Source organism: Eleutherodactylus coqui, chromosome 10, assembly GCF_035609145.1.
Source record: "Eleutherodactylus coqui strain aEleCoq1 chromosome 10, aEleCoq1.hap1, whole genome shotgun sequence".
Classification (NCBI taxonomy): Eukaryota; Metazoa; Chordata; class Amphibia; order Anura; family Eleutherodactylidae; genus Eleutherodactylus; species Eleutherodactylus coqui.
The window spans coordinates 138,356,966-138,411,027 of record NC_089846.1 but is presented as its reverse complement, the minus strand read 5'-3'; the positions used below and the strand labels follow the sequence as shown (position 1 = coordinate 138,411,027).

General features: G+C 47.0%; 1 protein-coding gene across 1 annotated transcript; it reads right to left on the bottom strand.

Moving 5' to 3' along the window:
- Window positions 1–26,008: 26,008 nt before the first annotated feature.
- GMFG (glia maturation factor gamma) lies at window positions 26,009–53,459 on the bottom strand. Its single transcript, XM_066581918.1, has 7 exons — window positions 53,336–53,459; window positions 43,881–43,977; window positions 43,746–43,795; window positions 42,791–42,840; window positions 41,763–41,845; window positions 34,032–34,105; window positions 26,009–26,152 (listed from the first exon to the last, which is right to left on the bottom strand). Exons 1-7 carry the CDS (start codon window positions 53,336–53,338, stop codon window positions 26,081–26,083), a joined length of 429 nt encoding a protein of 142 aa, XP_066438015.1. The 5' UTR covers window positions 53,339–53,459; the 3' UTR covers window positions 26,009–26,080.
- Between the last annotated feature and the right edge of the window lie 603 nt (window positions 53,460–54,062).

The window sequence follows — 54,062 nt, the reverse complement described above, 5'->3', positions numbered from 1 at the left end:
AGATATTAGATAGACAAGATAGATAGATAGATAGATATTAGATAGATAGATGTGAGATAGATGTGAGATAGATAGATACATAGATAGATATGAGATATATAGATATGGGATAGATAGATAGATAGATAGATAGATAGATAGATAGATAGATAGATAGATAGATAGATAGATAGATAGATAGATAGATAGATAGATATGGGATAAATGATATTTAGATATACATGGTGTAGTTAAACTGATCCAGCGCTATATCTCAATACTTGTGTCCTATACTGAAATAACAATAGCGTACTTAAATAGGAAGGTATGGATTTGCTACATGATGGTATGGTGCATGGGCCCTGGGGCCCTCGTAACATGGAGTTCAAATTTGTGTTGTGGATCCCAGTAACAGATGGAGAGTAACACCCAATTACAAAGTTGGTGGGAAGCAGAAATCTACCTTCCGTGTCTCTAAGGAAAGCGTACTTGAAGTGGCCTCCTTCAGCTGTGATACATGCATGAAGCCATCATTGGACCTGTTCATTCCAGGGACTCCCAACGTGGATCAGTATCTAAGTCTCCAGCAGACGGCAGTGGATGATTTGCCCCTATGGTAGCAGAAGGAGGGCACTTCAAATAAGCTTTCCCTCCATCAGCGATCCCATGGGACTTACGAATTTCCATTTCTCATTTGCTTCTATTCAACTTTGCAATTGAGTCTTAGTCTCTATCTGTTACAAGGGTCACAACACAACTTGCAATCCATGTTCTGGGGCCCCCAGGGGCCGGTGCACCATACTATTGTGTAGTGCATCCTATTCAAGTACGCCGTTGTTCATTCAATATAGGCCACCGGTCCTGAGATATCGCGCTGGATCTGACTGTTTCACCACATCCCCTATATAATATATACAGGTTTGCAATTTACATTTTCCTATCTGTCACATTTGAGAGCCCAGCGTCTGCCGCATCCCTGACAGGTATTTCCCGGGGACACTTTTCTTTTCCAGGTTTGTATCATTCAGATAATTTTTTAAAAGTTGAGTGTTGGTGACATTTCGGAAGCTTTCCTGGTGCTTGGAGGAGGGGGCTGTGCCGCTGCCATTCAGCGCTCTACTGAAATGTCAACCTGTAAGTTAGTTAATGGACTGCGGTCACACTGATCTTCGGAGACATCTGTCGCTTCACTTACAAACACTTTATGGGAACCGGAGAGGAACGGCACATGGGGTGGGATCTCATGGATTTGGAGGTGCAACCCACCTGGTATGTGTCCCCCAAAACGAGTGAAAAGATGCGACATCTACAGGAAGTAATGAATCTTTCCGGGTTCTACTGACCTTTTCTTATGTTCAATAAAAAGAAAATCACCAAAGGGCCCCCGTCTGGGATAACTTGTTCGCGTGTCATTCATCGACGAGCCCCGAGCAACTGTCACTGCTCACAATCCCAGCCAGCCGGACTAATGTCCTTTAATGCTCTCCGATTTTTCTCCCCCCTCAGCTTTTGGAAATGCCAACACTACAGTCTGTCTTATCCCGGTCAACTCTGTCCCTTCCGCCTTTGCACCAGCTACTGCACTTCATCTCATCCCTATTAGCCCCTTTCCCTTCATCCCCAATCCAATTCTTTCTCCACCATCTATGAATTCTCCATCTCTGTCTCTCCAACCACTGATCTGTCCTCACCCCAACAAGCCCTCTGCCCCCTCCACAACCACTGCTCCCCATCTCAGTGACCACTGCTCCCCATCTCAGTGACCACTGCTCCCCATCTCAGTGACCACTGCTCCCCATCTGAGTGACCACTGCTCCCCATCTCAGTGACCACTGCTCCCCATCTCAGTGACCACTGCTCCCCATCTTAGTGACCACTGCTCCCCATCTCAGTGACCACTGCTCCCCATCTCAGTAACCACTGCTCCCCATCTTAGTGACCACTGCTCCCCATCTTAGTGACCACTGCTCCCCATCTCAGTGACCACTGCTCCCCATCTCAGTAACCACTGCTCCCCATCTCAGTGACCACTGCTCCCCATCTTAGTGACCACTGCTCCCCATCTCAGTGACCACTGCTCCCCATCTTTGTGACCACTGCTCCCCATCTCAGTGACCACTGCTCCCCATCTTAGTGACCACTGCTCCCCATCTTAGTGACCACTGCTCCCCATCTCAGTGACCACTGCTCCCCATCTTAGTGACCACTGCTCCCCATCTCAGTGACCACTGCTCCCTATCTCAGTGACCACTGCTCCCCATCTCATTGACCACTCCCCGCATCGCCCCAAGCTCTTCTCTAAGTCTAATCCCATTCCCCTCTCACCCTCAGCATGATCAGCTTTCACTACCCCAATATCCTCTCATGCCCCACTTCACCCCAATCATCTCGTTATGTTACTCTAGCCACTTCTTTTTGGCTTGCTACAATTTCTCTATTTTTGTCTCTTCATCTCTTCTAACTGCCCAACTTTGGCCAATATGGCAGATATATCATCCATGTCCCCCATAAGTAAAGTAACAGCAAGTGGAGGTGAGGGAGTACTTACCTAACATAAGCTCTGTCACTCTCTGCTCATTTAATGCCAGTCATCAGTTAGATGGCACTGAGTGGGGAATTATTTTGGCTTGTGCCATCATAAAAATATATATATATATTACACTGCAGACCCGTATTCCGGTTATGCAGAAATAGCAATATAGCAGCATGCCCAAATGTAAAACAGCTCAGAATATATTCTGTACCAGAACCAAGCTCATAACATAAATACAGCACCATAACCAATCTCCGTACATAGATACAATACCAGAACCAAGCTCATAACATAAATACTGCACCATAACCAATCTCAGTACATAGATAAGACTCTAGAACCAAGCTCACAGTATACATACAGTAGAAAAACTGAGCAAATCTGTTGTTTAGCTGCCAATGGACAGACGGGGGGGAAGCTGGAAACATCAGAGGTAAGGAGTCAGAGCTAGGAGGAGGATGATTCATGAGGCTGCTGGAGACTCTGCTCCATGGAGGAAGATCTTCTGGCAAGGTGGACTTAAGGCCTTATTCACACGACTGTATACATGCAGCTATTGTAGCCGCATTAAAAAATCGTGACCATCTGTAGCATTGACTTCCAATTAGGGATGAGCGAACGTGTCCGTAACGGACACATCCGCACCCGGACACCGGCTTTGCCGAACACTGCAGTGTTCGCGCGTAAGTGTCCGGGTGCCGCCGGGGGGCGGGGAGATGCGCGGCGGCGCGGGCGGCAGTAGCGGGGAACAGGGGGGAGCCCTCTCTCTCTCCCTCTCCCCCCCACTCCCCGCCGCACCCCCCCGCGCTGCCACGGCGGCCCCCGAACTTTTTCGCCCGAACACTGAAGTGCTCGCAAAGTTCGGTGTTCGGGCGAAAAAGGGGCGGAGCCGAACGTGTTCGCTCATCTCTACTTCCAATGTATTCATTCAGATAAGCGATTTTAAGGCACGTAAAAAAAAACGCGTCGGGAAAAAGAGCACATCAATGACCGAAAATGGTGACCGATTTTATACGCTACGTAGAAAGATAAGTCTTGCCCTGTGTTTTGCCTAGATATGCTGGAAGCTCCCATAAACTCCTATGGGAGCTGAATAAAAAGGGAGGGGGAGGGAGTTTAGCGGCGCCCAACATTGGGAAAAGACAGCTGGCTCTATTTAAGCATTAATAGTCATTCCGAGGATTTCTGCTGACCGAGGGATTTCCGCACTGCGGAGTATTTTTACGCTACACCCGCCTTCGTGATTGGATAGGAAAACGGAATTAAGATCAGGACTTGATCACGGCTATTCTTCATTCATGCGATTTTTAGCCGCGATCGTCTGAGCATAAAAATGCATATAGTCGCGTAATTTTTTTAATGGTCCCCTTGGTTACATGCATTAAGAACAGATCATGCGCCTATGATGCGATTGCAGTCTGTTTTATGGTGATAAAGCACGAGGCACGCTGCTGCATTTTCTTCTACTCAGATTGTGCGTCCGAGTAAAAATCGTCCCCATTTAAATCAATGTGTTCGATTTCTGTGCGATTTCGGTCTGATTTACTCTGAAAATCGCATGGAAAAATCACCAGTGTGAATAAGACCAAACAGGGAGGTGAGCCGATCGATGACATCAGCACGGGGGGGCGAACGAGCGTGTTAACATGGAGGAAATGAGCGCCAACCAACATTGTCGTTGTCAGTCAGCGATTAGCGGGGACATATTATCTGCCCGTGTTCATTACCACAATTAGAGTGATATATTCCTCATGCAGCACGAATCCGTCTTTGGCGACTGCGATGCGGTAATTTGATGCGAACGTGTTTAATTTGTTGACAACAGCAGGAAGATGTTCGCAGACGGATGTGCGATCCTCCCTGATGTCACAGATCTCTGCTGAGCTGCAGATTGTCATCTTCACACCCCAATGTCCGCGTCCGCCGCTCCGTGTGCTCACCATATGACAGGTTTGTCAGCCGCGGACGGTAAGTGACAGGGTGGGCTCTCTCCTGCTGGACAGGGCCGACAGCCGCAGTCATCACGGTGCGCTATACCACACAACTGCTGAACTTTTGGTTATGTACAGTAATGACTATAAACCAGAAACCCCTTGTTTGCTGGTGTGAATCATCGCTGGACATAACGCCGAGGTCAGCAGTTTTCGGGCACACGGTGGATTTCAGTTCTTCGCTATTTCTGTTTGCTGTCGGCGAATAAAATAACACCCAATACTTCTAAAGCCGAGAGTTCTATCCCATCTGGGCAATCCTCTGTGAGCTCGTTGCATCGCCATCAAATCTCTCATTACTGTTTGCTACAATGTATCAGTGCAGGTGAAATGTATCAACCTGCAGTCCTCACAGTAGATTGCCAGGACTGGATACAATTGTAGCAAAACCCTCCAGCGATGTTCACCTCTGCATTAGGGGGGCCGCTGCAGAGACGGCACTACATGCCGGAAGGAAAAGTCCTGCATGAAGGTCTTTCATCGTCCGGTAAAATGCTGGACAGCTGAATGGAGACCAAATTGATCCCATTACAGTCAATGGGGTCCGTTTGGTTTCGTCATAAGACAGATCCATTCAGCCAGGGGATTCCCATTTCCTTCTCCCATAAGACCCTCAACACAGGTGTGGACAAAGCCTCAGTTGTCAGAAGTAGATTTGTGCAGGCCTTCAGCCGCTCGATGTAGTGAACAATATCAATATTTCTATTCACTGACTGCATGCAGAATTTAGGAAAATGGGGATGAATTGGAAAAGAGGATATTTTAGAAAGTTGTAGAAAAGTTGATCCGAAAATGATCAGGGCTAACTTCATGGATCACACAGCCCCATATCACGCTTCCCCCCGTGTGAATTCCCCATGGATGCGGGACGTTCTCATTCGAAAACAGCCTCACATCACTTCGGTGATGCAGGGACCCCGCAGTGTGGCTGCCTAGCCACAGCAGAGGATCGCCGAGTTTCTCCCATTGCCTTCAATGGGGCTGGTGGCAACATAATGAGCAGAGTGATGCGAGATCATGCAGCCAGATAGAACATGCTGCAATTTGTTTCCCGCGTTGCATCATGGTACCATGCAAGAAAACATCGCTCCTGCCTATGACGCCATTCAAAATGGGGCTCATATTTGTGCGAGATTTGTGCATCTCACAATGCTCAAATCTCTTGTGACTTTCTCACCCGTGTGAAGGCAATCTGAGGGAGTTGTACCAGATTTGACCTTTATCCCCTATCCATGGGATAGGTGATAAAAGTCTGATTGATGGGGGTCTCACAGCTGATTCCAAGAACAGGGGTCCCATTTCCCCTCTCCAAAGTGAGGAAGAGCTTGAATGGGGCAATGGCTAATAATGCATGCTGCTGCTCTATGCAACTCTGTGGGACTGGCAGAGGTAGACCAGCGCTTGCCATCAGCCGTCTCCAGCAGTCCATCTGAAATTAATGGAATATTGGCATGCATGCTAAGCTGACGCTCCACACAAGTTCTTCTTTACTGAGGGGGGTATAGTGAACAGGAGATGTGGCATGGTACTCCCATTCTCTGTATCGGGTGGCGTGGGGGGCTCAGTGGAAAAGCAATTTAAATTGTGACCCCTTTTGGTGACAATGGCCGATGTGTGGGAGATATGGAGGTTGCGTATAGCAACATTGTAATGTATAAACTGTAACAATAAAAGCTGCAGCTACAGTTTCGTGCAGACCTGTGTATCTCCATGGTTACAGACTACAAACAATCCCTTGTAGTCTGACCCTGCAGTCCTACTCCCTTCTATCCTCTACTGCTTGCTAACACTATACTACCAAATGTAATTGGCCAGCTGAGCAAGAATGAAATGAATGGGGAGCATTTCCAATGCTGTCAAAAATGCGGTAGAATGCTGCGTACAGAGTTTTACAGCGTTTTTCAACGCAGCGTTCTTTGCCCCTGAGAGGAAAAATGAAAGTGCTGACGTCATCGGCTTGCTTTGCCTGTGCTGTTACTGCACTAAAAGCGCACCAACAATGCAGGCAAACGCTCCCACTGAATGCTGTACAAAGCAGCTCTGCCCTAGTAAAAATGTACAAATGCAGCCTTTTTACTATCGCCTGTGTGAGAGCAGCCTTAGTGGGGCTTCTTTTGGCTCTAATGACATTGGATACTCTGCGTGACATGCTTTCTACTAATGTCTTCACATACACTTCATCTGGCATTTCCCTCCATTCATCCTGCAAATAACTGGCGAGTTCTCTCAAAGAAGGTGCATCACCCTGTTTAATATGGTGCAAGCAGCGTTGTCACTGGACAGTTGAGCAATGGAAGAATGTTCTATGAGGGGATGAATCCCACTCCTCCATGTTCATATCAGTGGGATGCACCTGGTGTGGAGGAGGGCTGGGGAACGCCTTGTATTGTGTGTTGTGCCAACAGTTTAGTACAGTAGAGGTTCTGTTATGGTCTAGGGATGTGTTACGTGGCATGGTCTCGGTCCGTTGGTTGTAGTGGCAAGAACCATGAACACGGACGTGTACCCTGACATCCTACACAAACATGGTTAGGAACACGCCTTCTCACAAATACATGTCTGTTCTATGTTGCCTTGACGATATGGATGTTCCATGATTTGACTGGCTGCACAGAATCCCGACCCGAACCTACTGAACATCTTCTAGGTAGTTTTTAGTCTAAACTATTTGCACAGCTGATTCCTTCACTTTTATATTCTGCGCTCGGGGCCAGACATTGGTTACAGAAATCCATCAGCTGCAAATTAAGTTCCTAAAACTCTCTGTGCTGCTGAATAAAGTATCCTGATGGTAACATTGACAACACTTTTTGCAAACTTTCCAAAACTGAGCAAGGGAAGATAAAGAATAAAAAGTGCTCTCTAAGGGCTTATTCACATGAGCGTACATCGGGCGAAGGTTTCATGGCCGGCTTATATACACTACCATCTGATACACAGGCTTGGTGTATATGCTGTTGGGTGGGAGGAGACAGCTTAGCTCTACTAAGCTGTCTCCCTCTTCCATCCCCCTCGCTGGCTCTCTGCAAGTGGAGAAGGCGGGACAGGGCGGGAGCTAGTGTGCTAGTATGCTGCTCAAAATTCACTCAAAAGCCATCATTTGAGCTATAATCGGTGTGTGTAAATGCTCCCATCTTTCATTCTTTGGCTGAACAATGATTTTTAAGTGAGCATAAAATCCAACGTTCAGCCAGAGAAAAGATAGCACAGAATGTCTGCTGTGTTTGCTGTCCATGGTGCTGTATTCTCCACGGGAGCACTGATTACATTATATTCAGCTTGCAGCCCCACAGCAGAACAAAGAAGCTGAATGCAGAGAATAGACCACCTGCTGTTCTCTGCATACAGCTCCCAGAGGCTCATTTACATGCAAATAAAGGCTTAGGTCCTCTCCCTTATCATCCCTTCCCACTGCAAACAGCAGCAAGGGGCGGAGAGAAGGGGGATCGCTGCTTGATTTCTCTTCATGCTTCGACCACCGATAAAAGCCATCAAAAAGTGTATCGGTGGTCACTAAGGGGTTAACCCTTTCCAATCCTCTGTCTAACGTGTTCCTACATTCTGATTGAAGCTTGTACAGCTCCAATGTCAGAAGACGTCCGACAGGGTATTCTTACCATCTATTGCCAGCCACACTGCTGTCGGATCCTCTCTGGCGCACACACACTGGCTTTAGCCAGCAGATGGCACTGTTGTATAGTAGCAAAAAGAGAAAGCCCTTTAGGAAACCCTGAATCCAACATTGGATTGGAAAGGGTTAACATCTATAGATGGTGAGCTCCGATGAGGACGATACCTGCAGAGCACTGTGAACTATGTTGGTTCTATATCAAGCAATGACATAGGTAGAATACTAATGCCGATAGAAGAACAGGATGGAAGGTATGAGGGGCGGCCAGCAGAGGACGACTCTGTGAATAATGAATAGTAATGAGATGGTCGTATTACAACACTTTACATTCGGCAGGAGGAAGCCGGCCGCTCACCGCCACATTTCTCTCTATGAAAATTGCTTTTCCAATTAATGGGGAAAAAATAAGAAACTAAAAAAAAACTAATAAAAACTTGCGGTAACTGTTTCTTCCTCCATAGAAATTGTGAAGGAGTGAGGTTATTAACATATAATCAAACAACAGGCTCTATAGGAGAGACTGATTATCTAGCAAGCAAATATATAGTCCATATATTATCATAAAGCAACATCCAGCACAAAGCAGAAAAAAGTCAGCCAGTACTGCCATCTAGTGGTGAAAGAGGAGAGTGTCATGTCCAGGCTCTACATGGTATTGCTCTCAGGCCAGGCTCACACGACCATAAGCAGCGGCGTGCTCGGCGCAAAATCTCTCACACCGGCACACAATGAGTACTAAGGCCTCTTCCACAACGATGTCGCCGCTACAAAATTGCTGCGATGTCACAGCTTTCTACACGCGATTTTGTAGGGTCAGTAATGCTTTTTCTTGCGTCGCTGCTATCCGCGATTTTCTCACAAGAAAGTTATTAGGAGTTTTTAATGTATAAATCACATCGCACGAAAAGCGCACGTTCATGCGATAAATAAGGAGGCTCCATAGGGAAACGTGGGCCACAAAACATCACAAATCGCGGCTGTATAGAGCGCGCTGCAATGGCATCAGACAGAACATCCCTAATGTGAAGGAACTCGTTGGAAACCCCGGGCCTCACATACCTGAGTCTGCAGCACTTTCACATCGCTACAAAATTGTGCGATTTTGTAGCCCGTGTGAAAGCGGCCTCAATGACGTGTGCGTGCCTCGCCGCGCTAATCCCCAGACAGTATCTCAGGGTGTATGTGAGCGTAAAAACGCTGGTGTGAGGGGCCAATAGAAATCAAAGGGCTGTTGGCATCGCATGCCGCGCACGGGAAAATTGCACATGCGACGCACAATGACGGTCCGCCCACGTAAGAGCGGCCTAAGAGGAACACGATGATCTTGTAGATATGATACCTTCTAATGGCTAATAAAGTCAATGGAAGTCGTCCAACCTGTGACCCGTCAGCAATTAACATTGCATGAAGTTTGCGGTCCCCGTGTCATCGCCTTGCAATGGTGCGAGAAAATCTGTACAGCTCATGTCCAACGGCGAGCCATCTGCACCATCCACAGAACAGGTAAAGGAGTAAGACAGGTATGTGGAGTCACCGGCCGGGCACAGGGTCGGAGTCCGGTGTGGGATCCCACATCCGGAATATTTGTGTGCAGGTGGCCGTATGGAGACACCTGAGCAAATGGAAAACTACGGGTGAGAACGCCATCCTGTGTGCGGCATGCTGCTCATGGTAAGAATCCAAATCTGTAAAGAGCAGTGACCAAGAAAGCGGCCATTTTGAAAGTCGCCATCTTGGAACTAAGTCGATATTTTCAAATGGGAAGGGGTGCATGTGACAGATGTATCTGATAGAGAATTCGAGAAGGAATCCATATCTGTCACCTTTATTCCTGACAAAGTTATCAATTCTCTCTTTATTACAGACACAGATATGGCTGCGAGGTTAAGATGCCATGAAAGAACAGAGATTTTGCTGATGTGCAGGCAGCGCAGGACCTGAGTCATTGCAAAGGATTTCGTCGGTCAGCACCCTAACAGACTACCCATCCGCCATGGCACAGTTGCCAAATTTTGACCAACAGGCTCTGCGTTGGATCTGCCAAGAAGTGGACAGATGAAGCAACAGACGAAGCAACAACAATGGCTGTCCGGGTGTCCTTCTGTGAGAGCAACATCTGTCAGAGGAGAGCAAGGAAAGTTCAACCACCATCGGGTGGACACGGCTAAACATAGATGGCATCTGTACAAGATCCAATCGTTGCATCATCTCGATGAGGATGATCCGGAATGCGTGTCACAGCAGTTACATCGGGACCCACATTTCACAGAGACGGTCCTGTTCACTGCTGGAGCAGACTTCTACAGGAACAGGGAAGTGACCAAACAAAACCTTCACTACTGGTCCAACACAGACCGGCACTGGACAGGTCCCTCCAAGACGGTCGGCGCACAGAGAGTCATGTGTGGTACGGTGTGTGGGTTACGAAGATAGTGGGTCATTCTTCATCAACGGTAACCACACTGCTACCAAGAATATGGAATTGTTACGTGACGAGGTGTTCCCATCTGTTACGTGTACTGCTGAGACATGTTATACTACTGTGCTTCCAGCAGCACAGCACTCTCAGGGTTAATTGATTGAGCTGGCTGGGTGTGCTTCTTCCTGCTAGCCAATCTCCTGGGTCCTCACATATAAACCCAGCTCCTGGTCAGTCTCTGTCTGGTGTTCAGGGTGAGCAGTCATGAATCCTTGTCTGTTGAAGTTTGCTGTGTGACCTGCTATCTGTGTTTTGTTGCAGCTTGCTGTGTGATCTGTGCCTTGCGGTTCATGTCTATGTGTACGTTTATTTTGTGTCAGTTTGGTCTGCTGAGTTTGTTTGTTATGTCTGCGCTAGGTTGGCCCCTAGGGCCCTCTAGTAGATGTGTCTTGCTAGTGTAGGGACTGCAAGATACGAGCGCCCTTGTCGGGGCTTGCAGCTTAAGTTCATTGGCCAATGTGCGAACTAAGACCTCGCATTTATATTCAGCTTATCATCTGCTATTAGTGTTTGCATTGTGGCTGCTGTATGCTGTGTATTCTGGCTCTGTGTGTCCTGTGGTTCAGTCCCTGTCATGTGGCATGTGAATGCGTCCTGCTCTGGTGCGTGGCTCCTAGGATCAGCTAGGGCCCAGATCCGAAGACCGCTCGGCTGCCCTTATTGGGGCAATGTCCCCGCTCAGGTAGGGCCTTGCCATTCCTCCCGTGTAGCACAGGGTCAGTTTGCCAGAAACCCGTGTGAATACCGTGTGCAACCTGTGTGCGTACCCAGTCCTCTCTTTGGTCATGATCGTGTTGGCCCTGTGCTTAGTTTGCCCACACGATCGTAACACCATTACTGTGCAACGAAGATGGTGCATTCCCAGTGTTCTTCCAGCAGGATAACGTGAGTTTTGGGATAAGCAGTTTCCAATGAAGTGGAGTGGTCCCCACGCTCACTGTATCTCACTCCCGTGGACTTCTACCTGTGGGATGATGTAAATCCAGAGTTTCCACAGTGAATATCCACAGTGTGGCGCACATACAGCAGAGAATCCTGGAGATCTGTGCAAGCATTTCTGCTGAGGTGTTACTCTCAGAGCATCATGAAGAGGATAGCCCTGATGATTCAAAATAATGGAGAGCACATTGGGTATATCCTGTAGGGAATCGTCGCTATTCTCCATAACACTGAAAAACTGTTAATAACTTTGGCAGGAAGTAAAGTGCATGGCATTTAAGCACATTATTGGAATCCTCAGCAAATTCTCCATTGGATACATATATGTGACATCCACCCCTTCCAATTTCAAAATATCAACTTGGTTCCAAGATGGCAGCTTTCAAAATGGTCGTCATGTTGGACAACGCCCATCTCAGATTTCCTGCTTTACGTTAGCAACATGCCACACATAGAATGGCATTGGCAACCGCCATTTCCATACCTTTAGATCACCCTGTATAAAGAAGACTGTTCACCAAGAGGCTCCTTCTGTTTTACATTCACCAACCCCACGTTGCAGCGATATTGATGATGGGTCTTCGTAAAGGACTGTAAACCCTTGAACATTTAAATAATGATTGGAAAGTATAGTAAAGCTGTCCATTCACTGGGGGTCCAGTCACACCCCCCCCCCCCCCCCCCCCCACACTCACCCAAGCCCTCCTTCTTTTTTTTACAAGAGTTTCAATATTTTCCAATACATGATGCGAACACTGCACGCTATCTGCAATAGTCCGATAGATTTTCCTTGTGCGCCTTCATATTGTATAGTCAGCGCTCATTGCAACATCTCAGGATCCTGCTTCCTCCAGTGGCTGGCTGCACTGGAGTAACTATAGGGGATGTGGCTGCACTCGGGCCCTGGAGCCTTAGGGGGCCCATAAGGCCTCTCTTCTCCATAGAGGGAGCCCAGTACTATGAATAAAGCATTATAGTTGGGGGCCCGGTTGCAAGTTTTGCATTGGGGCCCAGAAGCGTCAAGTTACGCCTCTGGCTGGCTGGATTATGGGCCCCAGCTGTGATTGCTACCTCCAGTATCCCTATAGATGCACTGCTGGTTAGCAGTACAATGCAGGGGACATGAAGGAACGATGCAGGTCAGGTATGGGATAGATTAGGAAATGAGAGGAAGAGGAAGGCGAGAGATTAGTGATGAAGCAGGTAATAGGAGAGCAGCAGCAGGCAGAATAGAGGAACATTGGCTTCTTATCACTGCTCTACACTGCAGATAAAATTGTCTGCTCTGTAACAGGGATCCCATAAGGCCTGTGCTTGTGTAATCCATCTTCTTGAAAGGCTTATCCGGGACTGTTTTGTCCGTGCCTCTCGATTCTTAAAGACCTCAACTGGGAATTTATTTTCCAACTTTTATTCCCGAGCTTAATGTCCTTTCTAATGTGAGCGGTTTATTTCCTAACTCTTCAAGGACTCCGAGCAGCGGCTTAGAAAGTAAGAACAACACATAAGACAGGGACAGGAAGCTGTAGAACAAGAACTACTCAAGGGTGGCATCCCCTCCTGGATCATATTAGACTACTGCAAATATTCCAGGGGCCTCTTTTGATCGCACAGTCTATCCTTTACATGAAGAGAAGGGTCCCTCAACCATCAAGTATTACATGTTCTTCTTCGGCCATGTGAAATGTTGAGTGCAGTGGTTTACTGGCCATTGAGGAAGTCATATCATTCTTTTGTGGTCCATGTGTGGAGTGGCACTTGTGGCAGGCTGGAGCTCACCCCCGCTCATTGGAGGAGAGGGGTGGACTGGTTGGGTGACTGGGGGCACTTCTGGGAGAGAGAGACCCAGCCCCTGTAGGTTCACCATCGTTTCTTGATCTACATAAGTGGGGGCTGATGCCAGCAAGGCTTCATGACCGGATTCTGGCCAAACCAGGTCTCATTTTAAAATGGGCTCAAGGGGTCGCAGTAGCCGAAGGTGCCAGAGATGACTTCAGAAACTCAAAGACTCCATTGGTCATGCTGAAGAACTTTTATAAAGTTATACAACTGCAACCAACAGTAAAAGATCCCCATTCCTGGACCAGAGATAAAGAGTAAAGTAGTTACCCGTTTGTCTAGGGCAGTTCAACAACAATTTCCCGTTTACCGGTAGTGTAAGTCCATTTCCAACTGTGGCTGGTTCAACTATCCAGGTCACCAGAACAATCTCTAGTCTGGGTAGCAGATTTATCAATATAGGTCCTTTTCCTGCTAAGCTGGCCTCTAAGTAGCCCTTATCAGACTTAACCTCCCGAGTGCCAGGCTGTCACCAATGCTAACTTAGTAAATGGGTTTGTTTCTGTTCAAACTCCAATGAAGTCAGCGAGGAAGTGGCTGGTTCCAAGCACCTTTGCAGAAATGGTCGACTGGCTTTGACTTCACACCCATAGGGCTGATACATTTCTGCGCACACATACTCTTCAGGAAATACTCCAAGCACGTCCAATACACCATACTCATCACCGCTATCTACTTGCTCTGCCCACCTTCTTGTTTCCGGTCAGTAATTTCCCGCTCAAAACCAGATTCTCCTCGCAACCTCCCCCTTTTAAAGCCACCTCCCTAATGACACTGCTGGCACATGTCAAACAGTAAAACATCAGTGTAACAGTACACCACAGACCATACCCCCTTACCCATGGAGCGAGGTTTGGGTCCAAACTGCTACTCTATCAAGCTGGCGATCAGCTGATTCCCTGCTGTCAATGTGGTCAGCGCTAGAAGAAAATAGCGCTGTCAACATTTCAGTGATTCAGTTTGCTAATGCTGACACAGCTCCCATTGAATACAACCCGGACCACTGCAGTATCAACCCGGACCACTGCAATATCAACCCGGACCACTGCAATATCAACCCGGACCACTGCAGTATCAACCCGGACCACTGCAATATCAACCTGGACCACTGCAATATCAACCCGGACCACTGCAATATCAACCCGGACCACTGCAGTATCAACCCGGACCACTGCAATATCAACCCGGACCACTGCAATATCAACCCGGACCACTGCAATATCAACCCGGACCACTGCAATATCAACCCGGACCACTGCACTACAAATAGTGTGATCTGCTGTCTGCGATGTCCCTACTGACAGCCGCACTGGGAATCAGCTAATCGTCATGGATCCCAAGCAGTGGCCCCTTACGGGTCATGACTGAGGATTGGTCATTACCAGAGAAGACGTCTGAACTCCCAGACAACTCCTTTAAAGGGATTTTCTATTTTTTTTACATATCGCTCTTTCTCATTGTGTAATGAAAGGTTTTGTTCTTTGGGATTTTCTAGATCTTTGCTTGCTGTTAGTGAAAGGGATCATTCTTATATATATCCGATGTCTGAAAACCTGTAAAGACCTAATACTGAGCGCTTGCCAAATTTGTATTCAGTCTAATGTCCTCCTTGAGCCTAACAGCCTGGAGCACATTTTACCTACATTGATACATTGTAGCAAACCCTTATAAGAGAGATTTGTGCCACTGGTTGTACTTGCATGGTACTAGCTAGACAGGATACAATTGGATCATGCTCTCCGGATTGGGTTTGAATCAGGTCTATTTGGGTTTACATGTAGAAGTACGCATTCTATGACAGCAAGCAAAGATCTTGAAAAAGGCTGCAGAACAGAAACACAAAGTATATTAGAAAATCATGAAACTTTTCATTCTACATTTTAGTCTTTATTTAGCTACAACCTGAGATCCCCCTCAGCTCAGCCGTCCAGAGTCCTCCTTGTTCTGGTGACTTGCAGTGTTGCAGGAGTTGCAGATCTGCAGAATATGAGTTCAGATCAGGACTACTAAGGGACATCATTATCTTTCTGCAATGCATTACTTCCTATCCGTCTGGCTTTCCTAGTCTTGGCACCCATCTTGTGACATAAACTAACTCCATGTATGGTGCCAAGTGCCAGTGCACTTCTAAGCCAAACTCAGGGTCACCATCTGGTCCAAGGAGGACAAGACTGGCAGCCTCTGCTGGGTGTAGCCTACTCACATGTGTAAGAGACCCGGGTGTCATGAAGCCGTACCAATCATTAGTCGTGTCTTGAGTTGTGAGGTGGTTCAGCGATGGTGAGAACATCGAGGCCTGCTTGAACACAACAATGAACAGTCTCTTTACTTGGCGGCACGGCAATACAGCGCTCTCTGGTTGGCGGCAGTCGTGTTTAGCAAGGGGCAGTTGGTTTGGCAGCACAAACAATCCCCTAGTTATTATGCTCCCCAGGCAAATTCTTGTGGCGGAATGTAGCGAGCTGATAGGGGGACAGCGCAGCACTCTTTAGGGAAGAAACCATGACGCTGGCTGCATCCCCCACACAACATCACTTGCAGCGGTCAGCACATCCGGAACGCACTCACTACTCAGAAACCCAACATTTAGGCCTCAAGTCCACTTGAAAAATACAATCCGCGCAGAATCTGCCGCGGATTTGCTTTAAATGGCATTTTTTTTGCATGCAGATATCCGCACACATTGCTATCAATGTGATAGCAATGTCGCCGATCCGCGCGGATTCCGCGGCAAATGGAGCATGCCGGGTTTTTTCTCCCGCGCATGAAAAACGCAATTCTTTTAAAATGCCCTCTGCGGGTGCAAAAATCAATTTAATGGACCGCAGATGGCCAATGATTCCCTATAGGCAGAATCCGCAATTCCATTTAGCTAGAGGACATGAGGCCTTAACCCCTTAGTGACGACCCCTCTGCCTTTTATGTCCTGGCTTTGTGGGCTTTAATCCTCAGGGACATTAAAAAAATGCTTTCTCTGGGGATTAAAACCCTGTGGACTGAGGATGTGACAGCTCCATGCTGCCGGCTGCTGGAGGTAGCTGACAACATGCAGCAGTCATGGGGGCTGCCGGAAGCCCCGCTGTTCATGCGATCGGCGCTATCCAATGGATATCACCCACCGCATTAAAGTAAATGTCCCGCGAGGATATGGTCTGAAAAGGACCTTTGGCTGTCTTCTGCACATGCGCGCCAAAGGAAAAATGGCAACGTATGCGCAGAAGACTGGATCTAGTGGGACATTTAAAATCTGCTTCCCATCTACTGAGGGTAGCCGGGAAGCAGGAGATGTGACTGGGGACCGCGGTGACCAGTCTCTAGACCCGTGATCGCCATTATTGGATAGCCACGTTGCGCATACAGACATAAGATTAGGGCCACAATGGGTATGTTTCTGAACACGGGACAAACAGCGGGATCCATTTTTGGGTACAAGTCATCATTCATTTGTGTGCTGTACAAAAATAACAGTTTTTAAAATGACACAATTGCCAAAAAAATGAAAATCATAATTTTTTTCCTTCTGCTTTGTTTAGATTCACTTAAAAACTGTGGGGTCAAATCTGCAGTACAGCCCTGAACAAATTCGTTAAGGGGTCTAGTTTTCAAAATGGGGTCATTTGTGGGAGTGTCTATCAAGCTGACCCCTATGAGCCTTTGCAATCTTGGCTTGGTGTAGGAAAACAAAGGGTTCCTCAAAATGTTGATAATCAATGTTAAATGTGTACACGGGGAGCTGTCAATGCGAGAGCGCCTTCCATACGCTAACTATGGAAAGCGCAGCCCAATGTCCACGAGCGGAGAATCATAGAGATTCTCTGCTCGCAGGATTCAAATGGTGGCATGCTGCGATTTGCCGCAATTCTCTGCAGCGAACCAATCTATTAGATAGGCTCATGGTGGAGACCTGACAGCGCTCCGCCCTCCTCCCCCACAGTGGAATATTGCTAGCGATATTCTGTCCCGGCCGTGGACAAGCAGCCTAAATGGTTAAAAAAAAGGGTTTTCAAATGCGCTTCCAGAATAAAGTAAACAGATGGAAATACCATATTTTTCGCTTTATAAGGCGCACTTCTTCCCCCTCCAAAGTGGGGGGGAAGTTGCTGCGTCTTATAGAGCGAATGTGCCAAAAAATTTGTTCCGATTGCCATTTTTAGCGCGATCACGAGTTTAACGCGCAAACGCGATTTAGTTTGCGCGATTGCGTGTTAAACTCGCAAACGCACGGACAAATGTGCGACCAGTTTCCTCCCCACTGCCGCCCATACATACCTCTGATTAGTCGTGAGCACCGGCGGGTACTACTGCTGCTCCCCGCCTCCACCAAGCGGCTTCCTTCCTTACTCCTGCTGCACACAAGCGCCACTGTGATATGGAGTGCCAGTTTTTCAGACCTCTGCTCCGTCAGCCGGCACTAACCCTGCGCTGTCCCTGGGGGAGTTCAAATTTTTTTCCCCCTATTTTCCCGCTCTAAAACGGGGTGCGTCCTATAGACCGGAAAATACGGTATATATCTTAGCAAAAAGTGTGTACAGTATGTCTGCACATATTTGCGATATTTCAATTGAAAATGTGAAAAATAAATTTTTTTCCAAATGTTGGTACTTTTAAGAAAAACACACAAATTCTATCTGCCTACTTTTACCGCCTAAATGAAGTACAAGATGTGACAAAAAAACGTCAGAATCACTGGGATATGCAAAACCTTTACAGAGTTATTCTATGTTAGGGTGACTACCCACTAGCGTTTTTTTCACAGCGAAATTCACAGCGTTTTTTTTTTCTGCAGGGGTCTATGGGACTATTACCGCGATATCGCGATTTTGCGTGATCGTGATTTTAGCTTTACATGTTCCATAGCCCAAAGACCCCTGCAGAAAAAAAAAACGCTGCGAATTTCGCAGTAAAAAAAACGCTAGTGGGTAGTCACCCTTAGGGTTTTTTTTTTTCGTTTCGTTGCAATTTTTCACATAGGAACTGTCAGTTGCATATGTCTCCTTATTTTTCTCTTAATGCACCCATGATTGTCAATGGAAATTAACGAAAAACGAGCGAAAAACGCGTAAAAAACGCTGCGTTTTTCTCGCGCGAAAATCGGCAACACCAGTGGGTAGGCGCCCTTAAAGTGAAGTGTCAGCTTTCCAAAATTTGGCTCCGTCACTAATGTGCAAACAGGCTTGGTCACGAAGGGATTAAGGCATACTTCGGCCTCCTTACATATGTGACCGCCCATAGCATGCCAATAAACTGCCAGTCTGTTCTGCTAAATAATAAAGTGCCAAACACACACAGATCTACTTCTATCTACAATAGCAGTAGTACAATTAGTGGTAAGCTCTGTTCATGGTCCCCAGCGGCCCAGAGCAGTATTCATCAACTCCTGCTCTTCAGTACTCAAACAGCACAGGCAGAACTTAAAGGCTGCGGACATCAGGAAGAGGCTTTTTTTTCTTAAAAGCAGTTTTTTTGGTGCCAACAATCATGTTTGCAATAGGGTTTAATTAAAAGTTTTGCACTGTTTATCTTCTGTAACTTCTACATCTCCCTGTATATAGACACTGCAGTCTAAGTCTCAGTAGGAGCTCTGTTAGTGAGGCTGGACTGATGGCTTCGTTTTCCTCTCCTCTCTCCTCTCCTGCACCCTCTTAACCCTTTCCAATCCACTGTCTGACGTCTGAAGACATTATGATTTAAGGCCGTACAGCTCCGATGTTGGAAGACGTCCGTCGGGGTTCTCTTTCTGTATATTGCCAGCCTCTCTGCTGTAGGAGTCTATTCAACGTGTCACCTCATGCAGTACTGGTTTTAGCCAGCAGATAGCGCTGTTGTATAACAGCAGAAAAAGAGTAAGCCCCCTAGGAAATGAGGATACAAATTGGATTGGAAAAGGTTCAAGTTTATATTTGTTTTGGTCATAAATTAACCGATGAAAAGTGCAGGAGAGAAGAGAGAAGTGCTGAAAACGAAGCCGTCCATCCAGCCTCACTGACGGAGCTCCTACTGAGACTTAGGCTGCAGCTTCTATATACAGTGCTATGTAGAAGCTGCAGAAAACAAACGGTGCAACATTTTAATTAAACTCTATTGCAAAAATGATTGTTAACCCAAAATATATGCATTTAAGTGAAAAATGTGCCTCCCAGAGGCGTCCAGAGCCTTTCCATCCCCGGAGCCCCAATGCAAAAGCTTTGTAGCACATCCTATCATGTGCCATTTATACTTCTGGTGTCCTCCTATGTGGTAGAAAAGCCTGTGGACCTCCTGAAGGCACGAGGACCCTCTTGCAGCTGATACTTCTGCAGCACCTTTATCGTTGACCATTTGCTCACCAGTCGTAAGTTATAACCGTGATTATCACCTGCACATTATTGGGTAGATCCTAAAAACATGACCTGCTGGGTGTATTTGTAGACTCAGGCCTCGTTCACACCAGCGTGGTTTTAGCGCCTTATAGGCACATGAAGAGATCGCATCTAACAGAACCGATGGTTTCCTATAGAGCCGTTCAGATTAAGGAATTTTAGACGCGCAAAAAAAACGCTTCTAACAAAGACAGAACATGTGACCGCAAAGGCTGCATCTAAGGGCTCTTTCACACGGGTGTGACAATTTTTGGCCGGCCGTGTCACAGCCAGAGCGCAGCCGAAATCGCGTGAACGAGAGGCAGCTTTGAGTAAGTCACGGCTGCAACTCCAGTTTAAATGCCCGAGGCTACGGCACATATACGCCATAGCCTCAGAATACTGTCGGCCGGGGGGTATGAGTTTAGCTCTGCTAAACTCCCACCCCCTCTCCGTTCCTTGCCAGCTTATGACAATGGGGGGGGGGGGGCAGGACCTTAGCAGAGCCAGTACTTCCCCCTCTCCTCTCCAGCCTATGGTAGCTGCCGGCAAAGGGGAGGGGGCAAGACTTTAGCACACTGGCTCCTGCCCAATCCGATTGCAGACAGCTGGCAAGGAGTGGAAAGGGGGAGGGAGTTTAGCAGTCATGTGAATGAAGCCCTAGGTCCGTGAAAAGATAGGACCTGACCTATCTTTGGTGTGAGCTGTGCAGGAGTTTGCATAGACTCCTATGGGAGCTGGATAACCAGCACCACGCAGCTCCCGATCGTGTGAACGGGCAATTTCACTACTAATTAAGCTTGAGACTTAATAGCTGTTAATCGCCCGTCCATGCTATTTTTAGTGCAGTATAGCTGCGATTTTTGCACACGACTAAAATGCGCTAAAACCACGCTGGTGTGAACGAGCTCTAAGGCTTAGGAACACGGACCTAGTTATCCAGTTCTGCAAATCTGATGAAGGCACACCAAACTATTGCCTCCCCTGCCTCTTTTAAAGACAAATGGGCAAGGAGGACACTGAAAACGATGATGTCCCGGTTGTCCTCTGCATTGTCCAACAGGAGCCCAGCTGGCCATTCCTTTATAGTAAAATCCAAGATGTGAACCACTCCCCACCGCCCCCCTCCTCAGACGCAGCTTACGGCACCCAAAACCTCTGACGCCCACACTTGGCAAATTTCATGGAGATGTTTTTAACTTGGAGCATCTTTGCTTTGCCTCAGATCTCTGTGTGTTTTACTGATTCATCTTCTAATGAACGTAATTAGGCAACAAGAACACCAAACAAATTTCAATAAAAGGCCTTGCAGTGTTCGCCGGCTTGTTGGTTTTATTTCCAGGGGGACTTGCATATAATTGTAACATACATTTCACTATATACAGAGAGCTCATTTCTTGAATTCTTCCCTTCCGTCCTGATGAGAGCGGAGAATACTTATGGGATTCAATATTGAGCAGTTCCATTGTATTCCCCATGGAGGAAGATGATCTTTTCACCTTCCTTGTAGAAGAAGAAGTTATCTTGTGAAAAACTGTTCTTAAGTAATAGAAAAGCGGCGAGCCGATGGAAGATCTTCATGTTGTTATTGTAGTCCGCTTCCTTTAATAGGCACTAATTCTGCTGGATGACCAAATGTTCTGGATTATCGGTTGGTCGTATGAAGGTGTGTGAGGACGATGGACACTTGGAAAACATCTCCAACTATCATTATTTTGCATTATGTAGGTTTGCTTCTCTTGTTTGAGTCTTGAAGTCCTGAACATTTAGATTTCCGTGTCTCTTAGGGCGGCTTTACACAACTATTGTCTGCATAGTCACTAAAGCACATGAGCGACTGCCGGCTTTTCACAGAGCAGTCGTTGTTCCCTCGTTCAGTCTTGCAATGACTGAACAAATTGTTGGGAACATTTGTATGGGCAGAGATGTCAATTGTCAACTAGTTCGGGTTGGTGAAGTTCTTTTTGGGTCTGTATTTGACATTTTGAACCCTTCCCAATGCACGCTCATTGGTTAGCGAACCGACTGGATACACCTAAATACATACAATCTTCCGATGAACATTCGCTACTGTGGTCTCTTGCTGGTTCAACTGCACAGTCGGTGCTGCAGCCTCTTGTTCTTCTCACCTGCAAGGACTTACGTTTGTTGTTCTTGCCTTAGTTCAGTCGAGGATCACTTGCACATATTTAAGCATTTTTGGGGACCAATGTGCATTACGTGGGAGGGCAAAATGCTAAAAAAAAAGGCAAGAGCCAATCAGTGTTCAGTGGGAGGCGTACAATGAACAAGTGCAGTGAGCAGGAGTCGGTGGGAATAGCTTGAGTGGGTGCGCCGACACTAGACTGGTCTTGGGGGTGGCTACTCGGCCTACAAGGATAGCTCTTGCAGCAGACGGGATTGCGAAGGGGTTTTTGGCGAAAGCAATTAGTGTAAATTCTTCGTGACGCCAGTGCCCTAGAATGAATGTGTTTTTGTCGTGAAATGAAGAGACAAGTCCATAGATGTAACAGTAAAACTGAAGGCTTGCAGTTTACTTGAGGACTGAGTACAATGTTCACACTTTTTTTATTGCAGACAGTAAGATCTCCAGGAATTTCTTGAACACATCCAATGACATACATTAGTTCCTTGACCCTCTCCTGAAGATTGGGCTGAGGATGTTATTTGTGGAGGTGTGATAGACATGATGATTAGTCAGTGTAAAATGTCTATTGATTTGTACTAAACTAGATGTATTACGCAGCTTTAGTGACTTTAACTCTTTAAGAGGCTAATGACTGCAAAATTTCATTATAGTAATTGCTGGACAATGGCATGGTGAAAGATGTGTGTGGTATAATGTTAGCCTAATATATATAAGTTGCACAAGCAGCCTCTAAGAGTTAAAGGTCATAGGATTACATGTATTGCTTGTATTCAATACTGAGCGTTTTCCTAGCCCTTTCCCACCCCCCACACAGACACTACTTAAACAATGACTTGTCACGTACACAGAAATTCCTATGTCTAAACTACATGCTACAGAGGACAAAGTCCAAACTACACTGGACTTGGGGAAGGGTGGGCAGGGAGGCGGAGGACTCTATATAACCTAGCGAATAAGAATATATATATGTTACTGATGTAATCTGTTAAACGCCCATAAAGGGCAGGTGTTATGCTTTCCAATAAAAGGGGCTGTCTGGATGTTTCTCCCCAGAGAGCCATTTTAGACATGAGACTGATACCTTACGTCTGATCTGGTCGATGATGTGTGCACACTATACAATTTGGAAGCTACAGAATACCCTGAAGCCTGCTGGAGGAAAATATGATCTAGCTCCGAGGCATGGAGGGAACAGTGCAGTCTCACTTGTGGACACACTAACTCCTGACTGTGCAGAGACAAATTAAACTCACAGTTGCGGTGTCTGGTTTACCTTCCAGCTTACATGGGGACTGCCCTGGCTCAGATTCCTCCTGGCAGGGTTGGAAAAGACTCCTCTCCCACTACAGGCTCTGCCTGATCAAGTCTCCCGGCTCCTCCAGCACTTGCCTGCTCCTTTCATCTCTGCTCCTCTTCCCTTCTTTTGCTGACTTATTCCACTTCCCCTCACTAACTCACTTTCCCGGACTACCCTTGACTCCTCCCCCCCACTAATCAATGTATCTTCCTCTCCCGTTTCCTCCAGTAACATAAATTCTCGCAGGACAGGAGGCAGACCAACCAGTTAACTAGCTGCAGGCAGCCAATCAGAAGGGATAACGTTGCTGAGCAGATCACATTTAGCTCATTATGTAGGGAAAAACAGTGTTTTTTTCCTGAAGGGTACCTCCTGTGTCTCCCTAAGGGATCATAGCGAGGTCCCTGGGACCTATTAACCTGAAGCCCACCCTGGAGGACCCTCTGGGTCACACACAAGTGCACACCTCTCTACAAAGTTATTGGCTAGTCATTGAAAGACAAATGATTGCCTGCTTACACCAGACGATAATTAGTCAACCAGCGACTACTTTATATGTGAGCTGAAATGAAGCAACTATAGATATGAGATAGATAGATACAGTGGGGAAAAAAAGTATTTAGTCAGATCCCAATTGTACAAGTTCTCCTGTAAATGACATCATAGGTGACCTCAACTATGAGAGACAACATGAGAAAACATCCAGAAAATCACATTGTCTGATTTTAAATGAATTTATTTGCAAATTATGGTGGAAAATAAGTATTTGGTCAATAACAAAAGTTACATCTCAATTCTTTGTTATATATCCTTTACTGGCAATGACAGAGGTCAGACGTTTTCTGTAAGTCCTCCCAAGGTTGGCACACACTGTTGCTGGTATGTTGGCCCATTCCTCCATGCAGATCTCCATAAGAGCAGTGATGTTTTGGGGCTGTCGCTGGGCAACACGGACTTTCAACTCCCTCCAAAGGTTTTCTATAGGGTTGAGATGTGGAGACTGGCTCGGCCACTCCAGGACCTTGAAATGCTTCTTATGAAGCCACTCCTTCATTGCCCTGGTGGTGTGCTTGGGATCATTGTCATGCTGAAAAACCCAGCCACCATCTTCAGTGCCCTTGCTGATGGAAGGAGGTTTGCACTCACAATCTCACGATACATGGCCCCATTCATTCTTTCATGTATATGGATCAGTCGTCCTGGTAACAGCCCCAAAGCATGATGCTGCCACCCCCATGCTTCACAGTAGGTATGGTGTTCTTTGGATACAACTCCAAACACTACGAGTTGTGTTTCTGCCAAACAGTTCTACTTTGGTTTCATCTGACCATATGACATTCTCCCAATACTCTTCTGGATCATCCAAACTTCAGTCGGCCCCGGACATGTACTGGCTTAAGCAGGGGGCCATGTCTGGCACTGCAGGATCTGAGTCTCTGGCGGCGTAGTGTGTTACTGATGGTAGCCTCTGTTACGTTGGTCCCAGCTCTCTGCAGGTCATTCACCAGGTTCCCCCGTGTGGTTCTGGGATTTTTGCTCACCGTTCTTGTGATCATTTTGACCCCACGGGGTGAGATCTTGTGTGGAGCCCCAGATCGAGGGAGATTATCAGTGGTCTTGTATCACTTCCATTTTCTAATTATTGCTCCCACAGTTGATTTCTTCACACCAAGCTGCTTGCCTATTACAGATTCAGTCTTCCCAGTCTGGCGCAGGGCTACAATTGTGTTTCTGGTGTCCTTCGACAGCTCTTTGGTCTTCACCATAGTGGAGTTTGGAGTGTGACTGCTTGAGGTTGTGGACAGGTGTCATTCAAACAGGTGCCATTACTACAGGTAATGAGTGGAGGACAGAGGAGCCTCTTAAAGAAGAAGTTACAGGTCTGTGAGCCCCCAAAATCCTGCTTGTTTGTAGGTGACCAAATACTTATTTTCCACCATAATTTGCAAATAAATTCATTAAAAATCAGACAATGTGATTTTCTGATTGTGTTTCCTCATGTTGTCTCTCATAGTTGAGGTCAATGATGTCAATTACAGGAGAACTTGTACAATTGGGATCCGACTAAATACTTTTTTCCCCACTGTATATGATAGATAGATAGATAGATAGATAGATAGATAGATAGATAGATAGATAGATAGATAGATAGATAGATAGATAGATAGATAGATAGGGGATAGATAGGAGATAGATAGGAGATAGATAGATAGATAGATATGTGATAGATAGATAGATAAATAGATAAGGGATAGATAGGAGATAGATAGATAGATAGATAGATAGATAGATAGATAGATAGATAGATAGATAGGAGATAGATAGATATGAGATAGATAGATGGATAGATAGGAGATAGATAGAAGATAGATAGATAGATATGAGATAGATAGAAGATAGATAGATAATATATTGCACTTAGTAATTTAGTTACATTGTAGTTTATTAGTATTGTATATACCAAGAGGTATGCGAAGATGCAGAAGTCCACTTTCCTGGAACATATGAGGAAAGTGACTCGGCACTGGCTGCACTTGTCTCTGCATGATTCCAAATTGATCTACAGGAACCAATAAACAACGAACCTCCTGATTAAGGGTCCCTTCATCCCAGAGACATTGTGGCGCACATTGCCAAACAAGCATGGAGTTGTCTTGGAGAGCCAAGTGCAGCCTCGGCACCATTGGACTTGGTATTTCAATGCTTCAGACAATCCAATAATTCTCAGTATGATGAGACCAGATTGATCTTTCAGATTTGTGTCTGGAATGTTTCCTGAACTTATCACCCCCTCTTTCCGTCCGTACAGCAGAGATGTCAATACACGGGCATATGAGAGGAGTTGTGTTTATTAGTCAAAGACAATGTGCGATCCAACTCTGTAATTGTAGAATTCAGGTCAGTCTCAGCGGAAAAAAGACAGACGTTCCTTCAGCCATTCTTCTGTGAGGTCACTGGTGGTCCGGATCTCAAACACCTGCACAGGTGACATTGTAGAAGACAGAAGTTGTCAGATACATAGAGATCCTAAAGGGCGTTTACCCCAAGAACTAATAATGTGCTATACGAGGGTGATAGGGACCCCGGGGTTTAAAGGAATATTCTCGTCTCCGTTGTCCCTTTGCATTGGGTTCGTAATATCCAGACAATGCACTCACCCATAAGATACTTATTTCCAAAGATGCCACGTTCTCCAGATATCCTTTCTTCTTCATTCTTGTTGCTTACAGTTCATTATCAGGGAAAGCGGCCACCTCCGCTTTGGAGCAGAGGCTTATGGAGCTTGCACACTTGTTAGTCCATCTTACATCTTCATCTGGTGGCTGGGATCTCAGGAGGGCATGCACACTAACTCCTGGCTCGGCCACCGCTGCCGCTGGGCTCTGCTATTACTTTCTGGCCAATGCAAACACCGAGGACTTTTTTGCACCGCCGGGAACTAGTGAGATCCCAGCCACCAGATGAAGATGACAGACGGAGTAACAAATGCTCAAGAGCTATAAGCTTCTGCCTGATAATGGAGGTGGCCGGCTCCTTGGGTACAAGCTGCAAACAATAAGAGTAAAGAGGCAAGAATATCTAGGAAATGTCCAGGAAATGGGGCACTTTAAGTATCTTATGGGTGAGTGCGTTATTTTGATATTTAGAACACATTGAAACCAAGGAAAACCAAGATGGGAATACTCCTTTAAAGGTCTCGGGCAGCTTACCACCACTATGATATATTTTATAGTCACAGAGGCAGAAAAGAAGTCTAATTTTTTCGTCAAAGCCCTTCACAGTTTAGACGTAAATTAAAATCAATTCCTTTTATTAGATAACTTTAAAAACACAATAGACAGAATCAGGGCACTACAGGAAGCCCTCTGGATTACCAGAGGTATATAAACCTTAGTCTAAGGTCGGCGACTAGTACTACTTTACTGATATTATCGTACCCTTCTTGTGTCCGGAAAGAGCGCTGTATAATATGTATTCATAACGCAATACAGTAGCTGTCGCTATATCAAAGAACTCAGGGAAGGAAGAAATCAAATCTGTTACTTCTGCCTCTCTTCCCATACTTTTTATCTTATAATAGAGATAGATCAATGTCGTTATACTGGATTCAGGTGTCACAGCAACTTAATGGGGTCCCTTTACACTGTGATGCTGAATAAGTACATGGATTGGTTTTATGTCCAATATTATAAGAGGGAAGATCTTCGAATACAAAGAGTCTGCACCCTACATCATGGCAATGCAAACATATGGCTCTTACTCCATATAAGCTTCAGATATATAGGGGCTCATGACCTCTTTGTATCAGAAAGTGTAGTGTCATACAGTTTCATTGGTGTTGGGAGGAACCCAGATTCTTTCCATTGGTTGTTGTTTGGCTGTATGATCCCACATTTACTCAATAGATAGTTTTTACTATTTGTTTTATATTCTCAATTATAGCCTCCATAGGCTCCGATTTTGTTATTTTTTAATCTCGACGCATTTCGCCGCTAGTTTAAGCGGGTCATCAGGAGATTAATTGAGTATTGTTATAGCTTTAGATACAAATTGATGTCTATCCCAGAGTTATTATTTGCTCAGTTTTGGGTTGATGCGTTACTCTGTCAGAGGCAATATAGGCAGTAGAAGCAATTCTTTTCCCTAAAATAGGATTTGTATATTTTAGCGAGAAGACAACCTATTGATGTTTAGGTGGTCTCTCTATATAGAGAAGATCTGAGATCTATATATTTTTCTGGGAGAGCAGTCTATGATAAGCAGACAAACTCTCTATATAATATAGATCTATTACGAGAGGATGTTCCTATTCATATCCGAGATTTGTATATTTAAAGGAGGGAGCAACCTTAAGTGTACAGGAGGTCCCTCTATATAATACGAATCTGGGATATTTATATTTTTTGATATTTTTTATAGCGAGATAGCGGTCTGTGGTAAACAGGCCGCTTCTCTATATAGTTCAGATCTTAATACTTGAAGCAAAGATGTAATCAGCCGCAATATTGTGTAAAGATAATGGTCATAGACCAGAGATTCCTCGAGTCAGATAAGAGCCTGGCTCACGAGGGTTAAAGCGGAGCTGATTGCTATTGCTTTCTTGTAGTGCTATAGCTAGGATGAAGTTTTTTCTGATCTAGAGTGAGAGCGGCAGCGCCTCTGGCCTTGATGGTAGGTCAGGGCTATCTGATTGCTGTGGAGGTTACTTCCCTTATAAAGCAAGCTTTCTCCTCCCCTTAGGGGTGTATCCATCTTTACTGACCAATAGTGTCACCTCAAGGGCGGACCTATATGCGGCTTGTGTAAAATCGAGCTCTTTTAGTGTAGTATAGAGGGTGATAGATTATTGGAGCTGTATATAAAGGAGGAATGTGTTCGTCCTGTTTAGCGATTCCTCCTAAAGATAGCCGATCGTCTGTTATGACACATTCCCGTTTGGGAAACTACTATAATGGGCGTAATACTCCTGAAACTGATGTGATTGGGTGAGAGTGGGGCGCTGGTCACGCTGCGGCGTGCCTACGTCATCAGCGTGATGACGCCGTCACGTTGCGCTACTCCTACTTAGTATAATGTACGGGCGGATCTGAGGGCCGAGCGGGTATGTTGGCACGGCGGCGTGCTTGCGTCGTCAACGTGGTGACGCTGCGACGTCGCGCTTCCCTTATTTGATATCAAGGTGGGCGGGTCCAAGGCCGAGCAGGTATAGCGGCGCGGCAGGTCCTCCGGCATGATGACGTTGTATAACCCGGGGGCATAGATGCTGGAAGAGCATAGCGGCGTGGTGTGATCATCAACGTGATGACGCAACCACGCTGGAGCTCCCGGGTGGTTGCAACCGCGGCGTAATGACGTTTCTGCGCCATGAAGCCGAACGGGCATAGCGGCGTAATGGCATCATCCTCGCGATGACGCTGCTCCATCGCATTAGGCCCATTAGCCTTTGATGCACCAATTAAGGAGGCGGGGATTCTAGGCACGATCTGAATGGTAACAGAGATAAGGGGAGGAGTAAGTTGTTAATAATTCAATATATTTGTTTGTATAGTATTTGGAGACACAAATGACAAATAAAAGTTAACATTTAATTTCATACCAATAAAGATTAAATGTCCACTTTGTTATTTGTTTAATGTGTCAGATTGTTTGTCAGAAGCATATTATATCAGTAGAAGGCCAGACTCATTCTATTATTCTTCAAAGGAGTCTGTTGTATGTGTGATTGTGCATATATTTTTTATGCAGGTAATTGGGTGTTTTCTTCCAATGCTTTATCATCACAGCGGTCTTCCATTAGATTGATTTTCCCTTTTTAAGATGTATCCCTCTTTATAGCATTTGTAGGTCATTTCAGGTCATTATATCTTGTCCTTCAACCAAGTCGGGTTGATCATTCCATCATAGGAAACAATTGAATATAAGTTGTTCGTTAAGCCCCTTTGGTTGTACCGTGTCCATCCTGTAAATCCATCTTGTTTCTTTTTGTAATAGGAAGGTATCAATACCCCCCCCCCCCCTCTTGTGTCTCTTCTTATCAGTTCTATTCCCTGAAATTTTAAGCAGTCCGGATGCCCTCATGGAATTCCCAGACGTGATTCGAGATTGGTGTTTTTTCCTTTCTTCTTACGTTCCCAATATGTCCTAGGATTCTTCTCCTAAATTCTTGTTTCGTTTCCCCGACATATTGTTTGTTGCACACGCAGGTTGCTAAGTATACAATATTTCTGGTAATACAGTTAAAGAAGCTCTTGGTTTTATATGTTTTACCAGTTGTGTTTGATGAAAAAGAGCTACTTTTCTCAACAAAGCAGCAGGCGGCACAATTAGAACACGGGAAGGTACCATTGGGTACACTTCTGGATAGCCAGTTTTCATCTTGTTTCTTTCGGCCAAGATGGCTTCTGATAAGATGGTCCCCAATATTTCTACCCCGTCTATACGTGATCTTTGGACTTTCTGGGATTACTTCTTTGAGATCTTTACCGTGGCATAGTATATCCCAGTATCTTTCCAATATTGTTCTCGTTTCTTGGTGTGCTGTATCATAAGTCCCTACTATTCTCATAGTGTGGGTTCCTCTTTTCTCTTTGGGAATCAGGAGTTGTTCTCTATTCTGTTCACAGGCGTATTTATATGAATCGTCCAGAAGCATTGGTGGGTATTTTCTCTGTTTGAACCGATCATGTAATTTTTTGCTTTCAATTTGAAAGGTAGCCATTTCTGAACAGTTCCTCCTGACACGAAGATATTGCCCTTTAGGTATTCCTCTTTTTAGGGAATATGGGTGGAAACTATCCCATCTCAAGAGATTGTTGGTAGCCGTAGGTTTACGGTAGAAGTTAGAAAGATATGGAGCCATCTTTTTTCAGCTCAATTGTGACGTCTAGGAATTCGATGAGGGAATCGTTTATTGTTGATGTGAATCGTAAATTGAGCTCATTATGATTCAGAGAATCAACAAATTGATTGAATTGTGTCTCATTGCCAGACCAGAGGATAAGAATGTCATCAATATATCGTGCCCAGAACAGTATGTATTGTGACAAATTGTGATTTTCCTCTGAAAAAACGATCTTTTCCTCCCACCAGCCCAGGTACAGGTTGGCATACGATGGGGCACATGGAGTCCCCATCGCAGTGCCCCTGAGCTGGTGGAAGTACTTTGAATCGAAAAGAAAAAAATTATGAGTAAGGATGAATTCAAGCAATGAGAGAACAAATTCAGTATGTTCGGACATATACAGACCTCTCTGTGATAGAAAATGTTGAGCTGCCCTAATTCCACCCTGGTGTGGAATAGAACTATATAGGGCTTCCACATCCAGGGTGGCGATGAGGGTATCAGGATCAACAGTGATGTTTTGTAGTTGTCTCAGTAGATCCATGGTATCTCTCACAAATGATGGCAGGGAAGACACAAAGGGTCTGAGAATCCTATCCACATATTGGCTAGGATTCTGAGTAAGATTGTTGATCCCTGAAATAATTGGTCTTCCCTTCAGGGGATTCAGGCCCTTGTGTACTTTAGGGAGGGAGTAAAACGTTGATGTCCGTGGAGTATCGTTAAGCATGAATGGATATTCAGATTCACTGATTAGTTGATTCTCTTTGGCATGCATGAGCAGGTTTTTGAGCTCCGCCCAGAATTTTTGTGTGGGATCTGACTTTAGTTTAGCATATGTGTCGCTGTCCTCCAGTAATAGATTACACATTTGGATGTATTGCTCAACGTCCATCAATACTACGTTCCCGCCCTTGTCTGAGGGCTTTATGATTATATTGTCCATTTCTTTCAGTTTGTTGAGTGCTTCGAGTTCTTTTGGACATGTTTTGAAACCTGAAGCTTTGTAATTGTAGATTCTTAATATCTCTCAAAACAAGCTGTTCAAACATGTCCAATTCTGGGCAATGAACTGTTGGTGGTAGGGTTTTGTTTGGTAATTTTAGATCCGTAAAGGGACCCTTTCCCATTATTTCAGTCTCCAGAGATTCCAGGGTATTTATAGCCTGTAAATCTCCTGGTTCGAGGCCGAGCTCTTGTGCTTTTATTTTGTCTTTTTGAAGGAAATATTTCCTCCACCTTAATTTTCTGGTAAAGAGGGAGATGTCCTTCGTCCAGAAGAACGGGTCAAAATGGGTCGTCAGGACGAAGGACATCCCCCTCTCCCTCCTTTAAATATACAAATCTCGGATATGAATAGGAACATCCTCTCGTAATAGATCTATATTATATAGAGAGTTTGTCTGCTTATCATAGACTGCTCTCCCAGAAAAATATATAGATCTCAGATCTTCTCTATATAGAGAGACCACCTAAACATCAATAGGCTGTCTTCTCGCTAAAATATACAAATCCTATTTTAGGAAAAAGAATTGCTTCTACTGCCTATATTGCCTCTGACAGAGTAACGCATCAACCCAAAACTGAGCAAATAATAACTCTGGGATAGACATCAATTTGTATCTAAAGCTATAACAATACTCATTAATCTCCTGATGACCCGCTTAAACTAGCGGCGAAACGCGTCGAGGTTAAAAAATAACAAAATCGGAGCCTATGGAGGCTATAATTGAGAATATAAATCAAATAGTAAAAACTATCTATTGAGTAAATGTGGGATCATACAGCCAAACAACAACCAATGGAAAGTTTCTGGGTTCCTCCCAACACCAATGAAACTGTATGACCCTACACGTTCTGATACAAAGAGGTCATGAGCCCCTATATATCTGAACCTTATATGGAGTAAGAGCCATCTGTTTGCATTGCCAAGATGTAGGGTGCAGACTCTTTGTATTCGAAGATCTCCCCTCTTATAATATTGGACATAAAACCAATCCATGTACTTATTCAGCATCACAGTGTAAAGGGACCCCATTAAGTTGCTGTGACACCTGAATCCAGTATAACGACATTGATCTCTATTATAAGATATAAAATATGGGAAGAGGCAGAAGTAACAGATTTGATTTCTTCCTACCTGAGTTCTTTGATATAGCGACAGCTACTGTATTGCGTTATGAATACATATTATACAGCGCTCTTTCCGGACACAAGAAGGGTACGATAATATCAGTAAAGTAGTACTAGTCGCCGACCTTAGACTAAGGTTTATATACCTCTGGTAATCCAGAGGGCTTCCTGTAGTGCCCTGATTCTGTCTATTGTGTTTTTAAAGTTATCTAATAAAAGGAATTGATTTTAATTTATGTCTAAACTGTGAAGCACTATGATATATTTGCTTTGATACACTGTAATTTAGAAAACCCATCATCCTACATCGTATTCTGAGTGGGGTCCCTGTTCACCAAATTCATATTTCTTGCCCAAAGAGCCGAGCGGTTAGAAAGAGTGTCTTTCGTTCTGGAGGACCTGTCCTGTTCCGCCCTACACAGACATCCCATTGATATGAATGGGTACTGTGTCATACTTAATTTCCCCTGGGGTGGCACTGTAGGGAAACAGAACACTTACTACCAGGTTTCTTCATAAATTACAACTGACTGTTGGGGGTTCAAGTATTGGGGGGCACTTTGAGATTTGCCTATTGTCAAGAAAGCCTTCTAACAAGTGGAGATTGCCCAAAAACAGAGAGCCTCTTTAAACCTTATGTATTGCTCTAAATTACCTAGCTGTAGTGCCCCACCCCTCTGGCCATGGGTCCTTGGGCACTGCCCTGGTGCCTGGATGGTCAGTCCACTCATGGTAAGAAAAATAACTATTTAAGCAGGTAAATGCAAGAGACCGTTTTTACCTCCTAAAATACGCTGCACTTCAGGGGTTGTCCTGTTACATGACAGCAATGCTGCTATACAAACACAGCAGGACTCCAGCGCTGCTACCCTGATGATTGTCAGCGGAAGTCACCCGACCGCTGCAGCCATTCTGAACTCCTAGCATCATGGCACCCATCCTGTGACCCCTGATGCCAGGAGAATGGGCGGTGATGCTGCAGCCTCTGATTGACTGCAGCGGTCAGGAGACTTCTGATGATGTCATCTTGCACAACAATCACCAGGAGGATGGAGGGGCAACAGCGCCAGATCCCTGCAGCCGAAGACAGGTAGGTACTGCTCTGTTATTTTATTGCTGCAATGTTAACCCTGTTAACATATGCCACACCAGTTAGCCATACTGCGCCACCCTCAGAAGTCTGGCCCTTGGTGGCCTAGGGGTAAGCATGGTTGCAGCTCTGGGGACCTGGATTCAAATCCAAACAGGGTAACAGCTGCATGAAGTTTTATGTCCCCCCCGGACGTCTGTGGGTTTCCATTTGACGTCCCGGTCCTCCACCTCACATTGTAACATGCTGATATGTCTTCCATCCTATGAGATGGCCCTCAGTATGTGATACCTTGGTGAGCTCAGCAATCTGCACCAGTCTGTTCTTGCTTCCAGCATACATCATTTGCTGCTCCGGCTTACATCCTGTGCATGATACATGTATTAGTAAGTAGCCGGGCCGTTTGTGTATTAATATAAGTATCATATAATTAAGACGTCACACATATTCCTCAGGATGCAATGAAGTCAGAGTAAGAGCGACCAAAGCAGCCACAGAAATGAAAGTGACATGACAGGGACTGCGCATTGCTGAAACGCCAGGGCAATGCTGTGCCTAACAGTTACATACAATGGGGTGTCACCAACATAGGCCGACCACGCAACTGCTACCGGACCCAAGACTCTGTCCCATTGTTGTAGTGCCACAGAGAGGGTACTACATTAGTTTCAGGGGACACAGAGAGGGCACTACATTAGTTTCAGGGGCTACAGAGAGGGCACTACATTAGTTTCAGGGGCTACAGAGAGGGCACTACATTAGTTTCAGGGGCAACAGAGAGGGCACTACATTAGTTTCAGGGGACACAGAGAGGGCACTACATTAGTTTCAGGGGCCACAGAGGGAGCCGTATACAAGTTTCAGAGGCTACAAAGAGGACACTAGTATTTTGTGGGCCACAGAGAGGGCACTACATTAGTTTCAGGGGCCACAGAGAGGGCACTACATTAGTTTCAGGGACTACAGAGGAGGTACTACTCCTGAGAGAAGCCTTGGGGTAGCGGCAGGATGAGGCGTGTGCAGAGACAAGTCATGGCTGGAGGATGTCTTCATGGCAGTCTAGATAAAGACAGAAAATGAAAACAGCCAATGCCAATCAGAGAATACGCCACCTGTGATCACTGGGGGTAACTGCACTGTAATCACTATCATGGTGACTATTATATGGTGACTGCATAACGTAGAGCTATACTAGAGCCAGGCAGTGACAGAGAAAGGATGATTCTCTGCAAACATTTAAAGAGCTCCTGTTATTAATTTGTAGATTTCCTAAACTTTTTGGACCAATCATGTGAGAACAGACAGAAGTGATGTGAGGAGTCTACACTGTGTCCTGCCAAGGACCTGAGGAAGGGGCGTATGAGGCAGAGACTCCATCTTTGGCAGCTACTTATATATGGCTTTAGGAAGACAGTTTCTTCCTTCTGGAGGAGAGCTAATTTGCATACCTTTTCCCAGGAAGCATTGCCAGTAATACTCCTTATGCCGGTTGTATATTTCCCAAAGACAAACCCTTAAGGCCGCCTGTCCACGGGCGTTTTTACCTTGCATGATCCGCTGCGATAATCCGCACGCAACTCACGCATGAAATGCTTTCCATAGGATGCTTATGGAAAACGCAGCCTGCTGTCCACGAGCGGAAATCCATTACGGTTTTCCGCTCATGTAATAAAAATGGTGGCATGCTGTGATTGGCTGCACATCTGTGCGCTGAAGCTCCCATTGAAGTCAATCCTGCGATAAATCGCAATGACTTTTAATGTTCTTCTACGCGGAAATCTGCCTGCAAAATCCGCCCCCCATGTGGACAGGCGGCCTAAGAGCTTACCCCCCCTCGAGGCCTACTCCACCGCTGCGCTTCGGCACGAACTATAATACAGCGTATCGCTTTACTTGGAAAAAGGACTAATATTTTATGGTAAACTTATGTTTTTTAGAACTTGTTGCCACTCTGGTGTCTGCCACTATGGGTCCTGGTGGACCGTGGGCTCTGAGTTGCTCTTGACCACCGCCTGGGCACCCTGTTAGGTAATGTATAAAGACTTGTACATCTGTCCCAAATTAACTAAACTTCCTTCATCTTGGAAATACTAGACCTCTTATAAGGAGTGACCAGCGAGGATGGCAGAGACGGGGCCTGAATCTGTAAAAGGCCCCCCACCCACTATGTGCTATTTCTAATACTGGTATCCTCCTATGTGGCAGAGAAGGCTTTGGACCCTCTCAGACACTAACACCCAGGTGTGACTGCTACCTCTGCAGCCCCTATAGCTACGCCCCATGAAAGGTACCTAATGTCTTTAAGAGGACCCATCAAGTCCTCTGATTACTGATCTGTTTGAATGAGCACTGTGCCCTCTTCATTGCATGCCAGCCACAGCGCCGTACATTTCATAGCTGCAGTGCCTGGTATTGCAGCACAGTCCCGTTCACTAGAATGAGACTGAGCTGTAGAAAGGCCATGTGACCAATGAACATGACGTCACAAGCCAACAGAGAGGTTGCGGCAGGAGCTCTTCAGCTAGCTGAGCGGCGGTGGAGCAGGTAGATCTGAGGACCGGTCACCGATATGTAAGTCCTGCAGAACCCCTTTAGCTTCAGTCTTTCTCCCATGTATCGCTGCAGGAGGTTCGTGCTCCTATTGTGTCTTGTTTGTAGACAAGTTTTAATGATGCAATTATTCTAATTACCCCGTGTGTAATATTGATGATTGTGTGCGGCATAACAGGGAGACTTCAGTGCCGGATAAATCATTAACAATCACTTATAGAAAAGCCGCGCCGTCCGCCAAATCACCGGCAGGAAAACACGAGAGTTTCTCCTGATTGCTATTAAAATGTTATTATTTGTATTACTGCGCTGAAGGTTATTATGGATGAGGATTACTGCAGCGGCATCATCCCGAAACACCGACAGTCAGAGGAAACGCCTGTGCAAGAGCGAGATCTCGTCACGGCCGCGTTCACACGAGATCTCTTCACAGCCGCGTTCACACGAGATCTCTTCACGGCCGCGTTCACACGAGATCTCTTCACGGCCGCGTTCACACGAGATCTCTTCACGGCCGCGTTCACACGAGATCTCTTCACGGCCGCGTTCCCACGAGATCTCTTCACGGCCGCGTTCACACGAGATCTCTTCACGGCCGCGTTCACACGAGATCTCTTCATGGCCGCCTGCGTTCACACGAGATCTCTTCACGGCCGCGTTCACACGAGATCTCTTCACAGCCGCGTTCACACGAGATCTCTTCACGGCCGCATTCACACGAGATCTCTTCACGGCCGCGTTCACACGAGATCTCTTCACGGCCGCGTTCACACGAGATCTCTTCACAGCCGCGTTCACACGAGATCTCTTCACGGCCGCATTCACACGAGATCTCTTCACGGCCGCGTTCACACAAGATCTCTTCACGGCCGCGTTCACACGAGATCTCTTCACGGCCGCATTCACACGAGATCTCTTCACGGCCGCGTTCACACGAGATCTCTTCACGGCCGCGTTCACACGAGATCTCTTCATGGCCGCCTGCGTTCACACGAGATCTCTTCACGGCTGCGTTCACACGAGATCTCTTCATGGCCGCGTTCACACAAGATCTCTTCACGGCCGCGTTCCCACTAGATCTCTTCACGGCCGCGTTCACACGAGATCTCTTCACGGCCGCGTTCACACGAGATCTCTTCACGGCCGCGTTCACACTAGATCTCTTCACGGCCGCGTTCACACGAGATCTCTTCACGGCCGCGTTCACACGAGATCTCTTCACGGCCGCGTTCACACGAGATCTCTTCACGGCCGCGTTCACACGAGATCTCTTCACGGCCGCGTTCACACGAGATCTCTTCACGGCCGCGTTCACACGAGATCTCTTCACGGCCGCGATCACACGAGATCTCTTCACGGCCGCGTTCACACGAGATCTCTTCACGGCCGTGTTCACACGAGATCTCTTCACGGCCGCGTTCACTTGAGATCTCTTCACGGCTGCGTTCACACGAGATCTCTTCACGGCTGCGTTCACACTAGATCTCTTCACGGCCGCATTCACACAAGCGTTTGTACTGTTTTGCGACCACGAAATCATTGATTCCAATGCATTCATTCATATGGGGGATTTTTGGGCGCAATTTTTCACGCTGTGTCAAAAGATAGGTCTTGACCTATCTTTTGACGAAAAACGCTGGAGGCTCCCATAAACTCCTATGGGAACTGAAAAAAAGGGAGGTGGAGAGAGTTTAGCTGCATCTGGCGCTCAAGAAAGAAGACAGCCGGCTCTATTTAAGTATTAAAAGTCATTACGAGGATTTCTGCCGACGTGACTGCGGCCGTGATGCGGCTGGCGTAAAACCACATCGCCCGTGTGAATGAGGCCCAAGTCTGAGAGATAATGTTCAGTCTAAGGCTTCTTTCCCACGAGCGCATATCGGCCATGCTGCTAAACTCCCTCCCACTTACGGCTCAAAACATAGTTCCAGAACTATGTTTTGGGTCCGACGTAAAAACGCCCTGCGCTATATTGGCTTGGCCGGGCGTTTTTACGTCGCACAAATATGTCCATGTGATCTGATGCATTGGAAATTAATGCATCAGATCACAGCGCATATCAGCCGGCCAATAGGCGCTCATGTGAAAGAAGCCTAAAAGGGATATTCTGGGACTTTTACTGTTTATCCTCAGGATAAGTCTTCACTAGTTGATTGGCGGAGGTCAATGCAGTGGGCCTTACATTCCAGCTATGACCACTGACAGCGAGCCAGATGATCAGCGGGGATCCTGAGCGGCAGACCCCCACCAATCAACTATTGATGACCTATCCTAAGGATAGGTCATCGGTAGTAAAAATCCCGGAATACCCCTTTAAAGGTGATGTACAACTTAATAGAGCATCTAATGCACCTAAATTGTGTTACAGCTCCTTTGGAGAGCCTTGTGTCTCCATGGCTAGAGACTATAAACCCTTTGTAGTCTGATCCTTCCATCTTTCCCCTACTTCTTGTAACCTACTGAATGTATGTAAGTAGATAGGAGTATTACTGCAAGACAGACTACACAGGGTTTGTTTGTTGTCTGTTACCATGGATACGCATAGGTCTGCATAGGAGCTGTGGACATAAAAAGTCAGGAAATTTTTAAAGTGGTTGTCTGGGAATTTAAAGGGGTTGTCATATCTCAGCACTTCCTAACTGAGATGAGAAACCCACAGGTGGTTTCCTGACCACCTCACCAGGTATTACAGAAACAGCTGAGTGTGGCAGCCTTAGGGCTCCCACCCACTGGCGTTTTTTTCTCCACTGCACTGCGAGAGTAAAGGAAAAGTCTCACAGCTCAGTGCGAGAAAAAATACGGCATCACGCCGGGATATTGCCAGTGTTGTCAATGGGGCCAGCGGCAGCAGCGCTGGCCCCATTGAAAAGAAATGGAGAATGCTGCGGACTTCTGCCACAGCTGTAACAGCTGTGGCAGGAGTTTCCTTCATCCCCGCGGGGACCGTGGGGATGAAGGAATCCTCTGCCACAGCTGTCACAACTGTGGCAGAAGTTCGCGGCATACTATCCCATCGCTTTCAATGGGATCGGTACTGCTGCCAATCCCATTGAAAGCACTGCTTTCTGGCAAGCCTTGCAGTATGATTATCGGGGAAGGGCTTGAAATATAAGCCCTTCCCCAATAATCATCAATAAGTGGTAAAAAAATGTTTTAAAAAATTACTCACCTCTCTGCCGCTCACACGCGTCCTCCGGCTGGCTCCCCGACACTGCTATCCAGTTATAGCTAAGATAGTGCTATTCATGAATGAATAGCTAAATAGCTAAACACCATCTGTAATTGGCTGAGCACTCAGCCAATTGCTAAGCACTAGCTGCTATTGGCTGAGCCCTCAGCCAATCAGCACAGCCCTTTCAGGAGGCGGGGATTTTTAAAGTTGAAAGTGCTGGACAGCAGTGCCGGAGAGCCAGCCGGAGGACGCATCTGAGCGGCGGAGAGGTGAGTAATTTTATTTTTATTTTTTTACCACTTATTGATGATTATCGGGGAAGGGCTTATATTTCAAGCCCTTCCCCGATAATCATACTGCGGGGCTTGCCAGAAAGCACTCCTTTCAATGGGATAGCATGCCGCGGACTTCTGCCACAGCTGTGGCAGAAGTCCGTGCTATTCTCCCTATGTTTTCAATGGGGCTAGCGCTGCTGCCGCTGGCCCCATTGAAAACACTGGCGATATGCCGGTTGTATGCGCTCGGCTATTTCCATAATCCCTGGCAAGGTGGTCGGGAATCCAGTCCCAGATTGTTCATCTCAGCCAGGAAGTGACTATGAGCAAAAAAATGAGATAAACTAATCCTGCTCCCCCGCTATATCTGCTGCTGCTCCCTGCGACTCCTGCAGGAATGATGTCACATACATAACCTTATTGTTCCCATACACATGCCTGCTTGGCAGCTCCTCTCCAGCCTGGTTCAGGGGGCTGTACAATGGGCACTTTATGGGCCTGCTTGTTTAACCTTTCATGGGCATTTTGACTCATGACAGTGGCCTTTAAATGGGAATTCAACTTATACTCCTCATCCTACATGTCACATAGACATCTCAGAAAACAAAATTAGTGAAGCCCACCAGCTAGGACCCTGAAAATTCCCAGTCTTTGTAACATATTAGGGCGCCCACCCACTAGCGATTTTTTTCCTTTGCGTTTTGCGTTTTTTCTCAAGAGCAATTAGTTTTGAATGTGTTCCTGTCCACTGGCGTTTTTTTTTTCGGTCCGTTGCAATTTTTAACATAGGAACTGTCAGTTGCATATGTGTCCTTATTTATCTCTTAATGCACCCATGAATGTCAATGGAAATTAACGGAAAAGGCGCGAAAAACGCCGCGGAAAACGCACGGAAAACGCTGCGTTTTTCACGCACGAAAATCGCAAACGCCAGTGGGTGGGCGCCCTTAGGGGTGCAGTTTTCAATTGCAACACTGTTGCAAAGTGTGAATCAGACACAGGACCACCTGATCATTCTCAACCAATCAGCAGAGCTGGCAGAGGTCATGTGATACTTGCTGTAACTCCTAAGAACCAGGAAGTGACTTCATCCTTCCTGCTTGGCACTCTGGGGGGCATATTTGGTATTTCAGCAGCACTTCAGTAGCGGTGAGCGATTCCAGCGACCTGATTGGTTGTTGGTGACACCCCGCCCCCTTTGGAGATGTGCACGAGTGCTACTTCACGAGACCAGCGGCGGGGTTAGGGTTTAGGATTTAGGTTTAGGGTTTAGGTTTAGGTTTAGGGTTGGGTTTAGGGTTAGGGATAGGGTTAGGTTTAGGGTTAGGGTTTAGGGTTAGGGTTTAGGCTTGGGCTTAGTTGCCGACCCTCCTACGGCCGTGCTGCTTATTTAATGGGCCGGCCACTCATGCACATCTCCAAAGGGGGGGGGGGGTCCCCAACAACCAATCATGTCGCTGGATTCACCGCTACTGAAGTGTGGCTGAAATCCCAAATATGCCTCTGGGGGCCATTTAGAGTTTAGAAAGTATAACTGTACCCATCAGTATACCCTACTAGAATATCACACCTTATATAAATAAGTCTGCCATTGTAACCGAGCAGTGCCACGAGGAGCGCCCCTTTAAGTGTAGACCCCATTGCCCTGTTCCTGTAGAGCAAGCGCCTTGTACTCTAGCTTTTCCAATGGAAGTAAGTTTAATGCTGAACTTTTCCAAACCGTGCCGCATCTCACGTAGCGGCTGACACCAGCACTGAGTTATTACAGATGGGCACCGGATCAATTACAACAGCTCCCATAAATGTGTCACACTTTGCACTTTGAAGAACATCTAATGGCAGCTCTGACAATATTTGTGCTCTCAGAGAATATTGCATGAATTTATACCCATAATCCCTTTCACCAATTACCGTCAATATTAACTCTCGCCTTCCCTGTATATGTTCCGCACACTTCCATAGTGTCCCTCCCATAGAATGCATTTCCACTGTAACATCCGCAGCATTATGTTTCTGCTCACTTACCTACTGGGCTGGAGAATATCATACACAGCGGGTAGGAGATACGGCCGTCGTCATGGCTGTACCTATAGCTGTACACCAGGAATGTGGCCTTATGTTAAGATAAAACTATGTACTCGTTGGGTCAAACTTGTATACGATAAGTAGAATATTCAAAGTGGTTGACAATGGTGCCATAGTAGATCCTTAAACTGAATGGCCACTTGATTAGAGACCCCCATCTAGTAGCTCGTTGGACTCCTTTGGCCTCCATCACAATTCATCATGGCGTACATTCCACTAGATGTTAAAATCGTTCTGCTGGAATATCGGCCCCTGCGGACAGGAAGCTTCTTGTAGTTGCCGCAGATTACATGGAGGTGCTGATAAGAAAACCCCACAAGGTTGGCAGGGCATGAAATCCCAGCCCCGGCTATTCTAGCACCGATGACCAGGCTTTGTTGGAAGTTGTTCAGATCACTTAAGCTTCCCATTCTAATGTGGATTCCCACTGAATCTGGTCCGTGGAAATCTTGTCACTCCGGGGTCACGGGTCTAATCTCTACACAGCGGACCTCCAATCATAAAAAAAGGCTTGTGTCTCTAATAAAGTGGCCACTCAGTGTATATTGTTATATGTCTCCTTTTCTGTTATAACATGACTTATATGATGATGCGTCGTAACTATTTTGTGATACAAAATATATTATGTTAGTAAACAAGGGTGATATATGGGCCCAGGACTACAGACACCACTTAGAAAAAGCTTTTTTTCATTTGCAAGACAATATTATTATATAACAAAAACGTATCGATGACCTATCCTCGGGATACGTTATCCTGTGGGGATCGGCTCTCGATGCAGTTAGGAGCTGCGCCTGCAGTACCAAACCAGACCACTGCAGTACGGACAGTGCTATCTGCTTCCAGTGTTGTCTGTACTGACATCTGGCCCGGGGATCAGCTGACTGGTGGGGATCCCTAGCGGTGGACCCCCACCTCTGAGGAAAGGTCATCGATAGTAAAAGTCCCCCTTTAAATTGTAAGGATATCGAGGCTGACGCTCCGGAAGCTCGTTCTGTAGATCATCAGGGGAAATATCCTGAAACACAAAGAAACTCTCTTTATTCCTGGTTTATTTCAGTAAGAAGTATTGTCTTAGGGCGGCTGCAACATATTTGCGCAGTGAATGAGTGTTTTTTGCACCCGCGCAAGTAATGAGCGTATTTGCACAGACACCGCTCGTTCAGATGGACAGGGAAGCACAGTGTTGTGCACCCATATTGACCCCTGTGGGGACTTTTGGCGCACAAAAGCGCCCAAAAACAGAGCGTGTCACGAAATGTGTGCGCAAAAAAACCCCGTTACAATGAACCGACTGAAATCAATGGGTTCTATTTGCGGCGTATTGTGTGCACAAAAAATGCCCGCGCAAATACGCCCATGTGTGGCGCCCTTAGGGTCCACTGAATTCAGTCTTAAGGGCGCCCACCCACTGGCGTTTTTTTTACCTGCGTTTGCGTTTTGCGTTTTTCCTGCACAGGCATAGAGATAACATGTGTTCCTGTCCACTGGCGTTTTGCGTTGCGTTGCGTTTTTAACATAGGAACTGTCAGTTGCATATGTGTCCTTATTTTTCTCCTAATGCACCCATGAAAGTCAATGGAAAAGCCGCGAAAATGCCGCGAAAACGCCGCGAAAACGCGGCAAAAAACGCAGCGAAAAACGCGGGGAAAACGCTGCGTTTTTCACGCACGAAAATCGCAAACGCCAGTGGGTGGGCGCCCTAAGGGTCATTCAGACAGCACATGGACCCATTACAGCCTACCGGGCGATTCATGCATATGCCTGTCTGAATGGGCCCTTACAATTAGGTGGCGTGCCTTTACAGGGAATGAACCTCCACACATGGGATGTCGGGCGTGCCGAGGGTTACGGTTTTGTATCAGCAAGAGAGACACAAGTTGGAGATCTCTGATCTAAAGAAGACATTTTTGGATGACCTACCTCGAACTCCTCCTCCAAGACCACCAGCTGCTTCTCCTTGTCAATTTTCACTAAGAAAGAGACAAGAATGATGAGTTGTGGTTCTCCTGCCAACCGCGAGGAGCGTCCTATGTCTTCCTACAGCCGATCACTCACTCAGGATGGCGGCATTATTGGTCTCCTTCCTGAAGCGGAACTTCCTCAGCTTCTCCCTGAGATCAGGATCCACGTCACAGACCACCAGAGAGTCTGACTGTGATAGAGGAAGGTCAGTGGCGGCCGGCTGAGACATGTGCTAATACCTTAGGCTCAAAAGGAACTTAAAATTGGCAAGAATGAATAGTCAGTCTAAAACATGGACTTTTATTGGTTCGTTTCTAACCATTCCTTGCAGCGACGAAAGCCAGGACCCCAGCACTGCGAGGACACAGCTCTAACCACTGAGCCACCATGCTACTAGATTAGGCAGTGTGTCAGACAGAAAGCCACAGCAGCCCAGAGGCGGATAAACTTTGGGGAGAGAGCAGCAGAGATCCGGGCGAGACTCAGACTGCCCCTTTAATAAAACCTTGGTCCAGTCGGGGTATAAAGAGCAATCTGTCAGCCAGATGTCATTTATCTCATTGGGATTTGTGCTGGAGTCTTACTGCCAGGAGCGGGCTGCTGCATATGACGGGTGCTGCTGCATATGACGGTGCTGCTGCATATGACGGGTGCTGCTGCATATGACGGGTGCTGCTGCATGAAGGGTTACTGCTGCGGATGATGATGACTTCTGTGAGGTTTTGTTCACAATGTCACATATCTGTAACGGATGCTGCTAAAATAGCATCAGAAGCTGCAGAAGAACCGATCTGTCATGGAGGGATTCGCTCCAACATGCTCATCCGTACACTTACTGTTCTCCGAGGGATACAGCGGCTGCTACAAGAGCTCAACTAGATTATAATATGAAGTTAGACCGGAGTTTATAAGATTATTTCCCCTAAAATATAATGTAACAGCAAAGTTCTTAAAGTTTTTAAACTTTCCCTTCCTCCAGAGATGCTTCCTGTGTGTCCTTGCTTAAAGAGGTTGCCCAACTGTAAACTCAGGATAGCCCATCAAGAGCAGATTGGTGGCAATCCGGCACTTAAGCCCCCTGCCAGTCAGATGGTCTCCAGGCCGCTGCACTCAGGCCCAGCTTGGCTCTGAGCAGCGGACCCCTGAGGATAGTCGGTACAGAAAGAGAAGATGGGTGGAGCAAACCTGTGAATGTTAGGAGGCGTCCTGTAAGAAGTATATATTGTATCAGTTAAATTAAAAGCTGTGCACATAATGGCCTGCAGGGGGCAGTAACCAGGCCTTCTGTGTACTGAAGGTGTGCTAATCAGCAGGGACGGCTGTGTGGGTGTCGGGAGGAGTTAAAATCACCAGACACATTCAATTCCTTGCTGCAAGTCAGAGCTGCTGCTGCTGAGAGGGCAGAGCTCAATGCCAGAGCGCTGCCGCTAGGGCAGAGCTCAATGCCAGAGCAATGCTGCTGAGAGGGCAGAGCTCAATGCCAGAGCAGTGCTGCTGCTGGAAGCCAGAGCTAGGCAAGGCTCTGAGAGGGAGCTGGAGCTACTCCCCTAGAGGACGGCTGTGGTACCTGTAGTAGTTAGTGAGGAACTACTGTTGAGTTAGTGCCTTGATGGGCAAGTGTGTATTATTTTTATAGCACCAGGTGTATGTGCTGCCCGTGGCTGATGTGTTTGCACTAAAAAGTCAAACAAATAAAGTTATTTGGATTTTTACATGGACTGAGCGTGCCGCTGTGTCCTCACCCACCCCAACCTCCCCCCCCCCCCCATCATGCAGACATTGCCACACAGTATACATCATATGGTGGGCATGATGGGGATGAAGTGAAGAAAAAAAAAGATCAAAAGCAGGAAAAATTACCCTAACTTCTCATTGGTTGAAAATCTAGAAAACCCGATGCATTGCGAGGCATAAGCCTCTTCCTCTGTAAATGTTGGGGGTTACACTGCTGTGAACAATAGTCAAATGATATATGTCATACCGATAGGCCTCATGCAGACGGCCGGGTCAGATCCAGCTGCGAGAAGTCTCGCAGCAGAAATGCAAGCCGTGACCCCTGAGGCACACCTCCTCCGGTGTCTCCTCCACTCTGCTATGTGCTGCCTGCACATGCGCAGAGCAGAGCCGGTGCGTCAGAGGTGACGTTTCTGTGCGTGCCTCTGCGAGGACATGCCGCGATTTGTTTACAGGCGGAGCCTTTGTCATGGGGCAGGCGGAGCCTTTGTCAGAGGGCAGGCGGAGCCTTTGTCATGGGGCAGGCGGAGCCTTTGTCGTGGGGCAGGCGGAGCCTTTGTCGTGGGGCAGGCGGAGCCTTTGTCGTGGGGCAGGCGGAGCCTTTGTCATGGGGCAGGCGGAGCCTTTGTCAGAGGGCAGGCGGAGCCTTTGTCGTGGGGCAGGCGGAGCCTTTGTCGTGAGGCAGGCGGAGCCCTTGTCGTGGGGGCAGGCGGAGCCTTTGTCGTGGGGGCAGGCGGAGGCTTTGTCGTGGGGCAGGCGGAGCCTTTGTTGTGGGGCAGGTGGAGCGAGCCTTTGTCGGAGGGCAGGCGGAGCCTTTGTTGTGGGGCAGGCGGAGCGAGCCTTTGTCGTGGGGGCAGGCGGAGCCTTTGTCGTGGGGGCAGGCGGAGCCTTTGTCGTGGGGCAGGCGGAGACTTTGTCGGAGGGCAGGCGGAGCCTTTGTCGTGGGGCAGGCGGAGCCTTTGTCGTGGGGCAGGCGGAGCCTTTGTCGTGGGGCAGGCGGAGCATTTGTCTTGGGGCAGGCGGAGCCTTTGTCGTGGGGCAGGCGGAGCCTTTGTCGTGGGGGCAGGCGGAGCCTTTGTCGTGGGGCAGGCGGAGCCTTTGTCGTGGGGCAGGCGGAGCCTTTGTCGTGGGGCAGGCGGAGCCTTTGTCGTGGGGCAGGCGGAGCCTTTGTGGTGGGGCAGGCGGAGCCTTTGTCGTGGGGCAGGCGGAGCCTTTGTCGTGGGGCAGGCGGAGCATTTGTCGTGGGGCAGGCGGAGCCTTTGTCGTGGGGCAGGCGGAGCCTTTGTCGGAGGGCAGGCGGAGCCTTTGTCGTGGGGCAGGCGGAGCCTTTGTCGTGGGGCAGGCTGAGCTGTGGAGCTGCCCTCTCTCTTCTTCACTTTATCCTGATGATTGGGCCATCAATAGTTTACAATGGACAACCCCTTTAAGGCTCTCTCCAGTCTGGCTTGTCGGGCTGTAAGCAGACACGAGGCATCTAACTTTTATATGCTTACCTTTTTAAATTCTATGCCAGTCCCACTTAAGGGCCTTTTACACAGCGCCATTATTGGGCACTAATATTTACCCAAGCGTTCCTCTGCCCAATCATCAGGCTGCGTCAATGTGACAACAATCAGCTGATGAAGCAGCAAACACTAGTTTGTCGGCTGATTGTCTTGTTTGTAGTATTATTATCTCCCTGTGTGCAGAAGGAAAGCGCTGGCAACAACGACTATGTTTGGGATCCACAACTCGTCTTACCAATAGTCCTTCTCCAATACAGTAGGGGTAGTCCTATTACTGAATGGAGCCTCAAAGAAGATCTAATTATTAATTGGGGGTCATAGCAGGGGTCCTATTATTTTAGGGGCACAGTGGGGGGGGGGCAGGTCTTGTTGCTAGATGGGCCATAGCTGGGTCCTTTAAGTAATTGGGGCTACAGAAGGGGTTCTGTTATTAACTGTGGCCACAGCAAGGGTCCTATAAATAATTCGAGTCACATCGGAAGTCCTATAGCTAATTGGGGCCACGGAGAACTCCTATTACTTAGTGGGACCATAGCAGAGGCACAAACTGGGATCACAGCAGCAAATTGTGGCTATAAGGGGCACTGAGAAGTTCATTAAGGTTGCGGAAGCAGGATGGGCAGAGTGTGCAGAAGCGAGGCATGGCAGTCAGGTTGTATCGTTCCACAACAAAAACTCAGAGGATCGCAGGGCTGCAGAAAGCAGGAACATAGCAGCATCCCCACACCAGAACAGCTGAGTGAATAAATACGGTACCAGAACCAGGCGTATAACATACATACAGTAGTAGAACTAAGTGATTGTGTTGTGGGGGCACCGGTGGGCTGATAGTGGTGCTTTGAATAACCAAAGGAGACAGAGCCAAGAGGAGGGTTCATGTAGTTCCACAAGACGCTGCTGCTTGGAGGAAGAAGATGACTTGACCAGGTGGACCTATGGAGGGGGGCGGCGATCGCCCCCAGACGACATCAACCTGGTGCCCACCTACTAACTGGTGGCTGGCACCTTGTGCGATAGCTAAGGACAACCATACTCACCAGCATGGTTGAATTATGGAAGCTGGACATCTGAAATGCCATTAATGCCCAAACAGAACAAAAGATCATCTGAAATAGAATCCATCCTACTTATATCCTGAGGAGGAACCATCAGATGACCGGCAGATATGTATGGCCAGCTTCACAATAACTTGGGCCATACGAGGTGAAAATGCAATGCAGCAGCCTACCTGCTCTTATAGTATGACTCCTCTAGGTGGCAGTATTGCTCAGTCCTAACAATCACTGCAGGAAAAAAGCAGACAGGCGGAAATGAGCAAGGAAAGCGAGCGAGCCATTAAACGTCACGTATTCGCCTCATGCTGTATTAATGCGCTATGACTATGCACTACATAGTCAACTACCCATAATGCACCACTGTGACTATAATACATCGGAGGCACTAAAGCAATACATAATGATGCCAGGTGGCATGGCCAGTAAGCAGTCCCATCAGGGCCATACATCATGTCCGGTCTACACATAGGCCCGGTGCGCGGCCCCCGAGAGTCACCAATTAGTGATGAGTGCTGATAAGGCTGGTGTCACATCTGCGCTGGATCCTTGGAAGGTTCTGCCACCGATCCCGCTCAAAATGCCGGAAGACAAAGCGCTGCGTGCTGAGCGGAAACCAAACGGACTTCATTCCAGTCAGCGGAGTCCGTTCGGCGCTGTTCGCTGCGTCATAAGACAGATCCATTCGGCCAGAGGATTCCCCTTTCCTGCTCCGTTCGGCCCAGCAGCAACAAACCACAGAGTCAGTCCACGGACTAATCACATCTGATCTAATCTGCTTTATGGACCAGACTCGCCCATTCCGGTCTATGGGGATAGAACAAAAATGGACAGATGTCGTCCATGTGCTAGCTGGGGTTTTTAACCCTTTAATTCCACAGGATGTAAGTTTACGTCCTGGCAGGGTGGTAGTACGCAATAGGACATAGACCCAGAAGTGAGCCCATGACATCCCGCAGCGAGAGTCAGCTATGACTGACAGCGGGCCTCCTGCTAAAACATTGGGGAGCGGTGAGAGTACCGATGTAGATTGTGGCATGGAAATGGTTCACAGAAGTAGCGCGCTCCCTCTATGAGGTCATCGGCCCTCCGCTATGTAATCGCAGAGTGCCGATGGGTTGCCATGGCAACCGGGCGCCAGACACTGTGTGATCGCTATTGTGAGCGATAATGAATTGCAGTACAGAAGTATTATCATAGTGATCAAAGCTTTTCTGGTTCAAGTCCCTACAAGGATGTAAAAAATGTAAAAAGTACCGCCATATTTAGTATCATCATACGTGTAAGGCCCCGTACAATAAATAAACGCAATAACTATCCTACACAGCAAAAAACGGACAAAACACCAAACACTAAAGAACAGAAGCGAGATGCTTATTGTGTTCATTTCGCCTGCCAAAAAAATGCAATAAAAGTGATTTTTTTAAAAATCCGTACGTACCCCAAAATGGTACCAATAAAAACTACAGCGCGTCACGCAAAAAACACGGGAAAATAACAAAGTATTGGGACTTTGAATGCAACAATGTAAAAAAAGGTGTTTTATTGTGCAAAAGTAAAAAAACTAAATAATCATTAGTGGTATTGTGGTAATTGTAGCCGTCTGCAGAGAACAAGTATGATGTCATTTATGCTCCATAATTAGTGGTGTAAGATAAGAAAACACAGAGGTCATCAGTAGATGATGGACGGGGGTGCGCTGCTCAGGACCTCCGCCCATCAGCTGCTCGTCTGGGGGCCAGCCTCACTCCCCATGAAGTCAATGGGAGAGCCGTGCTGCTGCTGCACTTCCTGCTTCCGTTATGGCACGTCCTGTCCTGGGCAGGAAGTGCAGCGTGGCGCTCGCAGTGGGAGTGAAGCCGGTGCCCGCACTTCCTCCCCTGTCCGCTGATAACAGCGTCTGGCCCACTGTAGCATACAGACAGCAGCTGAGCGGCGGACCCCAATCCATCAAGTACTGATGACCGATCCTACATGGATTATGTGATGGACCTGCTGAGAATATGAACCCTTGTATTTCAAAGGTTGAAATCCACAGCCTGAATAGCCGGAGCGGCGACCGCGGATCTGATGAGGAAATGGTCTACGTGAAGGAGATGTTTGAAATCTCCACATGGCTTGTAATGTAAATGATAAAAGTCGGTCGTGAGACGAAGGAGTTCACATTACAGTTTGCACATCTGCAGTCCAATGACTCTGCATGCCATAATATAGGTGTAGAACAATCCCAGGACTAGGGCCCCCGAACTACACTACAGCCATGTGAGGCTCGAAACGCGTAAGCTCATTCAGTATGCCAGCCTGACGCTGCCAGAACATCCTGTAAACCCGTTTTCAGCTTGCAGTCCACCAAGTCATCCATGCGCCCTCACTGTATTATCCGGACCCAACGCACAGGGGGGACGTCTCCATGGGGGGGGCTGCCTGTATACATATGTATATCCTCCTCCTGGCCGAGCAGCAGGTTACATCACCCCGGGGTGTGCAATCTGTAACCACACGGCTGCCGTTACATCATGTAGCAATTACCAACTCCAGAAAGTGATATTCTTAGCCCGGAAGCAGCTGGGGTTTCCTCTGGTGCTTTTGCTCATGATTTGATCCTGTCTATGATCGCAGAGTCTAACATGGATTATGGAATTAATTAGCAAAGCAGGATGGCCGATATTAAAGGGTCACTCCGGGGATTTTTAAAAATTCATCAAAGGGGCTTCCCACTGAAACACTATTAATGACCTTCATCAGGGTGGATCATCAATAGTTGATCGGCTGGGGTCCGCCACTCGTGACCCCGACCCATCAGCTGTGCGGGCGCATGCCGTCAGCACTGCAATAACAGAGGTCAAAGCGGAGCAGCGGAAGCTTCCACACCAACCTCCCATGTAGTGATTGGTCAGGATCCCGAGCAACGGACCCGGACGATCAACTATTGATGACCTCAATAGGTCATCAATAGTATTTAAATGGAAACCCCCTTTATTTCTGTAGCTACCCCCTAGTATACATATACGTGGGCCAGTGTTACTTTGGTTAGTTGTTTCTCTTTATCTATACCTCCCAGACTCAGATGGTCATGTGATCTCAGTTCTGACCAGCTCAGATCTACTTGGGGTTATGTATTCATTTTCTAGTCAAATTTAGTCTCTGTGATGCTATTACTTGGAACCTATTGTAGAAAATGCCTAGAGGAGGGTGCAGGCACACCTGTCACAGTTACTGATGATAAGCACAGAACTCCTGTCACACAGGTATAATAGAGGAGATCACAGCTCATCCTCCTGACTGTATACTTATGGGCTGTAGCTTATTTAGAAGACTATAGAAGCTAATGATAGTTAAACTGCCCCCCCCCCCCCATCATCCCCAGCAGGCAAAAATGGTATAGCCTCAGCTAATGCTGTGCTGATGCTATACCATTTTTGCCTACTGTGAAGAGTCTGGGCTCCTTCTCTAATGGCCAGGAGTGGAGAAACCTAAATTCATGACCATTTAAACCCTTCCAAACCACGATTAATGTTTCCTCTGGCAAAGTCTGATGGGCTGACGTCATATGCACAGTTCACTGCAATACAAAAGTAATGCGGTGTACTGTGCTTATGATTGGACAATTGCATCTTTAGGTTCCCTTGAGAGTCAAAAAACGTCAATAAAGCTAGGATAGTTGAAAAAAATTGTAAAAAAAAAAATTTCCCACAAAACAAACTTCAAATAAAAAAAAAACACCAAGAAACTATTTTTAGAATCCAGGTAATAAGTATCTCTGCACACGTGAGCAGCAGAACAATGGAAACATTCAGTTATTTATAGCACACAATGCACAGTGTAACAATAGGCTTTAAAAACTGTCAGAATCGCTATATTTCGGCCGTCCACCGAGAAAAAAACGTAATAAAAGCGCTCAAAAAGCTGCATATACTCTAGTTATAAAAACACTGAGGCTGGGCTCACACACGCCCGAATCTGGTGGAAATCTTGCGGTTTGGCCGCAGTAAAGACCCGCAAGATTTCCGCTGGGAAAAGCGCTGCTTCAAATCCCGCGGCACATAGCCACAGGTTTTGAAGTGGCCCGGCCGCACTCTTTTCCGCTGAGGCCGGCACTCCCATAGAGGAGAGCGTGGCCGCAGCGGAAGAAGAAAAAAATTAACATGCCGCAGTGCCGGCTTTGCTGTGGCAGATTCGCCGTCCCGTGTGGACAAGATTTCGGAGAAATCTCGTCCACATAGCTGGCTCATCCCGGGATTAGCGGCTGAAGGCAGATTTGCCACGGTGAAATTCCGGACAGAATTTCTGCGGCAAATCCGCCCCGTGTGAACCCGGCCTTAGGGGTTTTTTGGATGCTTTTTTTTTACTGCTGTTCAGAAACGCACCAAAAATGTACTAAAAGCACCAAGTGTAAAAACAGCGTGATCCAGAGCAGTGATCAGTCTTAGGGCTTCGTAAGACGAATGTATGCGCAAATACGTTCGCTGCAACAGTATCTGCGCATGAACAAGGGTTGTACTCCGGGTCACACCCCTCCCCTAGTATGGCAGCCTTCTTGCAGAATGATAGCGCAAGTCCAATATTTTCTCACGCATGAGAGCTAATCCATTGAAATGGGTTGGCTTCGCCACGTGGCGCGGGCGTGAGCTTTCCACGGGCAAAAACGTGCGCAAAAACACATTGGTCTGTTTCAGCCCTTATACATATCAGATGGGGATCCTTCATAGCGCCGCTCAGTGTCATACATGGAAGGATCTCTTCTGGATCCTCCACACATCTCAGTTAGGGCCCTTTTACACGGCCGGACTTCTTCCGTATTCCACGCTTTTATCCGCCGCTGTTATTTCTGTCTCATTGTGGATTCTGATGTGGAATCGCCGGCAGAACGAAACTATTTTCATTCCACATCAAAATCTACGCAGCGCCCTGCAGTGCGGCACTGAATGTACCTCGGCTCGGGGTGCGGAGTAATTCTGCCCGTCTAAAAAAGGGCCCTTAAAGACCCTTCATGCAGCCGGCGGACTATATTAGACAATTGCTTAAAGAACAATTCCCTTAGCGGTATTACTGAAAAGCACTGCAACCGTTTCACTGAGTGCCCCTTTAACAGCCGGTGACTGGCATCCAGCGGACAGGCTACCAGCAGGGAGGACACAGGGGGCGCCGCAGATAGCAGCATTTCCTGCAGTAATAATACTATTAAGTGTACGGTGCCCCTGGGGGGCTGCGATAGGAGAGGTACCACAGACCGCCAGGACACACCATGGCATCTTACCATCCTGCTGGGCGTCTCCTCTGTGACAAGGCTTCTGCCTGCTGATGTTGTACCCCTGACCTGGATGACAGCAGGATGTGGAGGGCAGGAGGAGGGAAGGAGGGTTGCACAGCGCAGCACTGTCTCAGGCTCTGCACGCAGCACATGTTCCGTTACCACATCCTGTTATCACGCAGCGCAGCGCTAGGGTCATTCTGCCAAACTTCAAGGAAAAACTTCACTTTTCAAAAGTTGACAATAAATACAAACCACCCCCCCCCCCCCCCCCCGAAGGAATGACACTTTATGTGTGTAATTGTAACATTGTTATAAGTGATTACAGTATGAGAGCAGAAGGAGAATTCATTGTGGAGAACTGAACACCTGAAGGGAGGCTCTAGTACTGTGTTGTACCACCTCTAGCTTGGATACAAGATGTGATACAGGTGGGCATGGAGGCTCTAGTACCCTGTTGTACCACCTCTAGCTTGGATACAAGATATGATATGGGGGGCATTGAGGCTCTAGTACCCTGTTGTACAGCCTCTAACTTGGATACAAGATGTAATACAGGTGGGTATGGAGGCTCTAGTACCCTGTTGTACCATCTCCAGCTTGGATACAAGATATGATATGGGGGGCATGGAGGCTCTAGTACCCTGTTGTACAGCCTCTAACTTGGATACAAGATGTAATACAGGTGGGTATGGAGGCTCTAGTACCCTGTTGTACCATCTCCAGCTTGGAT

Excerpts from the sequence above, each read along its gene's own strand:
- GMFG (XM_066581918.1), bottom strand. Across the intron at positions 43,796-43,880 it reads CAATAATGCCGCCATCCTGA|TGAAAATTGACAAGGAGAAG; the intron begins GTGAGTGATCGG and ends TCTCTTTCTTAG. Across the intron at positions 41,846-42,790 it reads CTTCCGGAGCGTCAGCCTCG|ATTCCTGGTGTACAGCTATA; the intron begins ATATCCTTACAA and ends ACATAAGGCCAC.